Consider the following 72,089-nt stretch of genomic DNA (forward strand, 5'->3'; position numbering starts at 1 on the left):
AAATTTATGCTGTTTTCATATTCTTTTGGTTGTTTTCTGAAAGATCTGAAACATAAAATGTCTCTGTTATTACACACAATAATATTGTACATAAAAGAATATAAAAAGTTCAGGAACAAAATATTAAATTGTTATCCTCAGAAAGTTTAGCAATGATTTCAATCATTCCTCCACTTTCTTATAATAAAATACAGCGATTTCACTCAAGGTAATCTGTCATCATTTAAATATCAAAATAAACAATAATTTTCAATGCACAGACAGTATTCATTTAATGTGATTTTGTTTTGGTAATTTTGTTTTGCTTAGGTCGCTCAGATTGGGTGCATTTGTATGTTTTGAACACAATATCATATATTTAATGATTTAATGATTAAACGAGAAGAAATTTGATACATGAAATAATTTAAGGGATTTCAATAGAATTATCCACGGTCCGCGCACAAAACAACATGAGCGAAAATCGTCAGCTTTATATAATTTGTCAGTGATTTTAACTGTTAAGCCCGCTTATCTTTTGACTTAACAGGAAAATTATTATCCATACAGATGCAATATCTTTAGACGGTAAATGTCATTTTAAAATAACAACATGTATGTTTAGGTAAGGAATGAATTAATTGATATATGCTTATCAAATGAAACTGATATAGTTTAAATGCGAAACTTTTCTTACGTAAAAGAAATAAAAGCATTCCAAAGAAAACAATTTTCCTACTGACGAAATGGGATAATTGTTTAATGAAATTAAGAAAACGTGCAAATATACTTCTCCTATTCTTTATAACCTTTCAATGGTTTGTTTAGAGCCATGAAAAAGAACCCAAATAATCAAAATTGTTTTTAATTCACCTTTTTGGGAAACAAAATTAAATTACTTTTTTTTATAAACTAGAAATTAACGTCAAAAATCCCTTGCACACATGTGTTCAACAAATATTGCAGGATTGTAAAAGACAGTACACTAATGTGATGTGTTTTATTTGTTAGTATGCATTTACTAAGAAAATAGTTTACATTAACTTAACACATTTTAAAATCCAGTGTTGTAATACGCCTAATACCATTGCTAAATTGTTAGTATTAAGATGAAATGAAAACCTGTGATAGTTTGTAAATGTTTAGAAATTACAAAACAAAAATAAAATACGTTTCTGAAATTCTGATATTAGATAAAACTAAACACTTTAATTTATACCTAAACTTACTTTGATTAAGACATTCAAGTGATATTTGATCTTAAGCAATGTCTTTTTGGTGCATTGAACTAAATCAGAACTCGTTGTCTTTTCTAGAGTTATATTTTTAAGTATTTAGAGAATTTCATAAAACTATTCATCGGATATTCATTTTGATGTAATAAATGACAAAAATGCGTTACGTCTTGGTTTTAGTTATATCATGTTTACATGACCAATGGTAATCATTTGTGATATCCTCTACAACAACAAATAATTCGCTTGACAATTTCTCCAAAAAATGACCATTTCTATTCCGTCGGGATAACGGAGACCTTAATTGATATTTTGAAGTGGCCAATGATTGACAAGAAGTTAAATTGCTAGACAGAAGTGAATAGGACTAGTTTTCTAGCGTCATTTTAACTGCATTAGCCCCCTGACAAAGCTAACAATGGAAAATAGTTCTGATTAGTTTTGCTGTTGCTCGTCTAGAGAGAAAGATAGTCGTTACAATTGTGATCCGATGACAGGAGATTTTTCATAGAAAAACTTCTTATAAGGCATGATTATATGAGTAAAGGGAAATAACGAGTACATATAAAAATAATGCATTCATTCTTATAATATATGTCTTTTTCTTCGTTTCTTAAGATATGAAATATTTAGATGAGATATACATACAGCAAGTGCATACGCTAACTCTTTCAGTTATGGTTAAACAAAATTCTTAATCCAAAATTAAAAAACGGATAAGCATTAAAGAGCTAAATATAAAAAAAAAAATTGAATGCTCATGGCATTCCGATATACTGTATTTTCTTCTCTGGAGAATAAATCATGAGTTAATTTATCACATTGCAGTACTGTTCGGTTTCAGAATTTTATGATTGCTGACAGTGTTTAGAAAATGAATATACATGTTTACTTACGTATGCTTGTTCGGTGTACTTCTATGCATGGATCAGATGTTGCTGGAAATAACGTCATTGCTTTTCTAAAGTCTATTATTCCATACATATTTCACAAACAATATATGAATATTGAGCGGCCGACAGTTTGTTGTCTGGTCAGACTGCAATAGTTGACACCCTGGCCAGTCTTTATACTGTTTGTGTTTGCTTTGGACATTTATTGTAGTAAATATCGTTCAGAGAAATGTCAGAACATTAAGTCAAAGTAAAACATATGCACGCATGTAACATGTTTACATGTATTAAACATAATTATTATATATAAGTCTTAACATAGTATTCCTAAAATATCCTGAACCATGTCGATTAGAAAATTCCGTAAAAAGAAAAAATACAACTTTAATGTAGAATTTCACAGTTAAATTAATGTTGTAGAATAATTCGCGCATCTAGACAGTATTTATATTAATTTGAATGTGTTTGACTAATCATAAAAATATATTAATATTTTATGCTTTCAAGAAGAATATAGATTTTTTCAGCATGTAATTATTATTCACATTTTTTAATCAAATACTCCATACAGTGTTGCTATGCATTAGTAGTGTGAAGAAATATATATATGTTAACAATACAAACGTCTTAGATAAGAACCATTTATTTGAAAAACGTCAACGACGGTGTCGTATCTTTCGCCTAATAAATATGGATTTATGATTATGTATACAACATTAACTGTATACAAATAGTCCGTAACTTTTCCAAAATGTTCATTTCTTAGGATAATTTAGCTACTTTTAGGGCACTTCAGGGCTACATTTTAACAAATGTGTTGTAGACGTTTTCTTTGTGGCATCATAAAGATACTATAAGATACATATTTAATGGTTATTAAAAGAAACAAGAGTTGGTAAAACATCTGCCCTTACATAGAAATAAAGTTTTCTAATTTTGCTATAACATGGCAAATAAAACCATTTTGTTTGATTGTTTTGTGAATAACCATTAAGTGATGTATCGACGACTTTCTGTAACGGAATAAAAATTTAGTAATTGTTTTAGGATTTTTTTTCATGTAGACCGTTTTCCAATATGATAATACATGTAACAAAATTTCACAATCTCAGCAAAAATAAGTATTATGTACAAACATGTTTTGAAGTACGTTTTTTTTAATTTGATATTAAATATAGCTTTGCACTGATAGAATGCTAGGAAGATCAGTTTTACAGGATTAATTGCTTACTTAATATCATTTACAATATAATTACAAATGTGTCAACATATTACAAAATATGTTTGCTTTTCCCTATAAGTTCTTGACAGAAAAAATGCAGGATATAATTGTTATTCGTTACATCATAGACTTATCGACATATAAACGGTCAAAATGATGATTTTTCTATGTGAGTTGAATGTTTGAAGATCCTATCTGCATTTATATAACCGTAATGATTTAATGTCTGGAACATATCAGGCAGGAAACAAGCAATAGTTATAAAGAAATACTATGGGGAATATGCCATATTTTCCCGATATATAACAACATTATATTGCACATTAAATGATAAATAGTTCCGAAAACATATTAACGGAACAATCGTTTAACTTTCAAATACGAAAGAAAATCGAATAAAACAACGTAAAGCAGGTTTACATGACTGTCTTGAAAACATTAGAAATAATATATTATATGAATGACTTTATGCTAACTTTCCTGCGCATCGGTCGAATGTTCCTCTACCTCTCACTGTCTGAAGTAACGTGAGTGTATTAAAGTATTACTCACCTAAACAAAGATGAAACTCAATAATATCAGCCGCAGGCAAACTGTAAAAGTCGCACACTTCGGATGATTGCAAGGATATCTTTCTTCTCAGTGAATACCAACAGGTTCAATTTCAGCAGGAAGAACGGATAAGGAAGTGACGTCACTGGGGAGGGACTGGTTCCCTGCATTAATGCAGGTGGACTGGTATTCGGATAAGAAAACCTACGAATACTACACTCCTCCCCACTTTATAAGAAGGTTTCATTAAGGGTTTAGGTTATATGAAATCCCTGGCCGTTAGCATGGGTGTTGTCCAAGCTTGGACATTTTTAGGGATCTAGGGAATAACATTATAGCCTTTAAACACTATTATTATTTCCAGGTTTGGAAGCATATTTTAACAAAAGACTGAACCTAGCTTGGATTATCAATAAATCCGATTAACTGATATTTTGACAAATTTTAATTAAAGGGACTGAACCCAACTGGATTATTATTAAATCCACTCGGGATACCCCTTTGACCATTAACTGACAAACAACCCCAACTAGATTACTATTAAATCTATTCGGGGAATCTTATGATCTCTTTAAAGGTTATACAATCTTCTCCCATTCTCCAAACTCTGGGAACATATCTCTTCCACAGAGCACCCTCGGATTTCCGCTACAAGAAGGGCAGTATCTCCGATATATCTCGGGGTGTTGGTAAGAATTCCCCGGAAATATGGCGAGTCAGTCTCCAAAAGAATGCGGTCCCATAGAATCCTTTGGAGTGCTTCCCGCTGCCCAGTATTAAAGTTTCTTACTAATGCAGTTAAGCCAAAGTAACAATTTGGGAACCTTTGGTTCCACATAATTACCGCTTCGGCGCTACCTGCAAAACAGTGGAGATGCACTTTTTGCACTGGGGCGGAATTTCTCATAAGGATATCATATCCTTTGAGATATGCATTTCCATGCTCCCCATCTCTCAAATGCAGTATGACAGGCATAGAGGACGGGGCCAAAGACAACATTCTAATGAGCACATGCTCTTGAAAAGACCATGTACCCTCGGGGGCTGTGAAGTCTAATCCAACCTCCCCCATGGCTACAACCCTGGAATTTCCGAGACGTTGCCTGATGTTATCTAGCAAGCTCTCCGAGAACTGATGAGATTGCTTGGGATGAATTCCCATAGCTATCCCAAAACCTCTCGGAATGCGGTCCAGAATTAACTCAGAGGGGAAGCTGGCCGGGTCACAATACACCGCAACCCCCCCAGACACATTCAATGGAAACTCCGGAGGACCACCGATATCCACATGAAGAATCTCTTCAAGGTCTTGATTCCGTTGCAGCCAACTAGCAGTCCTATCCAGGTGAAAGTGACTGTCGAAGGCTGCGACTTGATTGCAATTCCTCACCGGCTCTTCTCTTGTAGGAGGGGCTGGTTTCTCAAGAACCGGCTCCTCTCTGGCAGGAAAGGCTGGTTGATTCCTTACCGGCTCCACTCTTGTAGGAGGAGCTGGTTTCTCTAGAACCGGCTCCTCTCTGGCAGGTGAAGCTGGTTGCTCATCTTCATCACTGAAGACTTCATCTACCACAATGAACTCTCCTCTTCTAAGGTTTTGACAAGATTGGTCCCTGTCAAGCTCATGGAACTCTGTCCTCTGGGCAGGGGACAGAAATTGCAAAAGCCAGGCCAGAACCCGCCAATGCATCAAAACTGCCGGGGAATTTGGCGGATGGAGTGAATACTCCACCTCCGCCCACCCCTGCTGCCTTGAGACAGAAGCCATCCAATACTTGTCATCAACAAGAATATGAGAATTATAAGGCACAATGAAGCCTTGGCTCTGAACAAATTTCAGGAGTAGGTACACATCCCTCTCCCCAGTGAGCATGAAAGCAAGCTCCTGGAGAGAAGTAAGTTGTTCCCTATACCAGGAGCATCCGTGAAGGGCCTCTGAGCGAAAACGCACAGGTAAATGTTTAGACATCACATGGGCCTTGAGGTGTCTGGCAAATGTGGAGCATCCGCGTACCGGACACCTTGAATCTTTTCTCCAGCGAACCTTACACTCCTTATTGCTTTCCTCTTGGGCAGGACTGTGTGAGCTTGGATTGGCCCTATTAGCACCCAGCCTAGCCCAAACTGATCCTCCGGCAGAGGGATTCTGGTTATTAGTGGAATCTGGTCGACCATGCATTCGATCAGACCTGTAAAAAACTCTCGTGGTAACTTTTACCTCGCGGTTCTTGTCTTCTGGTCTGACCGTAGGGCATTCCTGATCTTCCCAGGTTACATCTGCCTGAATGTTTCTTGGTTCCACCAAAATGTGCACCGGAATCGGCTCTTCTGGAAGGGAAATGAGGGCCTCAGGCAGGGCCTGATCCTCCTCTATCGGGAGATCCAATATACTTCTCCCCTGTAATCGCCCAGCGAACCTGGCAGGCATGGGCAGGGCCTGATCCTCCTGTATCGGAAGATCCAAGATACTTCTCCCCTGTAATCGCCCAGCGAACCTGGCAGGCACAGGGATATCTAGATCTAGAAGGCTCCTTATAGGAGGATTTAGCTCATTCTCCTGAGGGAAAAGTGGGAGAATTGCTGGGGATTGGGACTGGGACAACCCCCGTTCATCCTCGTGAGAGGGGAATGGGGAACACTCTTGTGGCCGCTGTAGAGGGAGACTTTGTACCTGTGGCAAAGACAACCCCCGTTCATCCTCGTGAGAGGAGAGTGGGGGAAAATCTTGTGCCAGCTCAAGAGGGGGCATATGGCAATCATGACTAGGGTTAGTGACAGTACTTGTCACTGCCCTACGTCCTCGCCCACAGGGACTAGAGATATTCTCCACCACTCTTTGTCCCAATGGCCTTGCCTTGCCCCTCCCCGAGAGCTTATTAGCCACAAAGCTCCGCTCTAAGATTAAGTCAGCTCGGTATCGGAGCTGCCTAACAAATCGATGATCCTTTTTAATCTCAGCAATTTGATATTGCCCATAGACAATATCTTGCAACTCCTCTTGGGACAAGGACACCACCCCAAGTTGGTTGATAAGGTCCCGGGGATTTCCCCAGAGCCTTCCCTCCTGAGTGGCCTGCTTAATTTCCCTAACCACCCGGGCAAATGTATCAGGAATCTTCCTCCACCCCCTTTTCGGACTTTCATGGGGGGAGCTTGATGAACTCCGACTCCTGGGCATTCTGAAAAATCAACCGTAAAAACATGTATGTTCCCGTCCCTAGTTGTCATCATCGTCTGCCTCACATTTTGGACATTTATATTTTGATATATTTTCACTTTGGCTTTCGGTGATTCCAACACATCTGCCATGAAACCAGTCATCACACCAATCACACCCGATCATAAATGAGCCGTCATCTGGCTTTTTACAAAGGCAATAAAGTTTATCAGTTTGATGACTTTTTAGATTTTTGAGTTCACTTACCATCCATGAGGGTATTTTTTCCACTTTACACAATTTTATTCTATCATGATTGATAATCTTAATTGATTTTCTTGATCGAACTCGATAAAGATAGGGTGATATACGTTGTATTATTAACCCTGGACCGTCCCACTGATGTGATAACTTTTTGGACTTCCCTTTTTTAGTAGCGGAATTTAATATAAAAACTTTATCTCCTACCTCATACTGTTTCATATTTAAACGGGTATCATAATCACGCTTAGAGACCATTTGTTCTGACCTTAATGTATTTCTAGCTATTTCATGAGCTTCTTTAATGGTATCTTGTAAATTTGAAACATATTCATGACTAGACTCAAAATGAATTTTCGGAGAAGGGTATACTAATTCTAAGGGCATCACGACCTCCCTGCCCAACATTAGTTTATTTGGTGTAAAGCCAGTGCTTCGGCAGACTGAAGATCGTAAGGCACCTGCAATTTGAGGCAAACATTCATCCCATACGTCTTGCTTTTTGTCTACGAAACAGCGTACGGCATCCATTAATGTTCTGTTATATCTTTCTATTTGTCCGTTTGCAGAGGGTCTATAAGCAGTGGTTCGTTTTTTATTGATTCCTAAAAGTTGGCATATTTCCCTAAATAATTTACTCTCAAATTGGGATGAATTAACTGCAGTGGTAATATTAACCTCTGGATTGACAGGAGATATCCCTGGATCCCATACCCGATTATGTTTGTTCAATTTATTTGTTGTTTTTGTCAAAGGCACTGCAAAATCAACATCCTCCGCAAACCTCCCCCAATTTTGATATGCGCGTTGACAATAATGGCAACCATTACACGGCAATTCTTGAAGAGAATCTCCCAGGCTATATTCGTCGCATTTGTTTTGCTCTTGGACGATTCTAGATAGAGCATCGGCATTTGCATGTTTATTGCCGGCACGATGTTGCAAAAGCATGTCATATTGACTCAATTCTTCTAGCCATCTAGCTATTTGACCTTGGGGCTCTTTGAAACGCATTAACCAGGTAAGGCTGCTATGGTCCGTGCGAAGAGTAAATCTCCTCCCTAATAAATAATGGCGGTACTGTCTTGTAAACCGTACTACAGCAAGAAGTTCCTTCCGTGTAGTGCAATATTTACGTTGCTCTTTGGTCAGGGCATATGAACCATAAGAAATCACTCTGGGCTCGTCATTTTGTACTTGTATTAAGACCCCCCCGATTGCTAGATCCGAAGCATCTGTATCTAGGATATAAGGGTCATAATTGTTGGGTAAACCAAGTACTGGGGCTGTAACCAAAGCTGATTTTAAATCAAGAAAAGCCAGCTCTTGTTCTTTTCCCCATATGAACTTATTTTTCCCTGTTAATTGATATAGAGGACGTGAACGTTCAGCAAAGTGATTGATGAACATTCTATGATAATTCACTAGTCCCAAAAACTTCTCCACATCTTTGGAAGATTTCGGGACCGGCCATTCGTTAACTACTTTTACATCTGTGTCTGATACTTCTAAACCAGCAGGCCCTACCCAGCGTCCTAAAAACTCTACTTTACGTTGAAATAATACACATTTTTTCGGTTTGAGTTTCAATTGATATTTTCTAAAACGTTGGAAAATGATTTGAAGGGTACGCAAATGATCATTAAAATCTTTACCCATGGCCAGGATATCGTCCAAGAAAGCTAACACAGTGTCCCATGTCAACCCTTGCAAGACCAAATTCACAACTCTTGAGAAAGTGGCCGGAGCATTGCACAAGCCAAACGCCATTTTTACAAACTCATATAACCCATACTTAGTACTAAAAGCGGTCTTTTTACGGTCACCTTCTTTTATGCTTATTTGCCAGTATGCGGAATTTGCGTCTAACTTCGAAAACCATCTTTTACCAGACAACATATCCGTACAATCTTCAACCAGGGGCAAAGGATATACATCTTTCTTTGTTAGATCATTCAACCCTCTATAATCAACACACCACCGTACTGATCCATCACGTTTCCGGATCAATACTGGGCTCGAAGACCAATCTGAATACGACGGTCTAATAACACCCGCTTTCAACATTTTGTTCAAATGACCTTCTTCCTCTTGAACAAAAGCCATTGGTGTCCTACGAACTTTTTGCTTTATAGGCCTTGCATCCCCTGTATCAATTTCATGTTCAAGAGCTGAGAAATTGCCTAAATCAAATTCATCTGTCGCGAACACATCTTGATACTCTACAAGTAATGCCTTTAGATCTTTCTTTTCTGTACTATTTAAATTTCCCACTGATCTCTCATAAAGGTCAGAAAGATGAACGGGTAATTCAATATTGGGGATACCCTTTGCCTTATTTACCTTGTTTTTATTCAAATATTCAGGGGGAACTGTAGGTGCTATACAGACTTTTTCGGCTTGTCCTAGACAATCGTTTTGCTTTAATTTTACATTATGATTAGACAAATTAATGGCGTTAATTTGCACAAACTCCCCTGATTGTACCAACCTAGGAACAAGTAAATTTTTAAAACCTTCCCCTTCTACATAGTAAGTTCCTAAATCACCTTTTACCCTACATGGGATCATTGCTCCTGATTTTGGCGGAATTTTTATAGTATGCAATACTGTTACTTTTGACACTTCCGGCACCCCTTCCTCAATATTATCTGTCATTTTAATTCTTTGACCTGCAATCTGAATGTATGCATCCGGGATATTGATGTAAGTGCCATGTTTGACCATCAAATCTTTTCCCAGAAGCATATCATTGCTTATTGGTGCTACATAAATAGACTCCTCAAAGGTACACTTTCCTATTTTTTATTTTTAACGGCCCAACAATTAAACCTTGCATATGGAGATCTTTACCCGCAGTTTTTAGTGTAACTTTCTTTACGATAGGAATAAATCTTTGTTGTTTTAGATTTTCAAAGAAATTGGACGAGATAATTGTTACCTGTGCTGCAGTATCTATAACAGCTCCTATCTTAATACCTTCAACATACGTTTCTATCTTAAACAAGGCTCCTGTCTTTCCCAGTTGATTTATTACTATTTCCTCAACCTCCCCAAGGCCCTCTTTATCTTGCCGGGTCGAAGTTAGGCCTCCCATTCCTCCGACCCACTGTCGTTTAAATCATGTTGAACGAAAGCTACCTTTTTCTCTGTTCGCTTTTTATCATCTTTCTTCAGTTCAGGGCAATCTTGTTTCCAATGACCGATTTTCTTACAATTGTGACACGGCGATTTCGAAGGAGACTGTGATTCACGGCGTCTTCGTACTGTGGTACGCCCACAATCTCTCTGAAAATGACCCCACTTACCACAATTGTAGCACCTGCTATCGGACGGACTTCGGGAAGGGGATGGCGAATATCGTCTTAATGATCTTCTTACTTCCTTCGCGAGGTTATTTACTGTGTCCTCCATCTTATCAAACCTTGATTCTATACGACTTAATCTTTTTTCTACTTCATCAACTCTCGAAAACCTGATATTGGATTTATCTCGATTCTCAGACGGTGCAGAAACGGCTGCCACTTCCACCTCCTGAACTGACCCCTTAGATGCAGTTTCTCTTTTATTATATACTAATCCTCTAGTATATTTAGCCCATTTTACTTTATCAATAGCGTCATCCATGGTGCTAGGTCTCATATTTGCTACACTCTCACCTGCAGCCTTGTCATTCAATCCATGACAGAACCGCAGAATTGCTTGACTATTCATGTGTTCATCTGGAAGATTTCGAAACGCTTTTGTCGCTAATGTAAGGATTCTATCAGCCCACTCATCTAAAAGCTCATTTTTATCTTGACATGCATTGGAAAATTTAATCATCGCCGTCTCGGGTAATTCTTGGTACCCAAACCGACGTTCCATCTTCTCAATCAATTGGTCATAATCTAACTCAGGATCCCTATCCATAACCAGAGCATAGTACTCACTTGCTGAATCGGTCAGGCTCATACATAAATAATCCAGTTTTTCATCTTCGGTCCACTCATTAATGCTTGCGTATTTTTTAAATTTGCTTTGGAATGCTTTCCAACTCCCCTTTCCATTAAACGTTAAAGATTTGGGTAACTGACTCAATCTAGGTCTTTCACGGCGAAAATCTCTGCTCCCCCTATCATCAGAATGTGAATCTCTTCTCCCCCTATCATCGGAGCGAAATTCTCTGCTTCCCCTATCATCAGAGCGAAATTCTCTGCTTCCCCTATCATCAGAGCGAAATTCTCTGCTTCCCCTATCATCACGCCTCGTTGAGCGATCATCCGTATCAAAACTATACAAATAATCCTCCCTACTTCGTTCACCCCCCTCCATACGCCTTGATGAATAATCGTCTCCAGTATCATATCTATACTCACTTCTTCCCCTCCCCCCAGAAACATTATCACGCCTACCATACCCCCCATCTTGTGGTCTTGGATAAGGTCTAAATTGAAATTGTTCTGGGTTAGCAAATTGGTAGCCATATGCTTGTGGTGGGAATTGTGAATAGATCTGCGGTCTTTGAACCACAGTATCTAAAGTAGTCTTTAACATATTTTGCATTTGGGATAAGACTGTTTGTACTGAAGTTTCACTTTCAGGTGAATTAAAATTAGTATAATCTCCCCTTCTACGCCCTGATTCTGGTAAATTTTGGGTTGTTTTTGAACGGGTCCCCCTGTGGGTGTGTTTAGCATTTCTATCATCAATAGCAACCACTGTATTTTGAAACCAATCTGGCTTTTGTTGCTGCGGACTAGTTTGTCCCTGTTGGGGACTGCCTTGTTTATTTTGAGGACTAGTTCGACCTCTTGGTTCTTCAATTTTTGTATCTGGTATTTGCGGTGCAGATATAGGGTCACCAAAAATACTGTCTTCAGCTTGTTCTGGTTGTTTTTTGCTATCATCATCTGAACCTTCATCGGATAATGTCATCATTTCTTTTAGAAATTTATTCCTTAACAATTGTTGTTCATCTTCAGGCATTTTGGAAAATACAGCTATTTCCCAAAAATCTTTTGTAGGTCGAAACCCTTTAATTCCCATTAATTCATTTAAAGGGACCCTCCCAAAATCTTCTCGTATTGCTATTATTTTTAAACCAATTTTTTCCCCTACCCGTGGCAGCAGGACCAACTCATCAATAGTTGTGGTATCTAAATCTACCACCCCCATTTTAGATATTTACTACTGATTTTATTTACACTGGGATTTCTGAGAATGTGAGGCAGACTATTCAATATTAATATGTAGATTCTATATTAATTATTTATTTCCTGTGATAAATATCCAGTTTTATTATATCAATAATATGACCGGAAACTATTAATTTGAAAAATAATGTTTATAAATGTAATGTATATGCAATATAAATATGACTATTAATTTCTTTGGAAATATGTAGTTTAACTCTTGTACAGGTTACAACACAGTGATTACACAATTTACTTTGTTATTTAAACATAACAATGATTGAACACAGAAAAATTAAAAGCTTACATTGAAGGGGATTGCTGTATATGGTTCTGTTGCTCTTCCGTCTCTGTCGAAGATTTGACAGGAATGGAAACACTAGAAACAGGACAGGGCTTGCTTGGCAAGTGTGGAGGTACCCAACACTGTCAAAGACAGGTCGGGTATACGTGAAAAGACGAGTTGACGATTCAAACGATGTATTAAATTCTAAAATGATAAAGAATATATATATATATTGATAATGGCCAAAAAGAAATAAATTTCGGCCGAAAATAATGCACGGAGTATTTACAAATTATAATAATTTGAAAATGTCTCAAAAGACCATAAAAAATTAAAATTCGAAATTAAAAATTAATTTCGGGATGAAACTAAAGAAATGAAGTAATATTTTTAATGATACAATCGTCAATAAATCACTTTATTTCACGTGGTAATATGGCGGGCAAAATTTCCCGAACTTTTTATAGGTTGGGATAAATTGCAAAAATCTTGCAATATTTGGCTGCTCGCAGCGCCAATAAAGTATTACTCACCTAAATAAAGATGCTACTCAATAATATCAGCCGCAGGCAAACTGTTAAAGTCGCACACTTCGGATGATTGCAAGGATATCTTTCTTCTCAGTGAATACCAACAGGTTCAATTTCAGCAGGAAGAACGGATAAGGAAGTGACGTCACTGGGGAGGGACTGGTTCCCTGCATTAATGCAGGTGGACGGGTATTCGGATAAGAAAACCTACGAATACTACAAAGTGAATTCGCAGTATCATTAAAGATGTTACATGAAACAAATCCCTTACAAGATTATATCAAAAGTATAAAAAATATGTAAAAAATATGTGTACATAATCTATTACTTGACTTCAGGATTGAGAAGGAGAAGTTACATATACATGTATAATCAGTGGAAGGGAGACAACTCATATTTTGATCCCTTGACCAACTATTCAGACAGATTTTATAATCCATGTTATTATGAAACGTGAAGAAAGTACAGGTAAGAATTTATCACTCTTAACCCATTACTTCATGAGCATTTTGTTAAAAATGGCTGTTTTCATTGAAAAGTCTCCCGTTACAAGTTCAAATTGCTATAATTCTATAAAAACTGCTCCAACACTAATCAAACTTGGCACAAATGTTGACTGGACCATTGCCCTTGCAACCAAAGGGACCCGGCACAGTGTTGGGATAGTGTAAAAAAAGTAATTCTAGAAAAAAATTTATACTGTATATATAATAGTCTATATATTATATATACAATATATATATTTTTTTTAAAATACTTTTTTACACTATCCCAACACTGTGCTGGGTCCCTGTGCTTGCAACAACATGCTCAGGCTTAAATTTCCTGTTACCATGGGCACATCCCCCTTCTGGCAACCCCCTGATGTATCTATTGGTTGGGGGGCCGCGCCGAAAAAGTGGTCACTTTTTTTAACAACATTTCTCAAACAAAAACAAGGGTTAAGGGCCAAAATAATGCATTTTTTCACCATTTGAGACAACAAAAAGGGGGGGGGTGAAAAAGGCGTTAAAAGGCGTGTATATGAAGTAATGGGTTAACAGAAAATGATGAAAATACTTGAATATACTCTAAATTGCGTTTTTCCATGTTTAAACATGGCCTGTCATATAAATTTGAAGAAAAATTGTTGTTTTGTAGATTTTTTTATTTTTTTCATTAACCCATTGCTTCATGAGCATTTTGTGAAAAATGGCTGTTTTCATTGAAAAGTCTCCCGTTACAAGTTCAAATTGCTATAATACTATAAAAACTGCTTCAACACTAATCAAACTTGGCACAAATGTTGACTGGACCATTGCCCTTGCAACAACATGCTCAGGCTTAAATTTCCTGTTACCATGGCAACGAGGGGACATCTCAAAATTGCCAAAAATCACTATTTTGCGTTGATTTTTTCCATCATAATTGATTTCAAAGTGCTGCAACTTCTCAATGGATTGAGATAGAGTCAAATGCATTTCAGCGTTGGTTAGACGTTACCTTATGATCAATCTGGGGTCATTTATAGCCTCTCACAAGTCCAAAATTTTCTTGGCGATGAGGGGGACTCCGCCCACCTTCAAACCCCTTAAACAGAAGGGGGCACATCCCCCTTCTGGCAACCCCCTGATGTATCTTTTGGTTTGGGGGCCGCGCCGAAAAAGTGGTCACTTTTTTTAACAACATTTCTCAAACAAAAACAAGTGTTAAGGGCCAAAATAATGCATTTTTTCACCATTTGAGACAACAAAAAGGGGGGGGGGGTGAAAAAGGCGTTAAAAGGCGTGTATATGAAGTAATGGGTTAAATAACGGGAGACATTAATTGAATTTAATAACTGTTGATAAGAATTTTTATCTGTCCAGACATTAGAAATAGCATGGTGTCTATTTTGAACCCAGTAAACAATATTCAAATATTTATATAATAGGATAATTTGAAGGGCTTTCAGGTTTCAAGTTGTGATAATGTTGGACAGGCTATTTTGTTTATTTCATTTCATGATTTGACATTATCCATCAACAAATTTCTACCAAACAAAACAAAACTGGGTAAAGTACTCTCAAATTATTGAAATGTGCTGAAATTGTGATAACTTTGCAGCAATATAAGTGTGGCTGTTAAACGTAATCTTTAATAATTCAATGCTTAAAATGATCTTCAACAATGTTTTTGTTTCAATTATAAGAAATTTTCTAAAACTTTGTTATTAAACTGATGTATTTAGTTGGACATTCAATAGAGAGAGCATCAGATTATTTATCCAGTGGCCCTTAGTTCAATCCTCGGGCAAAGTTCCTGCTACTATACCTATTAAACAATTCATGGTACAAAATTTGGCCAATATATTAATAATATAGTCATTTTTCTTTTGTGGTATTTCTTTAAAACATCTGATTCTGTATTAACCCATTTCTTTATTAAGTATTATTACAGTTTCAGATGGCATTTTCAGACAAAAGTTTGTGTTGTAATGATGGCGATCTCTTCTATCAGTAACAGAATGAGGTAAAAGCAATATTTGATTTGAAAATGCATGAATTTTTACAAAATACTGTTTAGCTCCTGCATTTGGTGGTACCCTGTAACTATGCCCCTTTCTTATGTTGACAGCAACTATCCTATATGACTGCTCTCCGTGACTGTGTTACAAATACCTTTTCTAAAGTTTTATTAAACAGCTTAATCAAGCAAATATATAAATTAACTGTCAGCTATTATGTCACAAAAATCATTGTGTTAGATCCACATAAAAATATTGTTTTAAGTTACAATCTCAAGTTCCCTCAATAAAGTTTCTTATCAAAACAAGACTTGAACTTCACAAAAATTAATGTCAGATTATTTGATAAAATCGTAAAACCTCAAAGATAAATTAATAAAAACTTTGTGCACCAGAATAATTTCGCATAAATGACAAAGTATAGAGAATTTTTAAGAAACTGTGCACACACTTAAATTTTGGTGTTGAAGCTCCTGACTGAAGGAAAGCTGGCTATTTTTATGCCACAGTCCCCACACATTCCACAACTTTGTGGAAAGAACGCCCTAAAAAGTAAAGTGAACTTTGATTTCAGCAAGTGTCTTACTGTGTTGTCCTTTGATGTAGTCATGAAATTTAGGCTGTGTGAAATATGACCTTTGGCACAACCAAATTCACTAGACTCAACTGCATTGATATATTCCTACTCTGATCTTTTATTGAGTTAACAACAGATTTAACCACTAATCTGATATTAAGAATTAGATAGGTCAGGGATCTATGCATTATGACAATCTTCAAAATTGTATAGAAACAAAAAAAATCTGTTCCTACACTACTATTTAGTGTTGTATTAATGCGGTGGCATAGTATTTTTCTCAAATGCAATCTTGTTTTCTCCTTAAAAACTATCATCATGCAGTTGCAGTATAACTTCCTAATATGTATGGTAGTGAATGGTTTTTGTATGAAATTTAATACAGTATAGGTATAATAGTGTATCTGTGACACACTTTGGCTCCATACAAGTCATTTTCATAATAAGAAATACAAAATATATATCTTTACTCAAAATAACCAAGAAAATGACAATATTTTGATAGCAACTGATTTCAAGAAATAGAACCATTCAGTATGGGATATAGCCAAGAAAAAAAGATGGCAGCCTCCATGTTGAGACAGTACTTGCAGTTTCCTGCAATGTTTTTAGGGGGGGCGTGCAATTAGATTTACCCTTGTCCGTCCACTTGTCTGTTCTCTTTTTTGTGTCGCACGTATCTCAAAAAGTAATTGACCTACAGTCAGGAAACCTTACAGGAATGTTGATCAGCATGTGTAGTTGTTCACCTGGGGAGTTATTGCCCTTGACTTAGTAAAAATTTGTAATTTTCAACTTGTGTCGCACGTAACTTGAAAAATATTTGACCTTGAGTCATGAAACCTTACAGGAATGTTGATCAGCATGTGAAGTTGTGCACCTGGGTATTTTTGTGTGGATATATTTAGTATTTATAGAGTTATTGCCCTTGAATTAGTAAAAATTTCCAATTTTAACTTGTGTCGCACGTAACTAAAAAAGTATTTGACCTAGAGTCATGAAACCTTACAAGCATGTTGATCAACATGTGTAATTGTGCATATGGGTATTTTCGTGTGGATATTATTAGTATTTTTAGCTCGACTATTTGATAAGAATAAGTAGAGCTATTGTAGTCACCCGAGCGACGGCGTTGTAGATTTTACATTAATTTTTTTGTTATACCTCAAATATTTTCAAAGTCCATTGACATATTGCTTTGAAACAAGTTGAAATTTTATAGTCTTCTTTGAGAACATAATAGGACTCTCTCCAAGGCCTATATCTGTAATATTGATTTAAAGAAAAATTTTACCCTTTTCTTTACTTAGAATAGTCGAGCGTTGCTGTCCTATCGACAGCTCTTGTTTGAGTTATTGCCCTTCACTTAGTAAAAATTTACAATATTCAATTTGTGTTGCACATTACTCAAAAAGTATTTGACCTGTAGGCCTGAAAGTTTACAAGAATGTTGGTCAGCATGTGTACTTATGCTCCTTGGGGCTTTGCACTTGTTAAAGTTAAAATTAATTAGGCTGTGATATGATTTCAACATTTTATGTACTTTTATTGCAAAAGAATGTTGCAAAGATATATAAGTTTCTATAATTATAAGTTAGTGAGGGAAACCTGTAATAGCAGGTCTAAAGAAAAGGTTTGTGTTTTTGGTTTACCAGAGCACAAAGTATTGAAGGTACTGCAAAATCATTTAATTTTCAGGGCATAAATTTGGTGGTTTGTGAACTGTAAGATTGTGTATTCGTGGAATTCAGTTGCCAGGTAAAATGAAAAAAATATGAATCCTCAAATTCCACTTTCAGTAAATTATACCCGTCATTTGTGCCACTTAAATGATAACAAGTGCAAGAAAACATGATCTTGACCTATTCAAGCTCTGTCTTCTAAATAAGCATGTGTCGTGTATCAATTATATTTTATAATCTGTTGTGTCATTATTAAAAAAAAAGGTGTATAAATTCTCTCTTCATTAATTTACCGATGTAAACATGTCTGTTTTCTTGTGATCATGTGACCTTGAATTATTTTAGTTGTCACCCCTGTACAGAAATAGACCCAACTTGGAGTGGGATAGAAAATAGTTTTTTAGAACCCCAATTCAAGTCATCTCTATAGTTTGTTTGGTATTATTCAAAGTGTATTTATTATGCTCCCCGAAAAATTTCGGGGGGAGCATATAGTCGGCGCCCTGTCCGTCCGTCCTTCTGTCCGTCCGTTGTCTTGTCGGGAGCATAAATTGAAAACCCTTGGAGATAATTTGTTTAAACTTCATACAGTGGTAGAGGGGATTGAGGGGGAGTGCAGTGTCAAAGAACCATAACTCTATTTTGCCTGGTTTTTGAATTATCTCCCCTTATAGACATATCTTGTCCGGGGCATTACTCTAAAACTATAAAAGATATCAACACAAAACACAAAACTTTGTAGGTAAATAAATCTCAATGGGTAGATGTGCAGTGCACAAGCACCATAACTCTTTTTTGCCTAATTTTGGAGTTATTGCCCTTTGTTAATTTCAACACTTTGAACATTGTCCGGAACATAACTCTAAAACTATAAGAGATATCAAGATGAAACATTGAAGATAGATAGATCTCATTATGAATTATCTCCCCTTTTAGAAAAATCTTGTACTGGACATAGCTGTAAAACTATAAGAGATATCAACATGAAACTTTGTAGGAAGATATATTTCAATGGGTAGAAGTGCAGTGGACAAGACTCATAACTCTGCCTTGCCTAATTCTGGAGTTATTGCCCTTTGTTTATTTTTACTTTTTGAAGTTGTCTAGAACATAACTTAGAAACCATAAGAGGTATGAACTAGAAACTTTGTAGGTTGATAGATCACAGTGATTAGAAGTGCAGTGCAAAGAACAGTAACTCTGCCTTGCCTAATTTTGGAATTATTGCACTTTGAACTTTTTCCAGGGACATAACTCTGAAAACTACAAGAGGTGTACTTTCCTGTGTCCAAAACCTATTCGGGGAGCATCACCCGGCTCAAACTGGGCTCTTGTTACATCTGTGTAGATTTTTTGTGTTATATGATAAAATCAAAAGTTGTTTTTTGTGTATTCTTCAGGACCTCTTTTCTTGATGGGAAGGATTTAAGATGTACTGCCTGACAGCATCCGGGAATCGTTAAATGGAAATTAGGTAAGAATGCAACAGACAAAACTCTATTAGTCAATTTACTTTCCCAAGAATTTTTTTCTAAAGTATAATGATAGTTCACACAATATACCCTATTTTACAGAAATACTACAGAAATACGCCAAAACATCATGAGCTATCTAATAGATGTTGTCAGAATAAATGACTTCATTCAGAATAAATGACTTCATTTATGCTACCTTTGCCTTTGCAATCACACAAGAGAAAATGTCCTGGAAGCCACATCATAGTTTTCAGTTGGCATAAACGATTAAGAAAGGGTAATGGAGAAATTGTAGACAAGTCAGGCAGAGGCAGAAAGAAGAAATTTTCAAGGATGTTTGTGACATCAATTGCCGAGACTTTGAAAAATTACAGGCGATTGACTGCGGACATATCAACAATGTTTGACAGTAGTTAGGGGACAGTGCAGTCAATTCTAACTAAGGATTTTAAAATGAGAAATGCTAATACATTAACTATTATATTCTTGGTTTACAACTGTATAATTATTTTACTACTCTACTTATTTAACAATTTCATCAATAGTCTTATGGTGAAATTTTGTCAACAGTTTTACAGTCATATTCAAAATCAGTTATGCGTTATATTTATTTCAAACTACCGGTAATAACAATTTTGTTTTGAGTTGTATTATTCTTTTTATTTTCTCGTATATATGATATATTATCATTCAGCAAAAGTATATAAATACTTTTATACTTTCATTCTGAATAAATAAAATTGAATGAATGAATGTGTTGTAAAGTTGGATTCCAACTACAACAGATTATGTAATCATTACATAATATTGTATAATATTACTCAAGAAGTAAATCATATATAATCTTCATGCATACTTTTCAAGAAATATTAAGGGTTTAAACTTTAACTGAGATTTAAGTTTATTTTAAAAGTTTAATCATATTGAATATTGTATTGTTTTACAGACATTTCATTCTTATCATTCATTAGTTTAATGTTGATTATAGTTTGTAGAACTTATTGATACACTCATTAACAGTAACTTAGCATGGCCTAAGACTCTTTATATACAACATATAGAGAATGGTTCTACTTTTACTTATATTATCCTTAAACTTTAAAGTGAGATACAAGTTACTGATTTAGCATTATATATGTTTGTAAATATGTTTAGTTTCTTATTAGTATTTTGATTATTTTGATTACTTTGTATTACTTAGTCATTATTATCATCTTTTATAGAAAATGTCAATATTGTTTCATGTTAAACTTTTCCATGAATCATAATCTATTTTTAGACTAGTTATGTAAAGAACTGATAAGCCTAGAACATTTGTTAAGTAAATTCTGGTTGGCTGTAATTTGACCAATCAGATAAGTTGTTACATACAGTGCCACCTGTAGGTAGATGCTAGCTCCCTCTGGGATTCAGAAGTCCATTTATACAAGCATCTCAAACAATTTTGTCATTCTGCTGCTAATTTTTGGAAAAGTAACATCTCTAAAAGCTCTCTAAGGTTAATTAATTAATTATTTAATTTATTTTAGGCACTTTGGCATTTAAATGAACCTTAGAGATTATCTAAATTCACTAAAACATTTTTGATAAATTTGTAAGTAATTTAAGTAATTATTTTCACAGAATTAATTAAGATTAATTAATATCTTTTCTTTGTTTTAAGTGGCAGCCATTTTGAATAATTAGATCTTTATTTTTGTTGCTATAGATTAAAACAGGGCTTGCTACTATTTAGGTTTATTAGTTTAACAGCACAGAATCATTAAGGTTATTTTTCATATTTTCATTTATAACAGTTTAAACAACTTTCAACTGGTTTAAATCTTTTATTTACTAGTTTATCTTAATTATCATATTTTTGGTTAATTACAAACAGTTCATATTAAAGTACATTTTGTCAACTTGTTTAGTTTTAAGTAACTTTTAGTTAAGTGTAAATAAAAACTTAGTTCATTAAAAATTTGGTTGATTTAAATTTATTCAACATTTGTGTTTTATTTCCCTTTGCATTCAAAGGGTGGTGTCATCCTGACGATTAGATTTTTCCCATTAAAGAGTACTCCTGAGCAAACTAAGAACATTAGGTAATAAGTAACTAAATTCTATTAATAGAAATCAAAAAGGTTTTAATTTTCAACACCACAACAATGGTGCCAAGTGGGATAGAGGCCTGCTTCTATTTTTAGAAACACTTATTAACATATTTTTTCATCACCACAACAATGGTGTCAGAATCGGGATAGTTTTGAAAATAAGTAAATTTTCTCAACTCAGGAGTACAGTATTTTTATAAGTAAATTTTTGTATTTTTGAAAATAAAGATTTTTGTCAAAGTAAATTTTTGAATACAAAGTCAATTAATAGCAATAAAGTGAAGTCAATTATTATCAGTAAAAACTCTTGACCTATCTTTTCTTCTTTCAACTGCTACTGGGTGATCTGTTCTATTTCAACTGATAGGGGCGGCCTGAAGGTTGAAGCTTGTCACAAGCCTGAACAGCTAACTTAGTTTCAGTTAATTTCATATAAGGTAGGACGGTGAATACATTGACATCCTTCCGGCTATACGTTTGCGGCAGTCCGGCAAGCTGGATGTTATATGGGGTAATCGTTCTATTAGTAATACAATAATAGGTGATTATATATTTCTGGCTATACTGTTCTGGCAGCTGGAAGCACAAGCGTGTCATATATGATCCTAGAGTTGTAAAATTCTTTTCTATCTTCTAGCCAGGCCTATTCTACCTCTTTAATTAAATATAAAGGCCAATTCCCAAAGAGTCCCTTACCCAGAAATATAAATCACAAGTACAGAGATCAATAGCAACCAAAGTTATTGATTTATGAAGTACATAGTCAGTTCCAACTAATTACAACTTTATTTTCAGCGTCCGATAGTGCCTATTTCGCAAACACACATTTTAGGCAATATAGTGTGTATATTCAGAAAGCTTTCCATCTATCTTCATAATATAAATTCTAAATTTTCATTTTAAAAGGCACTTCACTTGGCAAACCATTATTAGTCTGTGCATTTGCTCCGAAATAAAAGATTATCAAAATTTGTCCGCATATTGGCTCCGAAATAATAAGAAAGAAGATTCCTTCATATTGTCAAACCTTCTGAAATTGTCACAGAAGATTCAGCCTTAGACATGGCCAGCAGCTAAACACACAAACATTACACCGAGATGGAACCGCTATCTAGAACACTACAAACCAATGTTGGCATCAACACGTCAGAAGAAGATGTCTACTTCTACGATTGTTATCCTCCACTACAATACGCAACTTCATACCAGAGCGACGTCAACTACTATTACAACCATTATGCAACAACCTCCTCCAGACAACTGCCTTCACCTTCTTTTCATCACAACAACACAGTCAGGGAAGTCCTGTATCTCCGAGAACAAGTTCAATTCTATGAAAAACGTCTTCAAGAACTCCAGCTATTACAAAGAAGTACCAGGGAAGATGAACAAACATGCTATACTCCACAAGTCAACAAAATAACGTTGAATAGACTGACTCCATGTCATGCGCCAATAACACAGCCGTCATACCATACTTATGAAGTATATTCTAGAAACTTTCAACAAGAACCTGAGGACAGCTACGTAGACCCAGAAACATACAAATTTGAACAAACATTCCATCACAATGAACATTACCAGCCCAGGCGAAGACTGTCACGTACCAGTACTCCATGTAAAACAAGAAGCACAGCTCTTACAATTACAGACAACCACAAAGAAAATCCTCATGACATGAATTCAAACCGATTTATAACAGAAGAACAGTTCCATCAATTCACATCTGAATTTATACAATCACTGATGAAAGATGATTACACATGGGTTGATGACAAATACCAAGATGAAAATTTCACAAGAAACAAAGATTTTCAACAGAAGACAAAATTCTATTCAAGCTGTCAAGAAGACTGCTGCCTTCCTTCCAAAAGTCAAGCTTATCCAGAACCTGCCATAGAAAATACACAATTGAATGGTCTGACTCTTTAACAAATGAGCCTAGGAAATTGGTTTTCCGACGATGGAACTTATCTCAGAAAGTTTTGTCATCCAGACTGAGACATTTTGTTCAATCATTTTCAACTGATCACTGGAATAATATTATAAATGATTTTTTTTTGTTCTTGTATTTTTTTTTAGAAAAATGGATAATCTAGAGATCTTAGCAGTATACTCTGAAGAATTAGATGGGTTTAATGCTCAGTATATAGATAATGATCAGAAGCCAGCAGAAAGGCCTCTCTGGCCTAATGTTCCCTCCTGCTGCCCAGTTGAGGACTGTGTGGAAGTTTACCAGAGTTTCAGCAGCTTTGAACGGCACTGGAACAATAAACATGTGAATATAATAAAATTATACAAGTGTCCAAACTGCTCTTTCAAGTCGGCCAGAGAATACAATGTAAGGAAACACCAAGAAAAGGTACATAAAATGAAGAGTGTGATTGAATTTGAAGAATCTGAAAATGGAAAATACATTAATCCAGGAGACAAACTTCCATACAAGTTTGATCACCGACAAAGAATGTCTAATAAAAGAAAAGCTATTGAAGGGACAGACCTTCTAGTCAGAGGCGGACAAGTGTGCCGGGATCAGTTCGCGGAAGAACACAAGGGAAATGTCGTTGTTAAATACAAGCAGAATAAAAAATAAACTGTTTTGAATTCAATAATCAGAGTGAAACAAAAATTATATGTGATTGATTATTTCTTATTTTCTGTTGTTATATTATAACATGTTGTATTATTCTTTTGTCATTCCTGCATTTTTTTTTATTTTAACAAAATTATTTTTTGAAAATTTTGGTCTTAAGAAGGGGGGAATGTAGCAGGAATGCCTATCATTACATTTTACTGATATAATCTTATTTTCAGAATAATATATAAACAATGAATATTTTTCCTTAGCCTTATTTATACATTTAGTATCTTTTCAAAATCATTCAGCTGGCACTATTTTTTCTATCTATAGTAACAGTAAGCATAACTTAATGCATTATTTCATGATATTCATGCTATTCATATCTTATGTAAGGGTTTTATCCAATAGAGGGTTGTTCATTAAATTTAACTTAATACACTTCAATACATTTTAAAGCAGAATATTGATTCTTGATATTGTTTACTCAATATTTTGTAACATTCCTCTTTTTGTTATTTATTTTCAAGTCTTGCATTTTTCATGAATTGTGTGATTGCAGAGAGAAGTGGCTATATAAGCCAGTATTTTCGGTCATTTCATTGCCTTGTCTACAGATGCAAAAGGTAGCGTATACCTATTATCGTCTGACTTGGTCATTTCTCTCTATTTTCCCTATGATGTTTTTTGTAACTTATATTTCATTTCGTGACATTTTAGGAAATCAATTTAATACTTTGACATAGAAACATATTATCTTAAATCTATTTTGCAATAAAATTGTTGAACTCTGAAATGCCTATGTTCTTCATATTTGAATTTTCAATTTAATCTTAAATGAACCTGGGTAAATAACTAGGACGTTAATTGTGATCACTGTGTGTCCGTTTGTCCGTCCTGTTACAATTGTATTGTTTTACAGACATTTCATTCTTATCATTCATTAGTTTAATGTTGATTATAGTTTGTAGAACTTATTGATACACTCATTAACAGTAACTTAGCATGGCCTAAGACTCTTTATATACAACATATAGAGAATGGTTCTACTTTTACTTATATTATCCTTAAACTTTAAAGTGAGATACAAGTTACTGATTTAGCATTATATATGTTTGTAAATATGTTTAGTTTCTTATTAGTATTTTGATTATTTTGATTACTTTGTATTAATTAGTCATTATTATCATCTTTTATAGAAAATGTCAATATTGTTTCATGTTAAACTTTTCCATGAATCATAATCTATTTTTAGACTAGTTATGTAAAGAACTGATAAGCCTAGAGCATTTGTTAAGTAAATTCTGGTTGGCTGTAATTTGACCAATCAGATAAGTTGTTACATACAGTGCCACCTGTAGGTAGATGCTAGCTCCCTCTGGGATTCAGAAATACATTTATACAAGCATCTCAGACAATTTTGTCATTCTGCTGCTAATTTTTGGAAATGTAACATCTCTAAAAGCTCTCTAAGGTTAATTAATTAATTATTTAATTTATTTTAGGCACTTTGGCATTTAAATGAACCTTAGAGATTATCTAAATTCACTAAAACATTTTTGATAAATTTGTAAGTAAGTTAAGTAATTATTTTCACAGAATTAATTAAGATTAATTAATATCTTTTCTTTGTTTTAAGTGGCAGCCATTTTGAATAATTAGATCTTTATTTTTGTTGCTATAGATTAAAACAGGGCTTGCTACTATTTAGGTTTATTAGTTTAACAGCACAGAATCATTAAGGCTATTTTTATACTTTCAGTTATAACAGTTTAAACAACTTTCAACTTGGTTAAATCTTTTATTCAACTAGTTTATTCTGATTTTCATATTTTTGGTTAAATAAGAACAGCATATATTAAAGTGATTATTGTAAACTTATTTAGTTTTAAGTAACTTTTAGTTAAGTGTAAATAAAAGCTTAGTTCATTAAAAATTTGGTTGATTTAAATTTATTCAACATTTGTGTTTTATTTCCCTTTGCATTCAAAGGGTGGTGTCATCCTGACGATTAGATTTTATCCCATTAAAGAGTACTCCTGAGCAAACTAAGAACATTAGGTAATAAGTAATTAAATTCTATTTATAGAAAACATAAGGCTTAATAATTTTCAACACCACAACAATGGTGCCAAGTGGGATAAAGGCCTGCTTCTATTTTTAGAAACCACTTATTAACAATATTTTTTAATCACCACAACAAATGAAATAATTAATTGGTAAATTAATATACACTGTGATATTTGGTTTAGGAAAAAATCTACTGTACATTATAGATTTAAGGACTTTCACAAAGATTGTATGATGCAAATATATTCTGTATTTATTTCTGTGTTAAGTTTTTTTGTATTTTATAGGAAACAGAGTGTTGATGTCTGGACTATTCTACTGTTGTGAAGTTTAAGATATAATACTTTTATAAAAAAAGACTTACCTATACATATCAATTGGTAAATATATATGTTAATCACTCTTAGAATGAAACTGATGCATAATTTTCCTCAATTTAAGTCAGCGGAATTTTTTCCCGAAAATAGCTGGAGAAAGGCACTCTGACTGTATGTATTTATTTTATATGTTTTACATCGACAACAGTTTTCAAAAATATTAAAGGTATTCACTTGAAAATCAATAGATATATATTTAAGATCTCTTAGTCATTAGAGATTACTGTTCAAAGTACGGATTATGACTTATTTATGGCATTTTATCAACTGAGAAAATTCCTGGTAAAAGTGTTGCATGATTTTAACTTCTTTCAAACAGCAAAACCCACAGATGGTTTAGTAAACAAGTTTCACTACCATTAAAATATATAGTACCAATTTCTTCATTTTTCCAGGTTCATATAAGTCAATTTACAAAATGAACATGATATTTCTATCAGGTAAATCAAATGCTTGCTATTATTGAAATAATTTATTATTTCCATTACAATTTATTTGTGAATGTCAGTAATGTATGTGATTGTGTTGAAATAAGATGGTACAAATAATTTGTTTTTATCCAGCATTAAATCAGCATATGAATATAAAAAATGACTAATGTATTAACTAACTGTACGTCTGCTTGTACCATGTAACCAAGATGGTCTGCACTGTAATATTATAGTCTGTACAATAATGAATGGTAATATATATATTAAAAAATGGACAAGTTCAGTACAGATATCTAGTATGTTGAGAATTAATACTGAAAACGTTTCTTAAGCAAAAATATAACATTGCATTTCTTTTGCATTATCCATGTTTGTATCTATAGAAATTTAAAGTTTATACATGTAGAATAAAATTACTAGAACTTAGAAAACATGAAATCATATAAGTTTGACAAATTAAATTATTTCAGGGTGATTTCATTGTTTACATAATCTTACTGCAATTTATTGTCACAGGAACATTTTATACGCATATTACATGCTAAATTAAAATGAAAAAATCTGCCAATAAAAAATAATTGACAAATATTAATTTTTCATTTAAAACTAATGAGGCAAAGTAAATTACAATATTTTATTTGAGATGTGTACAAAAAAGTGATAGATATTTTGGTTTTTGTGATATATGTATTATTATTACATGCTTCACAATATTAGTAATTAATAATATACATAACAGACAGGGCTTATCATCAAGTGAATTATTACACGATATATGCACAGCATAAAAAAATGGTTACACATCATATGACGTCAGTTATGAAATCAGTAAAACAAATGACGTCAGGGAAATTACTTTTATGCTCAATGTAGTTCAACATATTTTTATGAATTCTCTTTTAATAAGCATATATGAATGGAAATAGATATTAATTTTTCTTGCATTGTAGTATAAAAATGCATGGTTTATTGTTCAAATGCTTTAGGCGCAGCATAAAAAAATGCTTACACATCATAATTATGACGTCAGATATGAAATCAGTAAAACAAAGGACGCCATGAAAATTACCTTCATGCTCAATGTAGTTCAACATATTTTTTATCAATTCTCTGTTAATAAGCATGTAAAAGAATGGAAATAGATATTAATTTTTCTTGCATTGTAGTATATAAATGCATGGCTTAGCGTTCAAATGCTTTGCAATTAATCACTCGGGTCTTTGTGATTATATTCCTGCACATTTTAACATAAAGCCTGCATTATTTTACAACAATACACGCAAAATTGATATCTATTTCCTAGATAAATAATAATAAAGTGATATTAATATATATTTCTTTTATTATCAGAGAGACACTTCTGGAAGGACAGTGAATTGACATTTGTTTTTCTCAATATGAAAATGGAATTACTTAAGGCATCTCAGTGGACTAAATGATGACACTTAATCTGTAGGGATAAAAAATCTACAACTATGAGAAGTTCATTAATCGGTACAGCAATGTGTTAAAAACAATCAAAATAAATTATATGATTACAAATGATGATGTTACAAGTGAAAAAATCTAGAAGCAGGTGTTCAAAGAATTTTAAAAATCAATAAAACAGTTGTATAACAACACTGTTATAAGTTCAGTGATAAACACCAGTAGCAGGTGTTCAAGGAATTCAAAATCAATTATATCATAGTGTTCCAACTCCAGTGATAAACTCCAGTAGCAGGTGTTCAAGGAATTCAAAATCAATTATATCATAGTGTTCCAACTCCAGTGATAAACTCCAGTAGAAGGTGTGCCAAAATTACAACTCAACTGATAGAAATGAGTAGCAGAAAATTATAAGTTTGTACTATGTGTGAAGAAAGTTTTTGTGAGGGAATATACATGTTTATAATTTATCTGATGAGCTGAAGTCCGACTCTACAAGATAATTTCTGATTCCATTCCACTGTATCGACACTAGTGTATATTGATATATCATATTACATTTGTAAATTATTTAAAAAGATATGTCTTAAAGATCTTTATTATACCTCTGTATTTCAAACCACTTGCCCCTCACCGCTGTGGGTTCGAATACCGACAGGACTTTGGATTCTTTCATGTGAGGAAGCTATCCAGTAAGCTTACAGAACGTCAGTGGTTCTACTCAGGTGCCCATTTGTGCCTGAAATAATGCACAGAAGGGCACCTGAGGTCTTCTTCCATCAGTAAAGCTGGAATGTCTCGATATGACCTATAATGTGTCGATGTGACATAAAACCCAAAACAAACAAACAAAAAATACCTCTGTACAACAAAAGTAGTGCAGCTGGTATACTGGTTTTAGGCTGTGAGTCATTGTGGTTGTCTGGTCATTTATATGTACCTCTGTTTAAATGCTCAAACCAATTATAATATAACTGGACAAGAATAATTGTCACAAATCTGTTTGCCCAATATTTACATGCAGTTCAGCAGGCAAAGTAGTACTCTAATTAGTAGTCCTGATTACATTTTCTCATTAATAACTTTGGACATTTTCTTTCATAAAAATATAAAGCTGTAAGAAATACAAATATCTATGCCATTTGTTAAATTTTCAAAGTCAAGTCAAATGTTTTATTAGCAAAAACATATACATGTTCATTGCCAAGTTACATTTTAGCGATACAGTAAGAACAGGAAAGTAAGATGTATTATATAGAGGATATTAAATGAGTGTAAGTTCAATACTGAATTTATTGCACGAGTTGAATTAAATTATATTATGCAAGCCTCTGGCGAGCATAATATTATTTTATTCAGCGGGTGCAATAAATTCAGTTATAAACTTACACGAATTTAATATTCTATTTATCACATATTCAAATAAAGACTGTTTTAAGTGAAATAAGAGTCACTTTTCATTGACGCGCCTTTAGTATAACGCTGACATTTAGTGCGTCTTTACACTATGTTTGTATAACACTAATGACGTCACGTCAAAATATATGCACGGCCGTGCAATACCTTATTTACGGAGTCGCAAAATCGGCACGGGTGTGTGATAAAAATTATTATGCATACACATATGTTTCAGTGTAAAATAATTCAAACAAATGTATTAAAGGGACTCCACTGACGTATTTTTGACATGACAATACTAAAAATTATTTTTTGAGATTAATGTTCCATTTGATATAGGTCTCGACCAGTAATATGTGTGAAAAAATTCAGATTATTAGCTCACTCCCTTTTTCCAGAATATTTCTTCTTCTTATAAAAATGACCAAAAATTGAAAAAATTTTGTAAAACATTTTATTACTTATATCAAGTTGAAAATAGCATAAAGATACAATTTTGAATTTATTTTTGGGTATTTCTTAATTATCTTTTGCATATCTTTCTGTTTTAAGTGCCCCAGCTGATCCATCAACAACATTCAATTTTTATGTTCCTAGGATTTTGGACCTGAGTGGAGTTCCTTTAACGTAGATTCAGTTCATAGTTGAATCGCTTATTAAATTATTAATTTTGAAAAAGTAATAAGTTAGCACACCATTGTTGTAGTTGCTGATCAAACAATTTTGTATTATGGTATTTACAGGCACAGTTGTAATGTTATCATTATTCTATACATGTATAATTACCTAAATCTGATGACATATTTTTAACATATTTTGACCAGCTATTTAATAAAATACCATTTGCATCATTAAAAAGCACCGGTTTGTATAAAAGAGATTTTGGGGGGGAATTTTTCCTTTTTTTTACTTAAAAGTACTAAAAAAAATTCGGATTTTTCCCCAGAACTTAAAAAAGGGAAATCTTTAGTATAAAATTTTAAAAATACCCTTTTGAGAAAAGTCAATAAATTTATTTTTGTAAACAAGCGGGGTGAAGTATAAATGGGGAAATTTTTGTTTTTTTGGGAAAGGGTCTTTCCCAACATTTATATAAAAAGGTTTTTGGACTATTAATTACATTCACAAAAAAATTTTTGGTTTTTTCCTTTTAATTGTTCACAAAATTTGCTAAACTTCTCTTTTTTTTTCTTTTAAAAAGGGCCCCCTTAATGCCAAAAATGTTTTTAGTTTTTTCCCCAAAGCCCCTTTATTTTTTGGTTGTGTTTGTATTGTTTGAAAAAAAATTATTATTGTAAATTTAAATTAAACCTTTCTTTTTCTTCTGTTGCTTTTTTCCTTTTAATTTGGTAAAGTTATAGTGGATTTAGTAGATTTTGGGTATGGGAGTCAAAACTATTTACTTTGTTTTACCTTTTGACAACTTATTATGACAAATAATTTCACATGTTAATTTTTTAAAGCGGTACTTTCTTCTTGGTAACAAGCATCTGGATAATAAAAACAATGATTTAAACATATGAGGCCAAATGTTCACGAACAAAACAAACATAATGGAGTTTGCGACCGCATGGATACCAGACCAGCCTGCGCATCTGCGCAAGCCCCTGATTCAGGATCCATTACTGTTCCGCTTTTAAACATTTTCAACAAAGTAGAGAAACTGATTAGCAAACAGAATGGTCCTGATCAGACTGCGCATAAATGCGCAGGCTTGGTCTGGATCCCATGGCTGGTCGCAAACGCACTATGTTGGTTTTGTCCGTGAGGGGCTCATATAAATTTTTTTCTGTTTTCTAAAAATTTATTTCTGACCCAAAAATTTTATAATGTGCTATAAAATTATTGAAAAACCCATTTTTTTCCCCTTTTTATCTTTTTTGATTAGAATTTTCCCTGTCATAATAAACAATAGAAAAGTATAAAATTTTTTAAAAACCCAAACTTTAAAACAAAAAACGGGAAATTGTAAGCTGAATTTGGGTAGGCAGGTGTAACTTTTGGTTTTCCCCTAATAACTTGGGGTTTTTTTGCCCAAATTGATCCCAAAATTTGTGTGTTGGTTTTTTTAAAAATTAAAAGGGGGCCGCGGGGGTTTTGCAAACCTAGGGGTCTGTGATTAAAGGGTTTAAGGTTAAAAGGGTAGAAATTCGTTCCTGCTCAAATTGGATTTTGGGTTTTGGGCCCTATTAAAACCCCAATCATGGTGAATGGGAGTTTAGAGCTTTTTTTGAAAGGTAAAAGGTCCTTCCCCTTTAAAATAAAAATTTTCAGCTTCAATAACTTCAGTACACAGTCACATTGACCTATTGATACTTGGTTATGTGCACTTGTTGTTGGTAATTGTGTAACAAAAACAAAGATACATTCTTTTTAAACACTAAACAAAGATTTGAATGTGTGGTACATAAAATTAGCATATATCAAATTATTTTCATGACCAACTTATCAGTTTCTGTGTTTTCTTTCTTGTGAATCACAAATAAACAGCAAAAAAATAACAGTGTAGGTTCTTTTGTTACTTTAAAGTAAGCAAGCAGTTCTAGGTTACAATTATAATGCAAAAATTATTATGTTTGAAATTTTTTTTTTAACTGATATGTTTTTAATATTTTATTCCTTAGCTTGACTTTTGAGAATAAAAGACTAATTGCTACAGTTATGTTGTTGTTGCCGCTGTTGACACTCAAGATCAAATAGGTGAATTTATGGTGGAAGTGTTTGTTGTTTTTTTTAAAACAAGGTTATAATATTGTTTAATTATAAATAATTTGTTTGTCTTAAGGAACTGAAAGAAAACATACACCGACCATGCTTCTTAATAAGCGTATCTGTCACACCTTTGAGAGCTGCAGCTGTAGCTACCCCAAACCTTAATGAATGGAGACCAAATTTCGACGTGTCTAACCCTAAAAGAGAAATATGATACAAAAATATTTCTCTCGCTCTTGTATAGGATATATTATTTCCTTCCCTTACCTTATATGTTTTAGATTTACTACAAAAAGAAACTTTCGGAAACAATATACAACAATATAATTCCTTGTCTGACTTGTTTGACTTTAGGTAAAAGAAAAAGTCAAATGTAGCCCTTGCTAACTTTAGCGATTGCAGCTCTTGCTATATTATCATAATATTGATTGTCAGATTCATTCTAGAAAAAAAATATGGAATTCAATAAGAATTGTGTCAATTTTTAGAAACTGGAATTTAACAGCTTGTGCTCTCATATCTGAAAAATTATGAGGTTGTTTTATGTTATCCGTAGTAGTACAATACTGAAATGTCTTGCATGAATAAAAGCTATAAAACCTAAACAGATGACTGCAATAAGGTTTTGAAGTCCTATTTGATAATAGAATCAGAATATACTTAATTCAGTGACAAGTTATATGGCCCTATATAAAAGCTTGTAAATATAACCAAAGCTGCTAGGCGAGTGTTATATTGCCAACAACCGATTATATACGGCCATATAACCTGTCAAAAAATATTTTATAACAAAATTTATAATACAGCAATCATCATTTTGAGAGGACTTTAAAGCGCAATATCTCATGAATTGACAGCAGCTGTGTAATGTAAAACTATATAAACGTCTTGATTATCCAATGAAAAGCGACGTTACAAACATGCAGTATTTTATATAATATAATGGCATCCTTATTTTAAACCACCAATGTTTTAACATTTTTAGTTCAAGTACAATATGTGTTTCTGAAATTGACTTTTTTGGGACTAAAACTAGGTTAAATAGACTACAGTATAAATTTGATATGGATTTTTTTTGGACTTTGGGAAACAAGGCTAAAATCCAATGATAATACATGTACTTATGTATGATAAAATTATATTAAATTTTTTGATCTCCACATAGATATTATCATAACTATGAATGTAAGATTTTTTAAGAAAAAAGTAAAAGAATTCATTGTTCATTTCAGAAACATTCCAAATACTAACGGCATTTTAATTTGCATCATCCTGGGTTACCAATTGATTAGCTTTTGTAGTTTAATTCGAAAAAAACATCTCTTAGTCTGTTCTTACATGAGAGACTTCAAGAGGAGTTCTGAGTTCGAATCTCAGCTGAAGCATATATGTAGATTGAGCTTAAACCTCGATGTCAGAATTTACTAATAATGTAATTTTGGTGTAAACCAAGGCATGTTCAACAGAGTTTTTGTCTTTTCTAAAATAGGACCCCACACTTGTATTGATTTTACTTTTTACTTTAATTGTTCTGCGATCATCAAATGAAAAGTCATTATTTTTTTCTTGTTTTGTGTGCATGGCTGTGTTACTGTACTGTGTAATGATATGAAACATAATTTTACTGATTGTTCTAACTTTTTATATCTTAGACTAAATCATAATGTTATACATGCATATTAAGTAAAACATAGCAATTTCTTTATTTACCTCAATCAGGATATTCTTATTGAAGTAACATGCTACATTACTTTCTTGTGATTTAACCTGTGATAGTAAATAACAAGTTTTTTAATGAGGCTAACACATTCAGTTTCCATATCTTCCATGAGACATCAGCATATACATAGCAAATATATTAAACATTTTTTAAACAACATACAGGTATATACACAGTACATAATATAAATGCCTCAAAAATACATTATTTTACAAGTAAAGTTAGAACAATATTGGGAGAAGAAGAAAAAATTGTAGTGTTTTTCTTTTTATGGCATTATCGTTTAATTTAAATGTTCCATGGCTTTAATCTATACTGATATTACCTACCTTACAGTTTTTGAAAGTAGTATTATATAGGTCATTTTTGTTAAATGTGTTATTATTAACAGCATAACAACTAATACAGGGTGTAATAGAAAATATTGTCACAATAATTATATAATCAATTGTTATATTAAATTTTTAAAATATTTAAAACATACCATTTAATCACATTTTTTTGTGGAGCAGAAATAAAAAAAAATGGGGACAGTAGAATCTAACAGACTATGGTAGTACATGTTTATTACTAGTGGTATTGCTGACTATTTTATTAGGTCAAGTTTTAGGGTGATTTCAGTGAAACTTCACAAGATTGTTTTGTTACCAAGCCTAGTTTGTTGCATACTCTCTTTTTTTTCCGTTTGATTTTTATTTTTATTCATATAGTCTTCGGGTTGTCCATCTGTCCGGACGTAGGTATGTATGTCCCGAATTCGTGTCCGGCCATAACTTTGTTTTTTGAAGTCAGATTTTAAAAACTATATCACAGAAATGATCACCATATTGAGACGACGTGTCACGCGCAACATATGGGTCGCTACTCGAAGGTCAAGGTCACAGCATGATCTTGCAGCCAAAAGCGTGTCCTGTCCATAACTTCGTTATTTGTAGTTGGATTTTAAGATTATTTCACAGAAATGATCACCATATTGAGACAATTTGTGTGGCGCACAACATTTGGGTCGCTACTTTGAAGGTCAAGGTCACAGCATGACCTTGCAGCAAAATCATGTCTGGCCCATAACTTTGTTATTTGTAGTCGGATTTTACAACTATTTCACAGAAATGATCACCATATTGAGACAATGTGTTGTGCACAACATTTGGGTTGTTATTTTTACTCTTTTGAACTTTGTCTGTGACATAACTTTGACACTACAAGAGGTATACCTTCCTGTATCCAAATCCTATTTGGGAAGCATCACTTGGCTCAACCGGCTCTTGTTTTGCACAGTTACTGTCCTTAAAGGTCAATTTTCGAGTTAAAATAAGCTTTTCTTCGCTTTTCTCACCAAAACCGCTGGGTGGATCTCAGTGAAACTTTGCAGGATTGGTTTGTCACCATGCCTAGTTGTGCATAGTTAATTGGATTTTCCACTTTAATTTTTTTAACACAATTGTAAAAACTTCCTTTTGTAGGCATAATTCACTTTTTATTGACAGCTCTTGTTTCCTACATTCCTTTGACCTGTTTTAATTGCTTATAATCTTTTAGATCAAATAAACATGTTCAAGATCTGATATGAAGAAGTTTGCAGAGGGAGGTGTTTTATGTTGTGCGTCATGAGGAGAAAGAAATAGTCTCTATAGTTTCCAGTGCCGTAGATGAATTCTAGAACAAAGACAGTATAACAAGCCATTTTACCGATCTCCACCCTTCAGAAGCATTTTATACACATGAAGAGATGTTTGCTCAGATTTGATAAGTAACAGTAGACGTTATGTTCAAGAAACTATATTTGACTTATCTGGAAAATTATTAGAAACATTTATAAAGAGGAAGAAATATGATTCTCCCGTTGCTTGGCACAAACCAAAACTAACAAGTTTTTATAAAGGTGCTTCCCCTTAGACCAACATAGATGTGCTAAAACCGTGGTCAGGTAGGCAGTTTATTGAACATATTAGGTTTAAATGGGGCCAAAAAAATCGTTGGAAAGACTAAATGGTGGTATTTGTAAAAAAAAGAGGATCTTGTTGACTCAATTTTGGTTACAAGAATTGCCCGAAAAAGAGGCCTGTGTGTAGCTAATTATGATGACGATGAATTAGCAGTGAAAATGCAACTAACTGAAAAAACAATAATTTAATGATTTATTGACAGATACTGTTGAGACAATGAACAAAATCTTCCGCAAGAAAACAAACTTTGCAGCAGCAGACATAGGCAGCTTTTTGATCTGGATTAGTTAAAGATTTTCTGATCTGTTTTTCATGCAGATGCTTTTTATATGCCCGAAAGAATTTCGAGCATATTATGTTATAACCCCTGGCGTCCATCCGTCCGTACGTCCGTCCTAAGAATCCATTAGCAATTTGGTTTTCCGGAGCATAACTTAACTTCCATTTGGCCCACAAATATTCAAACTTCATAGGATGATTATCCATATTGGGTTGAAGACCCCTATTGATTTTGGGTCACAAGGTCAAAGGTCAAGGTCACTATTACCTTAAAACTGAAAACAAAATTTCCGGAGCATAACATTAGTTCAATTTGGCCCAGAGTGTTCAAACTTCAATAGGATGATTGTCCATATTGGGTAGCAGACCCTTATTTGATTTAGGAGTCACAAGGTCCAAAGGTTAAAGGTCACTATCACCTTTATAACTGAAAACAGTTTCCCCGAGCATTAACTTAGTTCCATTTGCCCACAGTGTTCCAACTTCATAGTATGATTGTCCATATTGGGTAGAAGACGCCCTATTGATTTTGTGGTCACAAGATCAAAAGGTCAAGGGTCACTATTACCTTAAAACCTGAAAACAGTTTCCAGAAACATAAATTAAGTTCCATTTGGCCATAGTGTTCAAACTTCATAGGATGATTGTCCATATTGGGTAGAAGACCCCTATTGATTTTGGGGGTCACAAGGTCAAAGCGTCAAAGTCATTATTCCTTTAAAAACTGAAAACAGTTTCCATAACCCTAACTTAAATTTCCATTTGGCCCACAGTGTTCAAACTTCATGGGATTATTGTCTCTATTGGGTAAAACACCCCTTATTGATTTTGGGGTACACAAGGTCAAAGTTCAAGGTCACTATTACCCTTAAAACTGAAAACAGTTTTCCGGAGCATTAACTCGAGGTAATACTTTATTTAATTTCCCATGTCTTACAAATTCTTCAATTCCTTACGAAAAAAAACCAAAACCACTTTCTGGCATAATAATGCTCCGCTTAGCGGTGCTATCTTGTTTCTGATGTGATGTACATATGCTTATTCTTCCGCAGTTGCGGCTAAATAGTGATCTGAGTGTATAAGACTTGCACATGGGAATTTTATATTCTTTTGGGTTTGAATTAAGAACAGAGAATCATGAAGTAGAGTAAATGGCAATAATTGTCTAGAGAATTTGTGTAATTTTTCTAAAACCTTTTTGCATTTTGAAATATAAGGAATTTATATATTTAGTCACCTTTGAGCTAGGCTCAGGGTAAGCTTTTAGGGTCATTGAATATGTCCTTATGTCCGTCCACCAATCTTGTTTGTTAACATCTGACCTATCCCCCAGTGGTCACATTTTGGCCCAATATAATCAAACTTTGTCCAGGATGCTTATCTACCCTTGATAGTTGGATGAGTTTGGAACACGGCCATCTCAGGATGAAAAAAAATAGGTCACCCGGGGTAAAAAAAGAAAAAACCCCTTTTTTAAACTCTAAGGGTTTACATTTTTTCCTTAAATTTATAAAAATTATCCAGCCTTTTTAGGGTAAATTTTCTCGAATGGTTTAAAAGGTGTGCCCGGGTGAAAAAAAATTAAAATCACCCCAAGAAAAAAAAGAAAAAAATTTTTAAAAACTTGTGGGGAACGTTTTTATCCAAATATCCCGTAAATTTGGGCTTTTAAATTTTTTTTGATGAATTTTCTTTGTACGTTTCGAATATTTGGGGACCTGGGTTAAAAAATAGGTCACAAATGTCAAAAATTTGGGTTAATCCCTTTTTTAACCCTATGGTCAATTTTTACTCACCCCCAGAATGCCCTTTTTAGGGGAAAATTGGTTTTGGGTTGTTGATGGGGAGGTGAGAATTAGGGCCCTCATGGCCCCCCCTTTTTTGTTTTCCCTATTAAAAATAATGCCTATTCATATTATTGGGAATTTGCCTCATGTAATCAGTGTTAGTTTTATTAAAAAAATTTTATTATTTGTAGAATGATGGAAAAAGGTCTTCTGAAGGTCTTACAGTAACCTGTAACGATGAAGGTCAAAGCCTGAAGTTAAAATTGTAAGAAATGCAATTTATAAGTTTTAGAAATAGTGATACCCTTTTCATTTTCAATACCTAATTTGTTTTAACTTTTGAAAGTCTTTGATTTCATATTTAAAAATGAAAGTGATACCATTTTAAACATTGAGGAAAGATTGTATTTTTCTAAACTATTGCAGGGAAATTTTGTTATAATTTATGATCACATTTTTAGCTCAGCCTGTCAACAAATTGACTGGTTGAGCGTTTTTTATCGCGGGTTTAGTCTGGCTCCGCCATAAACTTTTTACTGTAAACGACCATCTCCTCATAAACTGCTAAGCTAATTTCATCCAAACTTCACAGGGAATGTTTCTTTGGAAGTGAACTTTGAAAATTGTTCAAAGAATTTAATTCCAGTGTAGCAAAAAAGTTAAAAATCTTCTTTTAAAAAAAAGCCCTAAAGAGCTAGAGCTAAATTATTAGGCATGAAACATTGTCTGGTAAGTGTCTACCAAGTTTTTTTTTAAATAAAAGCCCTGGGGTCAAAATTGGCCTTGCCCTAGGGGTCATTGATTTTCCTTATTTTTATATAATAAAAACTTATAAAACTTCAAAAATCTTCTTTTAAAAAAACCCTTAGAGCTAGAGCTAAGATATTTAGCATGAAACATCTTCCTAATGGGTGTCTACCATGTTTCTTTAAATAAGGGCCCTGGGTTTAAAATTGGCCCCGCGGGGGTCATTGATTTTCCTTATATTGTGTATAGTTAAACTTTAAAAATCTTCTTTTAAAAAAACCGCAGGAGCTAAAGTTAAGATAGTAAGCATGAAATATCTTCTAAGGAATGCTACTAAGTTTGTTCAAATAAAAACCCTGGGGTCAAAATTGGCCCCGCTAGGGGGTCATTGTTTTTTCCTATATGATGTATAGTAAAAACTTTAAAAAAAATTTCTTTTTAAAAAACCCCCAAAAAGCTACAAGCTTAGATATTATCATGACACATCGTCTTAATGGGTGTCTATCAAGTTTGATCAAATAAAGGGCCCCATGGTTAAAATTGGCCCTGCCCCGGGGGCTATATACAGGTGAGCGATTTCAGGTCCATCATGGCCCTCTTGTTTTCTGATTTTACTGTATTACTTGTTTTTGGAAGCAGTTGTTTTGTTTGTTTAGTCATAAACTCTGGTTTGTTAGTGAAATGCTCTTTTTGTAGTTATATGCCAGCATGTTATATATATAACGTTTTTTTATTTATTTTGTATGTGTAATCAAAGTATTGAAAAACAAGATGTTAAGTGACTATGAGAACCTCCCAAGTTACCTTTTGACCTTTTGTCAATTATACCTATACATCATCAACTCTTATTAATGTTAGAGACTTCACAATGAGTTCTGCATGTCTAGAGTGACTTTCTTTGTCTTATATTTTTATACGCAGAAAGCAAATGAAAATAGCGCATGATGTCTTTTATTTAAAAAATGAAAAAAAATTTAATTCCTCCAAAAAAAGAATAATAGAATAATAATATCTGTCATATTTTGCGGTTCGGTTCGGATCGGAATATCCGTCCCGAGGTGACCCGCCGTGTACTTGTGAAAGATTGTTTTATACATAATGAAGAAGGAAACTAAATTATAATTTTTATCATGTGTAGCAGTTAGACTTGTGCTAAATGTATAAACAAGCAAACTGAAAGATTTTTTTCTTTAAATTGTAAAGAAAATAAAGAAAAATAAAATGCTAACAACAATGTCAAGGCTTGATTATTTCTGCTAACTTGAGCGCTTAATTTTGGAGTGGTAAGCTTGAAAGTGTCTGTGTTGTTATTAGCAATTTATTTATGCATCTCCTAAGAGTTTGATTTGTGATAACTCGTGTAACATAATTATATTATTTACGGATGTTATTCATACTTGGACAAAAGAACACACAAGACAAAACCGACAGTTTTCAGTTATTCTGATATGACCTGGGCCTTTAATTGACCTTGCTGTCGCGGTAGATAATAAAATAATTTAAAAATTTAAGACAATACCTTTCCAAAGTCTCATTACAATTGTTATTTGTATTTATTTGTCTCCTAGCATATCGATATAGATTTACAGTTTATATTGGGACAAGATTAGTGGTTGTCAGCTAATAAAATCGAGTGACTAGGCCCATATTAAAATTTTAAATATGCTAATAATAAAATAAATTGTATAAAAGGCATAACATTTTATTTTCACATTAGATAAACATGAGCACTTTAAACAGAATATAATAAAATATAATAAGAAATAAACAAGAAATACATTGAAAGTAGTTTTGTGCTATTCTTCAGTAAGATTTGAGTGAAAAGCGGTTTAAATTAATGTTGGGTCATTTTTCTGCTATTATAAATAATTAGTTTTGAAAACAGAGCGAGCTAATGATCTGAAATAAGTTATTTAGTATAGAGATCTTCATCAAATGGAGTAATTTTCTAAAAAACCAACTTTCCAGTCCCGTCATGTAAAAAACCTCAGTGAGTCCCTTTAACGAATGTTTGACAACATTGAGCTACATAAAACTGATCTACTGACATTAGTATCAAAACTTTGGGGGATAAATAAAATTAATCATTGACATGTCTACTTTATGTACAACTTGTTTATAACCGTGTATAAATAATAAGCTTATATCAATTATAAATAATGTCTTGGAAATAAGCAACAATTTTAATTTAAGTCAGTTTTGTTTAATTCATTTAGTGATTTAAACGGACTCTAAACCCGTCCGAGATATATTTACAAAGTCAGCCACATCATTGAATTATCTTGTAATCATTAAGCGAAATATTCTTTTATGTTTAGAACACTTTGTATATTAAAGCTGCACCGCCTCGAGATGAGCAAATATATTTCGATAAAAAATCAGAACCTGAGAAAAATGTACTAAGATTTCACGTAAACAACACTTTAAACGTCTGTACAGCGTTAATGACAGAATTAAAGATATTGGTGTTCGGATTTATTTTCTTAGACCATTTTTCTATCATTCTAGATAGTTTTCAAAACGAAATTTAACAAAAAGTTGTTTTGTATTTATCAGATTTTTAACAGAAAATGGCGAAAAAGAAGTCCGTAAAATAAATATGAGTTTTGACTCCGCCCACTTTCATATTTATATTTCATATTTATTTTAAAAAAATTGAAATATATTTGACTGATATAGCACCATATTTCATGGGTGAAATAAATAAATAACTAGCCTATATTTCTACTGCGTTACTAATGGCCAGTAAGGTCATTTTTGCACACTTTTTTACCTCTTTATAGCAATGTACAGGACATTGGGGGTTGTAAGTGCCATATGATAATGAGTAATTGCATTATTTTGGTAACTTAACAATATTATACTGCTTAATACATTTTCAAATTTTCATGAAAATTAGCGTGCTGCTTTAAGCATATATTTATTATATAGTAAAAGTGCTTGAGCAGAACATGTATGTTCGGGAACTTGGGTTCTACTTCATATAAATCTAAACGAGTATGCGCCTTAAACTTGTATTTCCTTGATAAACGTCGATAAGCGATGATAAGTACGGAAGCTTCAAAGGGTCACCTCTTACGCGATCTTTTATGTGAAGATGTACGCAAGTCGAAAGAATTAAGGTGCAAAGGCATGATATCTTTAGTGTTTTCGCAAAAAATAATTCGAATAAACGAGAAGATTTTAGTTAATTGGCCAAATGTTTTCTTGCAAAAACAGAAACTTTACACATAACGATTAATATTTGACGAAAAATTAATAAAAGGTGTTTTTCGAAAAAAATGTAGAGGCAATACATGATGCATTTCACTTTCTCGAAAAAAATTATGACGCAATACCTTATTCATTTCACCTTCTCGCATTAACTTTTGATGCATTACCATAATACATTTCATTTGATGAAAAAAGGTTTGCGCAATGCCTAAAGTGTATTCCGCTTTTCGTCATAAATTTTGTCGAGATCGTCTTCCGTTTTGCATAAATGTACGATGGCTTATTATTTCGTTAAATAAGTTTTAATAAAATTGTGATATTCAAGACTACAGCAGGCAGCGTATTTGTCGAAGTAATGGAGAGAGTTCTAACAGTATTGGTATTATATTATAATTTTTATCATCATCATTATTAGTAGTATTACAATTAGTTGTAATAGGAGTTGTAGAAGTGGCGGTGCTGGCGGCGGTGGTTGTAGCAGCCCAGCAATTATCAGTCTAAGTAGGTACATGTCGTAGTACACGCTTTGTTAGATTCTCCCTCATTTGGCTTTTCATGATAGCTTATTTTATAGTCAGTGATTTACGGTTGCCATTTCCTACCTCATTTTGCATTTTAATCCACGGAAACAAATTATTAAACAGGAGATGTCACTGAAGTGACTTATGCCCCCAATAGCCGATAGGAAGCTCTAGCATAAAATCCTCAATATATGCCAAAATACTGGTTATATATGCCCGACCTCCTTTGATAAATATCATTCCTATAATATTCTAAACAACTTTCACTTAAAATCATCATTAAGGGCCCATAACTGTGCGAAAAAATAATGTACAAAATCATGGCACAATGCACAACTAGACTTGGCATGCAAACAATTTTATAAATGATCACTGAAATGTTCCAAGTGGCAAAGTTAATTTACTGGAATCAGGAACTATTCACAACTAGGCTTGGTGGCAAACAATTCTGTGAATACCCCCTCCCCCCCTCTGTTTTGGTGATGAAGCGCGGACAAGCTTATTTTACTCAAAAAATGAGCATTAAGGGGCTATAACTGTCCCAAAATAGATTCAAGCGGAAAATCAAGATACTATGCACAACTAGGCATAGTGACAAACAATCCTGTGAAGTTTCACTAAAATCACCCAGCAGTTTTTGATGAAGCGCAGACAAGCTTATTTCACTCGACAAATGACCGTTAAGTGGCTATCACTGTCCCAAAAAAGAATCAAGCTGAAAATCTAGATTATATGCACAATTAGGCATAGTGACAGACATTCCTGTGAAGTGTCACTGGAATCACCCATCAGTTTTCTTGATGAAGCACAGACAAGCTTATTTTACTCGAAAAATGACCAGTGAGGGGCCATATCTGTACAAAAAAAAAGATTCAAGAGGAAAATCAATAAAGTATGCACAACTAGACTTGGTGACAAACAATCCTGTGAAGTTTCACTGAAATCGCCCCATACAGCGCATGATTATCGGACAAACGTTAGGAATGGCGGGCAGAGGGACAGTGCGATTACTATATGCCGACCTTCGGGGGCATAAAAATGCTAAAACGACAAAAAATCTATATTACTCCAATTTATATGTTCACCCAGACTTAACAGTATTCTTTAAATTACCTTAAAATTTATGTGGGCCCCTTTCTAAAAAATGGTTTAAAATGATTGTAAGAATGCAATAACAGGAGAAACATTTACCAAACACAACATTTTTAGGAACCTTAATTTACCTTAGTATTTACTTCAGAAAAAAGGATACATAATTATCAATATATATGATATTATTAAAAGTAAAATCAAAGTTCTTAATATACTAGTTGTATTGCGACTGGCAACAGTAACCAATGAAGTACTCAACAAAGCATATCTCTGTTTCATTATAAAGAATTTAATTGCCAGTGCAATGCCATATTAAGAAATTCCATATGGAGGTTTTGCCAAACGTGTTTATTGAGGTATGTATTGAAAATAATATAAAATTCAATAAAAAAGTTATGTAATATCATCACTAATATGTTTAACTTTCAAGGTCATACCGATAGCAAGGTCAAATTTCATTATGTGTTAGCTCACCTGCCACGTAAAAAGATGAGCTTTTGTGGTCAATTTCGTCCGTAAACAAAGTTGGCGTTACCGCTCTAGCTTTTTCATTTTTGCTTTGAGTTTGACTAAACTTTGTCAGAAAGTGAATCTCAATGTAAGGTAGATCATTTTATACAATGGATTATGTCGGGTGAAGGTTAAGGTCACCGTGACTTTGAAAACAAAATCAACAAATTATGATAATTTGTTTTACATAATACTATGCTTGGAACAGTTGACCAAAATATGATAAAAAGAAATTTGCAAATGTAATAATATGAATGAAATTGTGGTGCATTTATTTGAACTATACGAAAAATTAGAAATACAATATTGGCTGCAAAGCTACCAACATGCATGTTATTACTAAAACGCTTCTTGAGTGCAAATGTTTTGTATGCAATTTTCTTCTCTTGTGACCATGTTGCAATTCACTATAGAAAGTACAATAAAAATGCAGTATTGAAGAAATGAAAAGATACCTTTAAAACACGGCCCCTATAAACCGGTTTCAAAAATATACTTCTACACAATGCCCAAGCTCATTATCTGCCATTATACAGAAGAAAGGTAACATTTTTATTGCACACTACTTATTCACCATACCTTGCCCCTTGCGACTTTTTTTGTTCTTCCGAAATTAATAGAAATAAAAAAAAACTAATAAAAACCGCTGGAATAGTTCTATATGATACAAGACAGACACTAATCTTTGATCTGCCACTAGTATACCCAAATCAGCGTGCCGTGACGCATTCCGGACTAAAGTCATGCATTTCTAGTAAAGGGGAGTACTTTGAGAGAATGACATAATGAAATAACTGATTACTAAAATTTATTACATCCAGTTCCATAATAAGCAAATCTTTTCGAATACTTCCTGTTACTCCGACTTTGTTAACGAACATTGGTTTGAGTAAATATCTTTATGGGTGGTACATGCATTAAAAAACACTTCGCATTCGATGTTCCAAACGGTTTAAAAAGTTGTGTTTAGGAAAGTTCATAGCACTGATGTGTGTTATTTTTTACATAGTTGTTCGAAAGAGTCGATTGTTGTTGTTGTTTTAAACACCCTAAAATACCCCGATAATTGGAAAAGTGCCATTCAACGTTGCAGTACTATTAGTCCTAGTATTGCTAGCAGCAGAAGTAGCAGCATCAGCAGCAGTAGTAGTAGTAGGAGCAGCAGTAGTAGAAGAAGTATAAGTAGCAGCAGCAGTAGTAGTAATTGCCTAAGAAGTAGAAGTAGTATTAAGAGCAGTAGCAGAAGCAGCAGTAGTAGTAGTAGCTGAAGTAGGTAATAATAAGTAGAAGAAAATGTGATAGTAGTAGCCAAAGTAGTAAGAGTAGTTAAGTAGTAGAAGTAGTATTTATATTATTTTTTCAACATAGTCACTTTAAAGGAACAAATGATAATAAATGCAACATATATGTTTAACTTATTTTATAATGTTGGCATAAAATTTCCGTCATGACTGGTCATTAAGTAACATAAAGTTAATAGAGTTTTTGAACCTTTATATAAAATAGAATATTATAAAATAGGTTTTGCTTCGTCATCGATTGCAAAAACCTGTAATTTTATGTTAGATTTTCGCCATATCGACGGCTAAATAAGAGCATTAAATATTCCAGACAATCTGTTATAGAATAATATTAACAATTACATGTATATCAATTATAATATTATATGACTAATGCTCATATCCTAACAGTCGGAAGTGACATTTTATATATTGCTTATATATGCTTCGGTAGCTTAATATTCAGATATTAATCAATTAAAATTATGTTTCGAAAAAGAGACAATGTGCTGACAATGCCAGATATGATAAACACTTGATATCCGAAGCTTATAAAATATGTTTTATAAATATTATCAATAAAAATTAGTTAAATTTTGAAAGAAGTGATACAGCCATTTGTATATATAAATACATTTATCAAGCATATCACGATCAAAACTGCCATAGAATGTCTAGGATATTTCCAAACCAGAAACAATTACTCAACAGGTTTGATCGTATATTCGTCTTAGGAATACTGGCCGCCTACGTAAAACCCCTTTTTTAAGAGGAACCGTGTAGCATCCGTTGGCATGCACGGAGGAAACCTCCTCAGACTATTCCTCGGAATATAGAACAACGGACCTGCTCAGATATGCCAGTAAACATATAAAATACAAAATACATACAGCTCAATAAAGAGAAACGTTCTTTATAAGAACAATTATTATTTTAATTAAATAGTACATGTAGTGTGATATATAATGTAAGTAAACTTGCTTGAACCCATGTATAACAATGTAATAATTATGATAATAACCATTATATAAATACTTTTTTAAAGACAATATGTGTTTTATTAACACATGGGGTTAAGTTAATTAACAGTGTTTTGTTTTCTACCGACATCGGTTACAGGTAATCTATTGACTATTCTACAAATATCCGAAAGTCAGTTGGATCCCACAGGTGTTCGAAATGTTTATGCTTATGTACAGGCCAGTTAAATGCATGTTTTGAACCGACGTCGGATTCAAATGATAGGGGTCTGGCAGTCGACGTTGGTAAATGTCCGGATGTCGCAAAACAAATATTGACTGTTGAAATGATAATTCCAGCCATGACGAAGAAGGGCTAAGTATCGCGGCGGTCATTATTACCTGAAAACAGAAAAAAGAGACAACAGCAAAGCAAATGGGAAGGGCGGGTGGGTATTTTTCCATGTTAGTTCACGGCAGCTTCTGGAGCTCGGAGACTGGATCGAAAAGGAATTTGCAGAAGCGTGCTCGGTTTATATACCCAGTCTACTAAGCATGCGCGAACGAAATTGAATGACTTGTTAGGAGGAGGAGCCAAATATACAGGTCATTGCAAAAATACTGTGACGTATAGTGTAAAAATAAAGAGTTTAAACTCAAGCGCTTAAACTGAATATTATTTTTTCAACATAGTCACTTTAAAGGAACAAATGATAATGAATGCAACATATATGTTTAAATTATTTTATTTATGGTTGGCATAAAATTTCCGTCATGACTGGTCATTAAGTAACATAAAGTTAATAGAGTTTGAACCTTTATATAAAATAGAATATTATAAAATAGGTTTTGCTTCGTCATCGATTGCAAAAACCTGTAATTTTATGTTAGATTTTCGCCAAAATGGTCTCGAAGAATTGAAAGAGCCTTCCGCCAACAGCGGGCTAACATAAACCAAAATAAACGACTCAGTCATGACGGTTTAATTGCAGATACTGGTGTGTTTAAGCATACACCACGAGCGAAATCTAATTAACGTAGCATCGTGACCAGACAGGAGTTAATGGCACCATCTACTCAAAAAGAACAATCCCTATTTCTAATAAAGTATGTACTATTTTGTATGTTAATATAGATACGTTCCACCAAAAGAACAGCCATATATCTATAAGAATGTCGCAAACAAATCTGAGACTGAATTAATTTAGTGCTTGGAAAGATGTTGCACAACCGTAGGAAAATTTATATTTATCTAGGCTTAAAAGAAAGTTTCTTCTTCATCAGCAGTCGCTGGCGAAGAAGAACCCATTTTGAATCACACCGTAATGTTCAAGCAAATATGCAGGTAGATTTAAATAAGAAGATACAAAAATCGTAGGCTCTATGAAATGAAATGCACGTGTCACACAAAAACTTCACATACAAGAGCACATGTCACACAAAACGAAAAACTAATGAAAAGTGTCTTTACAAGAGATGAGCCAACCAACCATGCAAGGAATTGGGTCACCAGAAAACCTATTTTTAAACATGTTATAACGAATTTGTTCTTCACAACGATACAATTTTATTACATATTATTTTTAATTGGTATTTTTTACGTGAATTACCTGCAATGAAAAATGTCCCATACTTGGCCAAAAATTCAACAATAAAATTAATGTACAAAATTACATTATTGTATTTGGGAAAATGCAGCTATAAATGTTCAAAAATTCCATGAATATCTTTGTGTAATTTGCACCCATATATGTTCAAAATTAGGAAATATAACTGGGTAAACTGCACCAAATAATAAAAATATATCTGGGTAAACTGCACCCAAAAGTTCAATAAGTCTGGGTAAACTGCACCCATGTTCAATCTGATAGAAATATATCTGGGTAAACTGCACCCATATGATAATAGAAATAAGTCTGGGTAAACTACACCCATAATAAAAATATATCTGGGTAAACTGCACCCATAATAAAATATATCTGGGTAAACTGTACCCATGTTCAATATGATAATGTGATAGAAATATATCTGGGTAAACTGCACCCATTATAAAATATATCTGGGTAAACTGCACCCATGATTTTTTTCCCCAGGGTGATATATTAATTATTAAGTGAAGTTAAATTACTGCATTGTAATCCGTCGACGGTATCACAAATACATTTAAATGTGGGTAAACTGCACCCATAATTATATTTATTATAGACACTGCAAATTTAAACCCTAAGGCGGACTGCCGGCCCAATATATCTTTAAGGGCAATTGGAATAACCTTTTGTTTCTCTTTATAATTTTGAAAGCAGTGTCTTCCTTAGTCAAAAACACCATGTTATCAAATTCACTTAAAATACTACTATAAACATATATTGTACAAGAATCATACGAGTTGAACGAATATTTGACGGCTATCTACCTTTTACTTAACTACATGTACAACTGGATACATAGCCTATTCTGAATGAGTTGGGTTTAATGTTATTAAAAACATATGCTTATAAATTTAAAAGCTGCACTCCCCCAGATGAAATCAAAATATTTCAAGAAAATCAAACAAAAGAAAAGTACTTTGATTTATAAGAACAATAAAAGATTCAAAACTGAAGTAATATCTTTATAATATGCAATATGTTTTGCAGTATTTTCCACCATATTTCTACTGCGTTACTAACGCAATGAGGGTTATTTTGCATATTTTGACTTCTTTTATTTTGCTGAATTACATAGGTTGTAAGTGCTGTATCCAACGTGAATTTTTTTTTTCCTATGTTCACTCGACAATATTTTATTTTCATGAAAATTTGCATGAATCTGGAGGCATGCTGTCTTAAATTAAATGGCATGAAAGTACAGCCATTGAAGCTTTATCATTTGTATTGGGATATCTATTAAAGGTACAATTGTATATCATCAATACGTTTCCTTTTTAAGCGATGCTAATAAAACGTACCAATACACTCTAGATCATTTGTGTGCGGTTAAAAAACGGACATTTTGCCTATAGTTAATTAATAAATATATCATTATAGCCAAACATGTACTTTTTAGTAAGTTGTTTCAAGATGGAAACTTGGATATTGTCAGTAACGCGTGACAAAAAGTAGAGAATTACTTCAAACTGAAGGCATAAATATTTCTTAAGTAATTTATTAGATTTTCTATGTAAATAATTTCTAGTCCAAACTAGTATTCTTCAACCTCGATATGCTACTGTCACACAATGAATTGCTTTGTTTTATAAACAAGGCTTTATAGTTTACATTATGTAATTGAGGCAAATGCAACAACGTTAGTGACGTGCGTATTGTTGCAAAAGCAGGTATGCCATTTATATCAGTTTATGTAAGACTGAGGGTGGCTATATTAAAAACAGAAACGAAAATAAACATATCACTCAATTCCAGATTTTCTGTAGCCCGAGGGTGACGAACTAATTGATAATTAACTAATCTTTCTACTTCCGGTTGAATATCTGAAGAAATGCTTAAAGATCCTGTATGTTTTGTAATTGATATTGTTACTGAGTGTATACTTTTCTTTTTTTTTTAATGCGTTTATTTAAGGTCGCCGCCGGAAAGCCCAAATGGGCGACCGTACACTCAAGTCGGGTCATCCTAGAGCGTCCCGCCGAGATTTTACGTCGATTTTTTTTTCCAGCTTTATTGGTGGAGGAAGACCCCAGGTGCCCCTCCGGGCATTATTTCAGGCACGAGCGGGCACCTGGGTAGAACCACCGACCTTCCGCAAGCCAGCTGGATGGCTTCCTCACATGAAAGATTTCAACCAGAGTGAGGATCGAACCTACAGTGGTGAGGGACCTGTGATCTCAAGTCAGCGACTTTAACCACTCGGCCACGGAGGCCCCTGAGTGTATACTTTTTTTTTTTTTTTTTTAATGCGTTTATTTAAGGTCGCCGCCGGAAAGCCCATATGGGCGACCGTACACTCAAGTCGGGCCATCTTAGAGCGTCCCGCCGAGATTTTTTCGTCGATTTGTTTCCAGCTTTATTGGTGGAGGAAGACCCCAGGTGCCCCTCCGGGCATTATTTCAGGCACGAGCGGGCACCTGGGTAGAACCACCGACCTTCCGTAAGCCAGCTGGATGGCTTCCCCACATGCAAGATTTCGACCCGAGTGAGGATCGAACCTACAGCGGTGAGGGACCTGTGATTTCAAGTCAGCGACCTTAACCACTCGGCCACGGAGGCCCCCTCTGAGTGTATACCTCACTTGCAAAAATTTATATATGTATATAATTATGCAAACAAACCAATTTTCAAACATCGAAGAATATGTAAAATGTCTACTGCAAACATTTGTGCATATTATATTTAATCAATAATTTATATGCACTGCATTCATTTCTTATTGGATAATTTGACTTTATTATAGGAAATACATTTCTAATTACCTCCCTTTATTTACATGAAATGTTAAATTTGGTAATATCGTTATAAATAATACTTATTGAAACCACGGATTTATATTATATAAGAAACCACGGATTTATATTATATAAATCCGTGTTGGAACTTACAATATTGACAGATCTTAATCTGAGCATCATATTTATGAAATAAAACCATGAAAAATTATGAAAACTGGATCTTTAATGGTATTGGAGGGAAGCCTAGATGCCTGTTGTGGCTAATCCGGGAATAGCCATAATGGCTATTCCCGGAATAACCTTGACCATTGAAAACGTGTCATTGAATCAGCAATAGTATTCTGTATTGAACATATATTTATTATTATTATTATTATTTTTTATTTTTTTTATTTTAGTGTTTATTTCTAAGATAAACAATATTAGATGAAAGCAAATTTCATCACACGTTCATTTATTCTTCATGGACCCATATATTTTGTCTATTTGACAATCTCATATTTCTCAGCAGTATTAATTATATTATTTTTATTTTTCACGTCGTTTCCTAACAGATGTATACAAGCAACAATTCTACTTGGTACGAATTCTTAAAAGAAAATTTCTCAAGAAATGCTATTCTCCCCATAAGCCATGCCGTTAAATACCAATGATCGCCTTTAATGTAAAATTCAAAAACTTATTTAACCTTAACTCATTAAAATTGATACGACGAAACCGTTGAGCAATAGCATCCATACCATTGCATCATTATTGTCATTCTTATTATTATTAATATTATAATAATTATTATTACTTTTTTTTTACGCATTTAGTAATAAAACTCAAAACTGATGCTCACACTCAAGACCATGAATTTGTGCAAATTATGCTGAGGAATTCGGATGGTTAAGTTTTTGGTGTCGATTTCAGTCACTTAGTATGTAAATACTTAACTAAACGTCACATGTTATAATGTAAGAAAACCAAAATCCTAACCTAATGACAGAAAGTCATAGGTTTAAACTACTGCGATTAGAACGATATCTATAAAATTTTTAGAAATTATTGCTTGACTTTGAAAATGAAAATTGTGCAACCCGACCCTTTAAAATGGCAAATGTTTATTTACAATTAATGTTCCCGCAAAGGATGAATGCAGATTTAATATCCAAATAGGCATATTCCCTAGATTTAAACTATATTTAAGAGCAAAACCAAGAGCGTAGATCTAGTTCATGTTAACTCGAATGTAATATAGACATAATTTTACATCTCTGGAAGACAGGGGAAATGTTCAAAAAGTTAAAGAATAATATTGTGATGACTATAAGTGTAATTGTATCAATAGTCACATGTTTTCCCATTTTAAATCATTAATTGATGTTTTCCCATTTTAAATCATTAATTGACTTCTCTTTGTCCTGTCTCCCCCAATATTTTATTATTATTGTCATTTTATGAATGAAAGGTCCTTAATGTCTTATAACTTAAAGGTACTCGACTGAAGAGATTTTTGACATGACAGTACTGGAAATATATATATAATTTTTTTTAATTATCGTATTATTTGATACAGTAATAGATAATTACTAATGTGCAAAATTACAAAAAATTCCATCACTCCGTTTTTTTTTTAATTGATCTTTCTATTCCCTTCTATTCCCAGCAGATCTATGTAACGTTATTTGAGTGTGTGTGTGTGTGTGTGTGTGCGTGCGTGGACTTAGGACCTCAGCCGAGTACCCCTAAACCGACGTGTAAAATAATGTAAAAGGTATCCGCCCAAGTTTAAAACATTTTCGTACAGTTGCGACAGTTGCTTTTAAGAATATTTTATGTTAAATACCGACATTTTGTTAATATTCTGCATTTTTGAAGAACTCTTCTGTAATAAGGAATATATGTGTATTTAATTGATAATGTCATTTTTGTCACAAACAGCATCTATAGATTAAATTTTAACTATAATTTGTATTTAAAAAACAGTGACGTCACCTGTCTATCGGTTAATCTGTATCAACAATTAGCTTGATTTAGGCATCACAACTTTTGCTGGTTCTGGAATGTTTTTGTTTGTTCACCATATTGTAGTTTCCAAAACTAAAATAAAAAGAATTCTTCGACGTTTAAACTTACGTAGACGTGAAGAAAGCAACCCAGAGGATATTGCTCGTGGAATAGTACAGCTACATCGAGAGGGATATTCCGAACTAGGTTACAGAGCAGCATGGAGAATGCTTTTTTGAGATATGGAATCAGAGCACATCAAAATACAGTGAGGATTTGTCTTAAGGCGTTAGACCCTTGTGGAGTAGTCAACAGGAAAGCAAGACGATTAAGACGTAGACAATATTTCAATCGAGGCCCAAACTTCGTAATTCATGTCGACGGATATGACAAACTAAAACCATTTGGAATATCAATTCATGGAGCTATAGATGGATTTTCCCGAAAAATTCTATGGTTGAAAGCTGCACCATCAAATAAAAACCCTGCTGTTATTGCATTTTATTTCATGCAACATGTAAAGAAACGTGGTCATGTACCAAGAATGGTAAGGGTTGATGCAGGGACTGAAAACTGTACATTAGAGAACCTTCAGATCGCACTTAGAATGTCACATACTGATAGCATGTCAGGGTACAATTCTGTTTCTGTTGGGAGATCAACTGCAAATCAAAGAATTGAAATGCTTTGGAGTTTCCTCTCGAGAAACTTTACTTGTTATTGGAGGAACTTCTTTAAAGATTTGATTGATCAAAACCTATTTGATAATACCGATCAGTTGCATATCGAATGCCTCAGACTTTGTTTTATGCCTCTCATTCAAAATCATCTTGACAGTTTTAAGAAATCCTGGAATATACATACGATTCGGGCACAAACTTATTGCGAGACTGTAACAGGTAAACCCAACATGATGTATTATCAGCCAAGGATGTTTGGTTATACAGATTGTTCGTTTGCAATAAATTGTTCTGAAGAAGAATTGGAGAATCTGGTGCGGGTGTATACCGAGGAACCACCTATCCATGGCTGTTGCAGCGAAATGGGGCAGTTGAGTGAAAATTGGATGGGGTTAAATGCACATTTCTTTCAACAACTGAACACTGCAGAACAAGCAAGCGATGTTTATCAAAACATATTATCATCGCTTCATAGTCGATTACTACAGAATTAGGTTTTTAGTGAGTGGGAAACATTTCATGGGGTATATGACAACGGTAGTAAATAGGCCACGTGGAGTTGTTCTTATTATGTCTGTATTATGCACATGCAAATACATGTATGTTTGATAATTGTTAAAATGTTATGGAATCGAAATGTATTAATTTCCCTAAAATTATTTCATTTATGTACATATATCTGATAGTTTGTAAGGTAACGATAGATTAAGAATATCGAAACATATCTAATGTCAATTTGTCACATTTGTAGAGGTATTAAATAAAAACGGAAAAGTATTGTTTTCAAACTTTTTATGGTGATATGTTACAGACTAGAGTTATCTTTTAATGTGATGAATAACCCATTTTGTTTCCCTTGACATACGAAACTTACTTTTTATTAATACATAATTCAATCAAATAAAGATTATAGTTTATAAGCAGTTCAAAGCAACCTAAGTCTTGTAGATTTTACCTAGAGGTATACCAGAGCTTAAGTGAACGTTTTATCTGTCAAACCGGTCTAGCCAACATAATGCTCGGCTGAAAATCTAATAATGACAAGGCCTTTGTAAGGCTCAATAATTTATATGGAAAAAAATTAAAAGACACGTAACAGGAAATGGTAGGAACGACCTTCTGTATGGAGGGCGATCGTTGCCAAAATTCCAGACATGTAATGTGTTCCTTTTGAAAACTTCTTTTGAAAATGCGAACGTGTATGTCTAGAATATTTTATTGTATTCGTGCACAGCAAAATTTAATGATATCCTCTTAATCCTTCTGCATGTCCACAATAAAACATTTTAAATTAGTATTTAGTATACACAGCTTTGTTTATAAAGTCACCTTTGAGACGAAATTATTTGCAAAACTGTTTTTACTAAACAAAGACAGTTCATTCCTTACGATGAATGCTTTCACTGTTGCATATCGACCCTTTAGACACCTGAAACTATCAAACTTTCCCCGTGCTTTGAAAGTGCTTGGTTTGCAAACATTTTTTTATTTATAATTTATAGCACTGACGGATTGAAAGGTCAAAAACTATATGCCCCTTCTGGAGGATAAAATAACAAAGGAACGCAACATGTCTTACACATCTGTCCACGAAAAGACTGTCAATGTCAAATGGTGGTAAAAGTCACATGTTAGTTTTTAAATTGAATTTAATGTAGGTCGCCTTTTGGAAAATAAAAACGCTCTGCACAAATGTCATCGGAAGTCACTAGAAACTTTACAGTGCAGACAGCCCCTCATGTTGCTCCAGACATAACAATATTGTGGCGCCTTGCAGCCACCCGAAGCACCAGTCGGCACACAACAGAACACCTCTAGTACTTAGACTGCCAGGCAGTTAACGTTAGGCTGCTATGAGTTGTTTTCCTTTGAAACCGATGAACCATATCTCTTCTTAGTCTGAGAAAGGCATTTTTGATACATAACATTATTCTTAAACTATTTTGTGGCTATATGATATGTATTCCCCCCATGCTAGGCCACTGGGCAGCTCGACTGCTAACTTTAAGGCTACGCAAATATATATCGATACGAAAACAAAATATGACCACAAGCTGAGTTAACAGGGTCAATCATAGGTCAAGGTCAGACTTATGAATCTAATCGATCTATAAATAAAATTATGGACCATTTAGGACAAATTAAAACAAGAGCCACCGCCGGGCGGGGCAACTCTCGACTTTTTTTTCTGAAAGCAAACAAAGAAATGTTTTAACAAATCTTAACGTTTCCTTTTTATAATTTTGTTTGTATGAATCCTGTCCATATATATCCGCATGTGTATTACAGAAGAAAATATGTATGTATGTATGTATGTATGTATGTATGTATGTATGTATGTATGTATGTATGTATGTATGTATGTATGTATGTATGTATGTATGTATGTATGTATGTATGTATGTATGTATGTATGTATGTATGTATGTATGTATGTATGTATGTATGTATGTATGTATGTATGTATGTATGTATGTATGTATGTATGTATGTATGTATGTATGTATGTATGTATGTATGTATGTATGTATGTATGTATGTATGTATGTATGTATGTATGTATGTATGTATGTATGTATGTATGTATGTATGTATGTATGTATGTATGTGTGTATGTATGTATGTATGTATGTATGTGTGTATGTATGTATGTATGTATGTATGTATGTATGTATGTATGTATGTATGTATGTATGTATGTATGTATGTAAGTATGTATGTATGTATGTATGTATGTATGTATGTATGTATGTATGTATGTATGTATGTATGTATGTATGTATGTATGTATGTATGTATGTATGTATGTATGTATGTATGTATGTATGTATGTATGTATGTATGTATGTATGTTGTATGTATGTTGTATGTATGTATGTATGTAATGCACAAATCAGTAAAAATTCAATAATTTGACCTTCAAAGCCAAGGGCATTTATACGTGAAGGTCAAGGTTTGTCTGATTATTTAAAAGGGCTTTCCTTGAAGATTATTATTTTCAAGTTTGAAGACAATCGATTCAAAAATAACAAAGTAACAGCCAATAATAGCAAGAACAAGCAAAATTTGGACATTTGACCTTGAAGATCAAGGTCATTTATGGATGAAGGTCAAGGTTAGAGAGTCTTCTGAAAGGTCTTGTCGCAAGAATTAGTGTGGCCAAGTATGAAGACAATACACCAAGAACTAAAAAACTTAAAGTTATGATCTAGGTACCAGTTTGCAGACGGCAACGCCGCCAGGACTATAACAATACCTCTACTGTTTTTTGTTTTTGTGTGTGTTTTTAAAAAGTCGAGGTAAAAATGACCAAGACGATCAATGTCATTTAGGTGTCAAGGTCATATTTATTACTCTATTTAAAGGCGGTCTTAAAGAAATACTATAAAGGCAAATGAAGGTATACATAATTATAAATTAAGTTTATATTATTATTTATTATATTTGAAGGTTGATACCAATTAAAATTTTCTGTTACCACACATCATCAAGAAAATATGTGCTAATGATTGATATAGAATATAGGGTTTAAAGGACCTGCCTCGTCATTTTGATTTCATCTCGATAAGAAAGTTGTACCCATTTTTAATCAATTTTTGAAGGACCGTGTAATTTATGGATCATAATTAAAGATTTTGTGCAAAAGTATGTCCAAATATAAAATCAATAGGTTCCGTAATAAACAAGAGCTGTCGGTAGGACATCAACGCTCGACTATTCTTATTGCTTGATAGTAAAAATGCCTTGAAAATGTAAAATTTTATGTGTTTGTGGCGAATGGAATTTTTTTCTCTTTAATATATGTTACAGTTATAGGCCTTGGAGAGAGTCCTTTTATGCTCTCAAATGAAGAGTATACAATTTCAACTTGTTTCAATAGAATATAAAAATATTTGAGGTGGTATGCAAACCTTAATGTAAATTTTAAGTTAAAAAAGGAGCATAATTCTGTAAAAATGCTGATACACATACCTCCTCCTGTCGACAGGGGTCATGATGTTGAACAAATGTGCAAAGGTACAAAGCCATATGTCAATGGACTTTGAAAATATTTGAGGTATTACAAAAACTATAACATAAGTGGTTACTAACACCGACGTCAACAATCGGGTGACTACAATAGCTCTTATTCTTATCGAATAGTCGAGCTAAAAATTTGACCAACATTAAAGTTTTGGACTGCAATGGAAATCACAACCTGACTGTTATGATAAAAGGTTACAAAAAAGTAAAACTGAAAATTGGTTCTGTATGATAAAATTGTCATAAAAAATAACTTAATAGAATTTACAGTCACAATTCAATGTCAAATCTTAAAACCTCTTAACTATTTCATTGTCCATGCCAGGGATTTAATGTTATTACATAAGACACACCCGGATACTAGCTTTTTATGAATTCCAAATTGGTTTCAAAACAATGCTGACAATGCAACTTCTAAACAATACAACAAAGAATGATTTCTAGATTTATTTCAAATAAGATATAACAGATCGCATAAAAAGTTTATGACTTTTAATTTTTTTGCAGAACTAACCAACATACATCAAAGACAATTGTAACATCAAAGGCACTAATTAAAGAAAACTTATTTTCTATTCCTAATATATATTAGGTTATAAATCAACAAAATATTTATATATACGAAACCTTTGTTTCTGTTACATTACAATAAAAATATAAAAGGAAAATACAGATCACACTAAAAATTAAGACTTTGTAGTAACTTTAAAATTTTGGGAAAACTTGCCATCATACATCAAAGAAAAATGTAACTTAAAAATTACTGATTGGATAAGACTGGTTTTCTATTCTTCACTTAGTTAAGACTAAGACAAAATGTTTATATACTTTGTTTCTGTTTTATCACAATAAAGGTATGAAAATAAAATACAGAGCATGCTAAAAATTAAGACTTTGTCGCTACTTTAAAATTTTGGCATTGCCTGCCATAATACATCAAAGAAAATTACTAATTGGACTGTAATTGGAAATGTAACTTCAAAATTACTGATTGGATAAGAATGTTTTCCTTTTCTTTACCTAGACTTAAAGACTAAGACTCAGGTTTATTTACTTTGTTTCTGTTTTATAACAATAAAATTATAAGAATAAAATACAGAGCATGCTAAAAATTAAGACTTTATATGTTACTTTAAAATATTGGCATTACTTGTCATCACACATCAAAGAAAAATGTAACTTCAAAATTACTGATTTGAAATTAATATCTGAATTGATGTTTGAAATTAAGAACTTGTTAAAGTGGGATACTAACTTTACCTTCCGAATTTAAACACATGGCGGCTATTATATTAAAATTTAAATCAGTTCCAAACAAGATTGCATTTGTGAAAAATGCTATGCCACCGCATTAATACATGAACAACACTAAATAGTAATGTAGGAACAAATTTTATTTGTTTCTATACAATTGAAGATTGCCATAATGCATAGATCACTGACCTATCTAATTCTTATTATCAGATTAATGGTTAAATCGATTGTTATTCAAATGAAAGATCAGAGTAGAAATCTATCAATGCAGTTGAGTCTAGTGAATTTGGTTGTGAAGGTCATATTTCACATGGTCAAAATTCCATGACTGTAAATCAAAGGCTAGTACAGTAAGACACTTTGTCAAAATCTACGCCAGCTGATTACAAAGTTCACTTTCAATCTTAATCTGTGCACATGGTTCAAAAATTTTATATCGCACATAAAGACAAGAAAGTAATGTGATCACATAAGAAATTTGTTACCTGAATCAAGTTCAATTTACAAAAACTGGACTATCCAAATTTCTGGGTTCTCGAGGACAAGAAAAAAAGATACTGTCCCCCTTTGGCAAGGCAAAAATTTTTACCCCCCGAGTTTAATTCAAAAAAATTTTTTACAGGGCCCCCAAACTTTATTTTTTTTATGTAAAAACTAAGCTGTAGTTTCTCCAAAATTAGAAAAAAAATTTTTTTGTTTCGTTTTAATATTGTACATAATGAAAAACAATTTTCCCCCGGCGGGGAATTTTGAACCCGGGGGGAAAATTTTGAAAAACTTTTTTGTGGACCCAATGGCTGATATTAAAGCAAAAACAAAACTATACCTTTTCCTTTAGAAAATAAGATTTTTGAATTTTTATATTTTACTAGTGATGAAAAACAAGACCCCTGGGTGGGCCCCTTTCCCCGGGCTATATTTTAAAAAATCTGGGTAAAGTCCACTGCACATGTTTATGCAATAAACTTCTCTGTTTTTTCAATTTCAAGAATTGTTTTTTAAGTTTTTTTCTATATATAAAAGGAAAAATCATGGCCCCCCGGGCGGGGGTAATTGAACCCCCGAGGCAAAAAATTTAACAATTTGGGATATTTTCCCTTTGATGATATATATACCAAAAAAAAGCTGAAACCTTGTACCCTTTAGAAATAAATATTTGAATTTTTTTTATATGTAAAAAGGAAAAACTGAACCCCAGGGTGGGCCAAAATTTTACCCAAAGGGGTATAATTTTAACAAATTTTTGGGAGAGGTCTACAGACAATGTCTTTTGCAAAATTCCCAGGCTTTTGGGCTTTTCAAGAAGAATTTTTAAAATTTTTCTTTTGAAAACCTTTTTGGGGCCCGAAACCCGATTTATGCATGGAATGAAATTCTTTGAACAACTTTGGAAGCCCTTTACCCAAGGATCAATCCTGCCAAGTTTGGTTGAAAAGGGACCAGTGGTTTTCACAAGAAGAATCACTATGTAATCTATAGAACACACACACACACACACAGGTGAATCGCTATAATTATGCCAACGCATCACAGATGCTGCGGTGGCATAATAAAGAAGTAGCACCTAGTGGCACGTTAAGAATTTAACAAGAACGTGTTTTAAATTATTAAACACAAATTCCCCCCGGCTAAAATTCTTGTCTGAGGAACAATATTTCAAAAAATGTTCACACCCATCATTCAGTTATGGACAGAAAAATTGTAAAAAAATGTAGATATATAAGAATAATAGGTTGGTGCCGTGGATGGAAAAGTTTATCTGGCAAGGCGGAGGAATTTATTGGGTGAGCCCGAAGGCGAAACCAATAAATTCCGGAGCAGAGCCAGATAAACTTTCTCCATCCACGGCACCAAATCTATTATTCTTTTTTATCCTGTCACCGTTTTTTTAAAAGAATTTTATTAGGCAAACTATACCTTTAATCACATTATCTATAAACAAGCCCGAAGCGTGCATTATTCTACAACAATGCACTCGCCTTTTTTATTATCTCCCTGTATATTTTCACATTTGAGGGCGCCATTTTGTTTTGAAAAATGTGGTAAATAAAAACAATTTTTTGTCGAATTTTGTTGTGAAAACTATTAGAATGAAAGAAAATGTCTAACTAAGAAAATGAATTCGAACACCAATATCTTTTATTCAGTCTTTAACGCTGTACAGACGTTTAAAGTATTGTTTACGTGACGTCACAATGTAGCGCCAAACAGCACGTGCAAAACAATCAGTTCAAGTACGCAATGTCGCAAACGAGTTAAGTTTTACATTTATTTCACTTTTAATAATTTTTATTTCGCTTGAAAAATTATAGAGTGAAATAAAATAAACAAACAAAGTTTTATCAACGTTTCCAAAATTCGTTATTCTACACACAGAAGATTTAACGACAGTTTTTATATTTTTTCTTGAAAAGTAGTCCGGCAAACATGCATACCACGTGATCAAGTGCCGTAGATCAGTAAAAATATACGGCACCTTGTTATCGGGCCGAAATTGATACAAGTGACAGGATAAAGTTATATAACTATTGTAACAGAAAAAATTATCTATCTTCTGGGCGTTTTCATCGATAGTGTTGGATTTTGATGGTCAGATTCATGTGGTTGCAGATGAATGTGATATATTTTTAGTTGGTTCCGTTCCGTGATGTACCAATACCCATATAGGTAATGGTATTTAACGGAACGGAACAGGATAAATTTATGTTTTGATAAGACTATTTAAATAGCTTAATTAAGTGAATTTATTATATTATGGAACTAAGTATAATAGTTTTATTCATAGGTGGTTGTTTTATAATTTTTAACCCAAATTTCTACAATTGCAACTATACACCATAGGTGATTTGAAGTACAATGTACGAATATTCATGTATCTATAGGGCGTTTTCATGGGGCAAAACTATTCAGGTATCTATAGGGCGTTTTCATGGGGCAAATCTTTGTCGATAGTGTTGTAAATTACAGGCGGGGGGGGGGGGACTTATCAAACAGATGAATGTTGTATCTTTTCGTTCGTTCCGTTCCGTCCCGCAAAGTACCAATATCCATATACGAGGTAATGGTATTTAACGGAACGGAACGGAAAAGGATTAATTTGGTTTAAACATATTTTATTCTTTCTCACATAAGCATATTTACATACATGATATTTACAATCAAAACAAGAAAAGGATTAGTGACTGGAAGCAAACCTAATGCTTATTGAAGTCTTTTCCCAATGTACAATAAATATATGTTGCGAAATAAGGCGAAATAAATTGTCGTTTGTTTGACTTAGAAGGCTGATGTGTTACAACTTGCATCGAAAATGAATAAATAAATTATAAGATATATCAATTATTTAAAGAAAAGGCAAATAAGACTAATAATGATAATAGTTTTGATAATTCAGATAAAAAGAAGAATGAGATAGAAAAAGAAGGAGAAAAAAAACCAGAAAAAATGACCTGTGATTTAACCCTTAATGATAGTTTGAAAATTATTGGAGAGTCAAAGCCGATTCGATTTTTTTCAATATATTTATGAACTGCACAAGGAATATTTTTCTCATTATCCTGAGTCTGTAAGTGTTCGTGTTACCAAACAGGTGGTTTTTAGTGAAACATGACAGTATGGCTTTACAGTTTATCAACTGAAGGTCCTTATGCTTTTATAAAGAGGACAGTCAGAAAAAAATGACGAGTTGTTTCCCTTTTCCACAGACGCAAAGAGGGGCCGAAAGGTATGATATTCTTAGAAAAAAGGTCTTCAGCCAAAGAGCTACAAGTTTGGGTCCTCAGACCGTGTGTGGAAAAATCTGGATTTTCTTTTTGCCATAGTAAAAAAATATTTCGGTTGTCTTTGAAATGTTAGGAATTACTCTTTTTACAAATGAACGATAATGTTGGAGAGTTTGCGAACGTCACTTTTGAAGACTGTTAAAGGCCTCGAGTTGTGGATGGCAAGAAGGGAATTTATATTTATAGCGTCGTTGTACGAGCTCTAGGAAGCCCCGAAAGTTTTTTTTTCGTAAGTAATATATTGTTTTCATTTGGATGGAAACTTGAAGCATTTCAAGAAAGAGTTAAAAGGGGGCAAGAATTTTTTGGTCATTTTATAAAAAAAACAAGTTTGTGTTTTGGTTACGACGAGATTTCAAGGGATTCCCCACCTTACCTCGGACATAAGTTTGGGAAAATTGAGAACAAGTTTGGTTGCACCCTTACAATACAGCTGCCTCTACTGAACCTTTTTCGATTGTTTCCTTCTCTTAGATGTACAATTACAAAGTTAATTCACCGTATTCTAAAAGAGGGACGAATGAAAAACATATAAATTTTTTCCCAGTGAATGATACGATCAAAGGGATAAATTTTCAACTTTCGCATTACATTTGATACGCTTTGTAGGCTTTCCCTCAATTATATAGTTTAATGAAATGATTTCCATCTAGATTCAGAAGAGTGTGAAAAAACAACCAAATGTTTATGATTAGTAACTTCTTGAATTTAGTCTCACCATTATCTCTAGGGGCGGATGGACTTTTCCAGTTTTTTTGGCAGTCAAAATTAAGAGATTTTTTTTTTTCGGGGTTTGAACTTTTACCAACCAAAGGTTTTGCCCAGTTCGGAGATAGTAGAGTGATCAGGAGTTAAGAGTGGTAGCAGGCAGAGGTAGGAAATCACATATAATTAGAATAGACTCGTGTTCATCACAAATGGCGAATATTAGCTTGTATATCATAACAATGTCGTTTATATTACGTTTAAAACCCAAAGAGGTCCCAAAAAGATTCCTTGAGGTACTCCCTGCTTTTAAAAAAGTGCTCCCATTTTTAGAATGTGCGCCAGGTATAACAAGCATTGCCTGCGGCCATGGAGATTAGGTGATGAAACCATGAAAAGCAAATTTCCATTATGCCCATTACATTTTAAGTTTAAAACAATAGGCCCTTTAAATGCCACACCCTTTCGAATGCTTTAACTAAAATCACATTTAATTTACGGCACAACTTCCTTTTTCCTGCGTCAAATTGCTTCAGTAATAAAAGAAATTGTACAGATATGTTAGCTTGGTTTTTTGTTGAGTACAAGGTTTATGAAAGCCTGACTGCAAAGGGCGTTAAAATGTTGTTGGAGTGGAGGTAGTTGAAGGTCAATCGTCTTGTGTTTGAAAAACAATTTTCTTTCGAAAAACTTTACCAATTGTGAGAAAGACAGAAATATGGGCGATTAGTTTTCCAGGAATAGACCGGTCACCAGATTTGAATATTAGGCGAAAACAAACGGGCTTTTCCAACATATGGGGAAAACCGAAGAACATAGAGATTCATTAAAAACAAATCAGCTTAAAGGAGTAGAAAGCTCATTATACAACTTACAAAGAATGTATATTATTTACCTAACTCATGCCTGCTTTACCTAATGGTAGGTTTTTAGGAACAAGTTGAAATTTTTTCATCGGGGTGTTATAGAAAAAGGATTCCATTATTTATGTACAAGGGTTCATTTTGCTGGAAAATCGCACAGCAGTTTCTCTGGTTTCATTCTTAAAAGTGTTTTGGTAATTTAAAAAAAGTCGGTTCAGTGTTTGTCTGCTTTTGTCTTTTCGCTTTTTCAGCTAAAATTATCACCAGTTTGCAAAGGAGGAATTTAGAGGAAGAGGAACAGGGTTTTTATAAATGATTTCAGGCGGACCACCATGATTTTGTGTTTTGCGGGTGATTCTTAAGATTATTTGCAAGATTTTTGATTATTTATTTGTTTAGAAATGGTTTATTTTGATACCAATAATTATTGCGCGAAGTGTCCTTAAATTGCAACCCCAATCGTGTTTCTGTGTTGGTGGTTTGGCTTTTTTGTGTAATATCTTACGTCGTTTTGTCTGATAAGTATTTTTAAATTAGGAGGAAAACCAGGTTTGGGTTTCATTTGTCTAATGGTTACGTTTCTGTTTAGGAATACTTATTTTTGATATTATCTATTATGGCTTCTGTGAATTTTGTGTGCGTATATATCTTATGCTTTTGGTCTTTTTAAATTGGTGCACCATTTTGTTGAAGCTTGCAAGTTCTCTAAGTTGTTGAAATAGTTTGCCTTTGTCAAACAGCCATATAGCCTTGTATAAGTGTGAGTATTTGCGTTTATTAAAATTATATCAGGCCAAAAAACAGGACAGTTGATAGCGGACAGGGGTTGGTCTAGACAAGGCTCACCAACACCAAACAGTGTATATGAATAAAGGATTCGATGTTGAGAATAATATTCAATTAGTTGAGTTGGAGCTTTCAGTAAAGTTGGGTTTGGCTCTGAAAATAAGTTTGAGTTAAGAGAAAGTTGCTGACTAATTGAGATTAATTTTCTAGAGGCAGTGAATTAAGCAATTGTTAATGTTGAAGTCTCCCGTATTTATTGAAATAAACCGTTTTGGTTATACCCCGGAAATCAACAGCCCAAGATTTTAATGGAACTCGGGATTAAGGAGTGTTGTTAAGTAGAAGAAGTTTGGTGGGCGGGTAGTAAGTATACCATAGAGAAAAAGGTTTTTTCTTGCTTTAACAATTTCAACCCCAAATGCACCAACTCCTTGAATTTTCCAAGTCATTACGAAGCAAATAACGATTGTAAGCTTTTTAACATACAACCAGCACCTCCCGTGGACTCCCCCTAACCGATCTTTTTCCTTTCTGGTTCATGAAAGCCTTCAAAGAATAAATCACTTTTGGTTAAACTATCTACCATGTTCAGAGAAAGAGAGGATATTCAAAGTCCCCCTTTAAATTCGGCCCAAAGGGCCCGTAATTAGTTTAGTTTAATGCCTCTGAACATTGTAGTGCATTTAAAAAAAAATAAGAGAAATATCTTGTCAAGGCTTATGCTGGATTTGGGAAGAAAAGGGGAACTCTTGAATTTTGATCTAGAAAAAAGTCTTGGTCCAGGATTAGGGATGCACATCACCGAAAAGGCATATCAAACACATGAGAAATCCTAAAGAGTTGAACATTGGATGCCTTATTAGCAGAGACAATATAACATATGAAATGTGAAATTTCTGTTGGGTGAATTGCAAGACATAGGATGTGCAGTCCTGGTGGTTTTAATCTTAATGCAACAGTTTTAATATTTCTTCTTGATAAATAGAGTGAGTAGAGATTGCATTAAATCGACATGGGAAGATTAGTATGGATAGGTGTTAAAAGTATAAGAATATAAAATGATTACATAGAATCGCCAATGTGAGTTAAGTTTGAAAAAGATTTATTGTGGACTGTTTTTGGCCAATGGTTTCATTCTTCAGTTTACCCTTGTTTCAAAAACACATTTACAAGGACACACCAGTCACACAGGAAAGTTCTTTTATGAATAATGGACAGTGAAATAACTTATCGAGAGTAAAGGATAAATCAAGTAACGGTCTTTGAAGAAGTTTAAAAAAAGAAAAAGTAAAAAAGAAAATTTTAAAATTAAGTCATACTTGTAAGTGTGGTTTCCGTTGTTTAGATAGGAAAAAATTGACAAAAGAACTTAAAGATTCATTTTAAAAGTTATTAATGTGAGTTAATATTTTAATAAATAAAAATTTTGAAAGAAAGCTTATATAAATGTAATTGAACAAAAGATCTCAAAAAATTGTTCAATAATTATTTATTCTTTTGAAAACCATTAATAATTTAATATGTATTGTAATGAACAAAATAAGCTAGAAAAAAAGGAGATCTCAATAAATTGTCAATAATTATTTGCCTTGTACAACCATTAAGTAATTTAATATGTATGTAATGAACAACATAAGTAGAAAAAGGATATCTCAATAAATTGTCAATAATTATTTGTCTTGTTAAACTATTAAATAATTTAATATGTATGTAATGAACAAAATAAATATAAAAAGGGAGATCTCAATAAATTGTAATTAATTATTTGTCTTGTAAACCATTAAATAATTTATGTGTATGTTATGAACAAAATAAATATAAAAAGGGAGATCTCAATAAATTGTAATTAATTATTTGTCTTGTAAACTATTAAATAATTTTATATGTATGTAATGAACAAAATGAGTAGAAAAAGGGAGATCTCAATAAATTTGTCAATTAATTATTTGTCTTGTAAACGTTAAATAATTTAATATGTATGTAATGAACAAAATAAGTAGAAAAAGGGAGATCTCAATAAGCTGTCAATAATTATTTGTCTTGTAAAGCATTAAATACTTTGAGATCCGCAACTACATCTTTTGGTTGCAAAAAATATATAGTGTGAAGTTTAGCCCACTGATCCTGTCACAGATTTTATGTAAATACATGTACACCAGTATTGATATGCACGCACGTGCAAAGTATAATGTTTTCCCGTAATTTATATTTTGTCTGTTACACAAATGATATTCAGGCTTTTTATAACATCAAGTTGAAATTGCATAAATATAAATATTTTTAGTATGCATACACTTACAAAAAAGAGACAGCTACAACAAAAAATACGGATATTATCAATCATACATTTATGTACATAACACCAGTAAACAGACTTCTCTAAGCCGCGTCAAATGCGTATAAATAAATACAGTAAACTCCAACTGTATCGATATCGCTTGTAATGATATATCGGTTATATCGATATGTTTTGTCTGGTCCCTGCCAACTTCCATTATAACCTAACGGAAGCATCCTCGCATATATCGATATCGCATGTATCGATATTTTCGGATATATCGATGTGGATTTTCAACCCCAACGCACATATATTACCTCTTAAAACGATAATTTGCTGCACAAGTTTGTTGTGGAAGAGCGGTCTCGTCCGCTTGTTTTAATGCATAAATATCTGCTCGATTAAATACAATGACTTCGGAACATGTTTCTGTGCGTACGTAACTACCGTTTTGTTCTCAATACAGGTGAATTCATCTCAAAAATAAAAGCATGGTTTTGTCCTTTTATTGTTTCCTTTCAATAACAATTTTCGTTGTAAATAAGTTATACATGTACATGCAGCTTAAAACAGTGAACATGTCAGAAAAAACGAGGCAAACAAAGCAAGGACAGAATCACAGTGCTTATCGGCGCAAATATGGACGGTTCTGATAAACTTAAACTTTTTGATAATCGGAAATTCAAAAATCCTAGATGTTTTAAAAAATGTTAAAAGTTTGCCAGTAGATTACGAAGCTAATCGTCGTGCTTGGATTGAACTCAGAAATATTTATCAGTTGGGTGAAAAAACTTGACAAACGTATGACACGTGAGAAAAGATCTATTCTATTGTTTGTTGATAATTGCCCGGCCCATCCGAAAATCGAGGGATTAAAAGCTGTAAAAAACTGTTGTTTTTCCCACCTAACACTACATCTAAGTTACAGCCCTGTGATCAAGGGATTATCTTTTCATTCAAAAGGCATTACAGGTCACGTGTCCTTGACCATATTATTTCATGTCTAGACAAACGTATCGATAAACAGATTAACATTTTAAAAGCCATACAATGGTTTTATGCGGCATGGAAAGATGTAACACCGACGTGTATCCAGAATTGTTTTAGAAAGGCTGGATTTATGAATCAAGCACAGCATGAAATTAATGCGACCCCGCAGGGGCATGTTTCCGATTCGTCTGACACAGACGAGTTCGAGGACGATGACATTCCGCTGGTTGAATTGGCATCGAAATGGAATCGCCTTAGAGTATTCAGTGACATAGACAAAAACATTTCCAGTGTATAAATTTAAGCCAATGTAAGGTTACCAGTACCTGTGTACATATTACTTTCGGTTTATGTCAGTTTTGTGTTTATTTTGATGTGCAACTGATTTTTTATGCATTCAACATTGATATGCATAAAAAGAATAAAGTTTTGTCGTAAGTACATGATTGTCACATGTCTAGTATATAATGCTACTGCTTATACATGTTGAACGATGCAGTGCATCGTCAGTATGCTACACACTGTACAGAAATTCGGTTGTAACGATATTCGGATATATCGATATAGTTTTGTATGTCCCCTGAATATCATTATAAGCGGAGTTTACTGTATATAACAGTACAAGTATAGAAAAGTACGTTTCCACAGCCAGGCCAAATTACACCGAGTCAGCCTCTTGGCCAGTCTGACGATGGGAGAGGTGACGGTTATATTTACATATTTAACTTAGAGCATACTTATAAATACTTGTACATGTATTTTAATAATACACCATCTAATAGCATCAATTAAAGTAACATGTTGTCACACATTACTGACATACAACACTATCAAATATCATTTAATTAAGTAATGTATGATGCTAGCAAAAACAACTCGTATAAGTTTAACTGTAGCAAGAAATAGTAAAATCACGCAAAAAAGTATCAATCAATTAGGTTTCCTATAGCTCAAGTTGTAAATTTTAAATATTTATTTATAATAGGAAGATGAAGTGACTATATATGATGTGCATAAAAGCTTAGTTTCTGACAGACATGTCTGCTGATGTCAAATGAAAACAGTACATAGGAACAAATATTTACATAACATATTTTATTACTTAGTGTAATTTCATACAAATTGCTATTACCTTTGTAAGTCCCATAAATACACCATTAACTATTTGTGAAAATGAATATTATATAGACAAACATATTTTAAAGCAGGTAACTGCATCGTGTAGGGTACTTCATTGTCATGTGATAGTGATATAACAATCACTTCATTGGCTAAATTAAACATTCTAACACGACCCGCATTTTTCCCTATTGAACATAGAAGAACCGAAAGTGTGTGTTATTATGCTATAAAATCACTGTTTGACGTTCTATATTTAGACATGTGACGTAATCATTATACAAGTGACGTAACCACTAAAAATGTGACGCGCTGACAATAAGTACGGAAACAAATCAGGCGCAATTAAGCTAGTTATAATGTACGGCAGCATTTATTTGTTGATGTCGTGTTAGAATCGAAATAATATATCCAAATCGGTGATTTTATTGCTAGATAACATCACTGTTTGTCGTTCGGATGCGCATCATTATATCACTCGGGCTACGCCCTCGTGATATAATTCCCCGCATCCGAACTCCAAACAGTGATGTTATTGAGCAATAAAATCACAGTTTGGGATATATTATTTCTTAAGTAGAATTTTAGAGATACTTGAAGGGGTTTGAGATTAGGTTCTTTATTTTAAGAGGCCATGTTAGTTTTAAAACAGAGGGTTGTGCTTTTCCAAGATGGAAATAGAGCTTTTTTAATAGTTGAATGTCAGTCAAATTTTACAGAAATGTTACATAAAGATTAAAGTATACATATGTAAAGAATTTTTATGAAGATATATTTTTTATTTACATTAAAAGACCTCTTGAATGCTTAGAGGTTTGAGAACTGGTTAGTCCACGATAAGTTAAATGACGACATTGTGAAGACAAAATGAAATACAAGAGGGTCATGATGGCCCTAAATAATCGTTTACCTGGCTGCTTCAAGTCAGCCAATACCAGATTTATATTACTCCATAAGATTGTTTTGTTCAAGTAAGACTAAAATAAACTAATTTATATCAAAGATATTTGTAAATTTGAAATGTTGACAGTGACGGTAAAGAAAATTTAAAGTCAAGAAGGTCACCTTCATATGGATTATTTTCAAGGTTTTGTCCATAGTGATGTTGTGTCTAGGGAGTAGAGGTGTAACAAGATTATGACAAATGTTTAAGTTTTCAGACGACAGCGGTCTGTGGTGTGGTCATTTTTGCCCATCGAGCCATGATGTGAACAATCTTAACAGAGATTTACTTTGCAATGATACTCTTATCAAATATCTTAGCTGTAGCTTCTTTGGTGATGAAGTGGACAATTATTTTTCCTATCGGAAATATATGTGACTCTCAGGTGTGGTCAGTTTGACCCAAGGGATCATGATTTGAACAAACGTAGTAGACTTCAACTAGAAAATGCTACACCCTGTTCCTCTGGAGAAGAAAATATTTGACGTTTGTCCTGTATAAGTCTATAAACTTAAGTGACCCCATTTAACCCCGGGGGTCATGATTTGAACAAACTTGGTAGAGGTCCGCCTGACAGTGCTTCATATCAGAAATCTAAACTGCAGCTCTTTTGGAGTTTTGAATTTTCCCTAAACAACTCTATGTCAAAACTAAGAGACCCCATTGTGGGACTCATTTGACTCTCAGAGACATGATTTGAACAAGCTTCGTAGAGGTCCACCAGACAATGCGACATATCAAATATCTAAGCTCCAGATCTTCTGGTTCTTGAGTTGAAGGTTTTAAGATTTTTTGCTATTGGTTGTCATGGTAACCAGAGTTCTGCATAGTATTCAATCAATTTTTGAGCACATTTAGCAGAGATACATAGCAAGAACATACCTGTAAAAATTGGATGAAATTGGCTCAGCAGTTCTGTTGACTCACAAACGGACGGACGCCGGACATTGTGGCGCCGTTATATGATTTAGGTGAAGTTCAAAATCATATTAAACTGGTCATAATAATTATTTTTTACTTCCAATGAAAGAAAAGAAAAAAAACAAGAAGAGCGAAAAGCTAATCAGATTTGTTTACATCAATGAAATTATAAAACTAATCAAATTGTGATACATAGATAGTATAATACCTATAATACAGGTCTATAAAACATGTTTTGTAGATTAAGGCTAACACGCAGTATAAAAATAATTATCTAAATTTTAATTGAATCTTTCACATATGGTTGCTAAATGAAAAACAAAAATACAAATTCGTTTTATCACCAGTTTAATATGTTTTTTTTTAACTTAAATCATCTAGAAAAAAGCGAAGGAGAATGACAGACACTTTACTTATTGGTCTAACCTGACAGACTGGTGATTAGATGATTTACTTAGATGTTAATAATAATATAATATGATTCTTATTACTTTGGTTCGTATTTTTAAATGGCAACAAGCGATGTAATAGCGATGTAATAGGAAACTGTTGCGCATTAATTCAACACAAACAAATTCAATCGCATTTTCAGTGGTTTTAGCATGGATTCCAGTAGCAGTTTAATGTAAAAAAGCCTTGTTTTCAAAAGTATTAATAAGTTCTAACTAAAGTACATGTAGATAGAAGATCTCCACTGGTTATATTATGCATCTCATTTCTGCAAGA

General features: G+C 33.3%; 1 protein-coding gene and 1 long non-coding RNA gene across 2 annotated transcripts; one reads left to right on the forward strand and one right to left on the reverse strand.

Annotated features, from left to right (window-relative positions):
- Nucleotides 1-3,871: 3,871 nt before the first annotated feature.
- On the reverse strand, nucleotides 3,872-13,502 carry LOC132729361 (uncharacterized). The gene is made up of 3 exons (XM_060715130.1): nucleotides 13,290-13,502; nucleotides 12,778-12,960; nucleotides 3,872-7,057 (listed from the first exon to the last, which is right to left on the reverse strand). Exon 3 carries the CDS (start codon nucleotides 7,054-7,056, stop codon nucleotides 4,453-4,455), a length of 2,604 nt encoding a protein of 867 aa, XP_060571113.1. The 5' UTR covers nucleotide 7,057; nucleotides 12,778-12,960; nucleotides 13,290-13,502; the 3' UTR covers nucleotides 3,872-4,452.
- Nucleotides 13,503-19,395: 5,893 nt separating this feature from the next.
- LOC132729362 (uncharacterized) lies at nucleotides 19,396-29,130 on the forward strand. Its single transcript, XR_009625604.1, has 3 exons — nucleotides 19,396-19,504; nucleotides 26,534-26,626; nucleotides 28,405-29,130. It is a non-coding gene; the product is annotated as an uncharacterized LOC132729362 (long non-coding RNA).
- Nucleotides 29,131-72,089: the final 42,959 nt, after the last annotated feature.

The sequence above is a fragment of the Ruditapes philippinarum genome, unplaced genomic scaffold (genome assembly GCF_026571515.1).
Source record: "Ruditapes philippinarum isolate M1 unplaced genomic scaffold, ASM2657151v2 ctg3841_1_1_1_1, whole genome shotgun sequence".
Taxonomy (NCBI): Eukaryota; Metazoa; Mollusca; class Bivalvia; order Venerida; family Veneridae; genus Ruditapes; species Ruditapes philippinarum.

What these genes read in the sequence shown, in the direction of transcription:
- LOC132729361 (XM_060715130.1), bottom strand. Translation starts at nt 7,056, where the DNA reads ATGCCCAGGAGTCGGAGTTCATCAAGCTCCCCCCATGAAAGTCCGAAA.